General features: G+C 40.4%; 1 protein-coding gene across 4 annotated transcripts; it reads right to left on the reverse strand.

Moving 5' to 3' along the window:
- Window positions 1-1920: 1920 nt before the first annotated feature.
- LOC142107658 (phospholipase A2 inhibitor NAI-like) lies at window positions 1921-50417 on the reverse strand. 4 transcript variants are annotated; one of them, XR_012679993.1, is made up of 6 exons: window positions 50358-50417; window positions 10598-10714; window positions 7713-7862; window positions 6771-6908; window positions 3472-4628; window positions 1921-3183 (listed from the first exon to the last, which is right to left on the reverse strand). XR_012679993.1 is itself a non-coding variant. In XM_075191222.1 (5 exons), the coding sequence occupies exons 1-5, from the start codon at window positions 50407-50409 to the stop codon at window positions 4474-4476; spliced, it is 612 nt and encodes a 203-aa protein (XP_075047323.1). In that variant the 5' UTR covers window positions 50410-50417; the 3' UTR covers window positions 1921-4473. The 4 variants fall into 4 exon arrangements, 2 of the variants coding, with proteins under 2 accessions (XP_075047323.1, XP_075047324.1); XR_012679992.1 differs by having other exon boundaries at window positions 1921-3326; XM_075191222.1 differs by having other exon boundaries at window positions 1921-4628.
- Between the last annotated feature and the right edge of the window lie 9080 nt (window positions 50418-59497).

Genomic DNA, 59497 nt, shown 5'->3' on the forward strand with positions numbered 1-59497 from the left:
CAGCTAGAATCTAATTGGTTGCTATAGGCAACATCTCCACTTTTTCAAACCTGCAGCTTGATGCATTTACCTCCTAGACTCTTAGAGGTGTATAAAAACCAAAAACTCCTGGTTGGGGAGCTTGGATAGTGGACAAGGTCAGGAATTCTGCTGAGTCTGTGAATGTCAACCAGGGGCCCCAAATGGCATAGTCATTTTCAAACGAGTCTTCTGCTGATAGAAGCATTTCATCCATAGACCTATAAAGCTTCAAACTCTTAAGCTAATCTAGAATGGTGGGCGCGGAAATGGATCTCCAGTTAACATTTTTAAAAACCACCATTTTACAAATCACAATCCCGATTTTAACAATGATGAAGATACAAACAGAAGGATTTACTAAGCTGGGGTTTGCAAAACCGCCGCAAAACCGCCATCCAAACGGCCAAAGCGGTGATTGCTTGAACTACGTGATGTTTGAGCTATTTTGCCATTTAGAAGATAAGAGGAAGCACCATTCACATATACATTTTGGGGGCAATCAATATTTATTGATTAAGGGTCAAAATTAATTTAGAATTACCTTATGGGGGCAATTTTTTTTTTTATTATATTATGGTGATGATATTATATTTGTGTATATTCTTGGGGCAAATAGGATTATATAATTATATTAACTGGGCAATACTATTTGATTGTCAATGGTTGATTTAATTATTTATGATGCATAATGTGGCATTACATAGTGCACCCATAATATAATAATACAATAAGTTTGTCCACATAATATAATGAAAATACATTTTTTTAAGACGTTTCCTGTTGTTACAGTGGTTTAGAAGACATACGTACATTTCCTTCTCAGTGCATCTATAGTATCCTTAGCAGTACAATAGTCTGAACTAACAGTTAAGCAGAAGCCACAGACTTGTTCTGACATTTTACAACAGTAGAAAAATAGTTTATACCCAAACACAATACAGCCACATCTACTGTAACTTTCAGCACCAAAGACTATAATACCGGACCGTTACCCATCTCTTTTCATCCACTTACTCTGGGAGCCCCATCCTCTGTGTTTTAGGGGTTTCTGATGGGATTTGCTCACATAAAACAGGACCTAATTGTTAATAGGCTGTAACCAGAGCCCTAGGTCAGGCACAACTTCCGTTTCTGTCATCGCACGACCAACAAGATGACACAGTGACTGACACTAGGACCGTTGGGTTGGTAGTTTGATGCACAAGCTGGAACTAAGATAAACCTCTGCTTACACCCTTCTCCAAAGTACGTTCTCCTTTGTGCTGATGGCCTGATTCACAATATATATTAAATTGAATACATGTGCCAAAAATGTACCTGCGTCATGGAGTAATATGAAACTACACACCCGTCTGTGAATACCTGTCTCTGCAGTATTTAAACTATTGATATAGTGAAGATTTTGAAGATATTAATAGCGTTGTGACTGTTACCGGCAATGATGTGCGTTTGCTGTGTATGTAAAACTCTTCACGATATTATGGGGGGAATTCAATTGGCCACGTTACTGCCGAAAGTAACGCGGCTGACGCTCCACTACCATTAATACAGTAATTTTAAACTAGATTTCTGCTTGCGGCTCCCTGAGCAAAAACTCAGAGTTAAAAATGACCGTACTAATGGTAATAGAGGGCACTAGTACAGTATTAACGGAAATAGTGCGCATCCCACGTTACTTTCGTCAGTGACGCGGCCAATTTAAGTCCCCCCTATATGGTTTTAGACTTAAAGCTGTAATCTGTTTCATACACTTATATATAAAATTACTTCCAATAGGAATGGAAGAGAATCTTATATCCTGCAGGGTTGTCGTACCGATACATCATATATGTTTATATACACATGCTGGACAACACATTATACACTGTGAAAAATTTCACAATAATTGTAGAGCACGTCTGAAACATAATAATCATTTTATTAAGATTTGGATTCAATAGCAAAGTGTTACAATAGAAACATACAATACACATGATCATAGATACATAAAATATCTCCATCTGCCAGGTTCAATTGTTCACTCTTAGAAATAGATCACAATGACAATCTGCATATTAGTATATATACCAGTTTATTATTCGAGATCTCCCATAATCTCCACCTGTGTCCATCGCATCCAGTCAGACATTTTGGCCCTGATTCATATCCGAACGCAACTTGCACGTAAGCAGGGCCGAATTAACCCAAGGTCTAACTGGGCTAAAGCCCTCTGCATTTACACCAGACCGTAGGGGGTGGAAAATATATGGCTGAAATCAGAGTTACGATAAAGACAAGACTTGAATCAGTGCATCTGTGTCAAAATGCCCTCGGCACGCACATGGCCCGCGTTATTGAATGTTTCCAAATTGTGTTTTCCTTTATATATATATATCTTTGTATTTTGAGTTATATTATTTCACATTCATGCATTGCATGTTAAAGCAAACATGTTCTGCTGTTCTGCATTGTATACCTCTTTTATAGAACTGTAAACAACCAATGAACATGATATGTCAATCATCTCAAAGACACAAACAATTACAAAGTACCACGATATGAATAAAGTATTAAATTGGTTACTGTGACATTGTTGTATCTTAATATATAATATTAATAAATATCATATTATTTTAACATGGTAACAGTATCTATCTGTGGGAGATCATTACAATTTACTTTACTCTATCTGAAAATACGGCTTTAATAAAAATAAATAAAAGGTTTAAAAGCAGCGCCACCTTGTGGTCAAATGTGTTCTTAGTTGTATAAAATTCAAGCACAGTATATAAGATACCAATATGGAAGTAACATTCAAAAATCCATCAGCAGAGAGCAATGCAACTATATAAATTCAAATGATAAATTATTGAAGCTAAAAAATATTTCCTATTGAATGAGTAAAGATTCAGGCGGCAATAGTCTAAAAATGTAAGAAAATAAGATGAATATAGAATGCATCTGAATGTATAACATGGCACTGAAGTGAGTATTATATATATATATATATATATATATATATATATATATATATATATATATATATATAATGTTGTAGATGAATGTATGTACCAAGCTCATCTAACACTGTCTGGGGATGTTATATTAACACTGCCAGGGGATGTTATATTAACACTGCCTGGGGATGTTATAATAACACTGCCTGGGGATGTTATATTAACACTGCCGGGGGATGTTAAATTAACACTGTCGGGGGTTGTTATATTAACACGGCCTGAGGATGTTATATTAACACTGCCTGGGGATGTTATATTAACACGGCCTGGGGATGTTATAATAACACTGCTGGGGATGTTATATTAACACTGCCGGGGGATGTTATAATAACACTGCCTGGAGATGTTATATTAACACTGCCTGGGGATGTTATATTAACACGGCCTGGGAATGTTATAATAACACTGCCGGGGGATGTTATATTAACACTGCATGGGGATGTTATATTAACACTGCCAGTTTGATACAACGCAATTGAAAACATTTCAGGCAGTTAACATAATTTCTTTAGGGTAAATAAAATATGTATTTTGATTAGTAAGGCTTATAGCACTTGCTAGACAACACACACACATATATTTTATTTTATTTTCACAAATGATCAAAATTAATCCAGTTACATTTTGATCAATGATTATTCATTGATACAGTGAAGGAAATAATTCTTAGATTATTCAAACTCAGTCTCTCTCTCTTTCTCTCTCTCCCTCTACTATTAAATATATAGTGTAAACACTTACGCATTTCACTGAAACCCCCTGCTTATCAGGAAAGTGGGCAGATGGATTTTGAGAAGTAGGTAAGAGGTATTATCTCTGTTGATTTAGCCGAAGGACATTTTCAAAGGCACTGGCTGATTTATTTCCACTTGTTTGAAGCCTTAAGTGATGTGAACTGATCACAACACTTTGGTACTGGTCATTTGGACACTTGGCACTGGTATAAGTCTAGGAAGACCTAACCAATCATTTTGCCCCAAGGAAGAAGATATGTATTTCCTTAATGTGTTAGGATTTTAATTATATTTTACCAACACCATTGGAAAAAATCCCGTGATCCAGAATGTCTCCCATATCGGAGCCAATCTCCTGGATAATATTAATTTTGCAGATGCTGTTCAGAAAAAGTATTCATCACTATTGAGCTATGGCCTGTCTAAGGCAGGATTAAATATTTATTTCCGATTATTTATATGGAATGTGGAATTTTGACATTTATTTTTTTTACTTATTATGACTGGATCATTTTAGTGCTGTGTGAGGTTTTATTATATTGGGGGTTTTTTTGGTTGTTGGTAGTGACAACTATCATTCCCAATAGCGTGCTAATGCAAATTTACTTTAATTCAAGTGCATATATGTTATGTTTTGTAATATATTTTTAAAGGTAGCTCTACATTAGCTTCAGTTCAAAGCTTAACAGTCATTTCTGGGTAGCTAGAATATAACTCTAAATCTATAACTCTGTTTTATAACTGTAAGTTGGAATGGTACATGAAATTGAAATATCAGTGTCCACTCTACCCATTGTCCTCATTGTCCCTTGGGTTTTAAGGGAACAGATGCTTTCAGAGGCGCAACCCCGAAAAGCGGAAGATATTCTCTCAGGCTCTGTGAAGAACAAACATTCAAATTGTTAGTGAAGAATTGTTGTCATTGTAACTCATTCAAGTAGATAAAAGAAAAAAGACTGCAGACTAAATGACTTATTAAACTGAGATTTTCTAAAGTGTAACATTTGCTTTTCAGATCAAAGGTACAATATAGAAGTAAGCAAATTAATGGTTTCAGTTGACCTAGGACCCCATGGGAAATTCCTCCAAGATGCACATTTTAGACAGCTCATGATTATGGGAGAATCTAAACTGTTATGTACTTACATGAACAGTGCAGTATGTGCATTATAACTATCTGACTGCAGGTTGATTACTATTACTACAATTATGTCTTCGGAGCTTATCAGGAATGGTGGGTCCACAAAATGCCCTACAGGGGCAGTTGCTCTGCACAGTAACAAAACTCACAATGTCGTTGCTGTGAAGGGGAGAGGCTGAGATGTCACAGAGGGTGAAGCTATGAAGTCCGGTGATTGAATTACCTCCATGAATTCCAGGGACACAAAGGCTCAGAGAATAAGTAAGTAAAGTAGATAGGGAGCGACAGGTACGGCTGCTTTAAAATTTCACTGGCCCTTGGCAAAATGCAACTTATTGTGCTTCTGAACTATTTCCAACACGTTAGTTACTTGTAACAGTAAAACTAAAGTTACGGGGCAGAGAGTTTTCATTGGATGATGAATCCAACGCAACACAAAGAAACATATTTTCTTATTACTTCTACAAATAAAAATTATAAAGCGTTAAGGATTTCTTGCAACTTTAGATCTGTCTTTGGTCTCGGATCTGCTATAGTATTCAAAGTTTTATTACGTTAAGGTTAGCGAGATGTTAGGATCGCCTGGAGCAATTCATATGATCATATTTCCAAAGAGTAATCTCAACAAGGATCTCTTTCTTTATGCAACATCTATAAGACCAGTTGCCCCCCACTGATGTCTGAATTAGTTTGGCACATGCCTCTTGATTAAAATGGACCTATGAAATAGTACAGTATATTAAATGAGTGAATGTAAGTAACAGAAGGGGTGAAGAGCTAGAGGAGGTTTGAGTTTGGAGGCAAAAGTGACATTTACAAGAGACAACAGAAGTGACCATACAAACATTTGTATGAATAACTGAGAGTAGAGTTTGGGATTTCATAGTGGTAAAGAGGCTGTTTTTCAAAGCTCCACTTTTCTTATCTTTGGTAACTGACCACGTAATAATTATTGTATTCCATTCTTCCTAATCATCTTACAGTGACTGTATTTGTCTCGCTGTTTGCATGTTATCACAGTATGGGACGGAATATCGGATATAAAGAGATAATACTGATCTCATGGGATAAAGACGTGAATAATTATCTTGGGTGTGTCACACTTCTGGTATCACAAACGGAACCTAACAGCCAGGTATTTCTGAATTCAAAAGGATTTATTTTGGTATACAAATAAATCTCTAGTGTCCAACAAATAAAGTCCAAAGTCACAAGAGTATAAAGATCTGGTGGAAGTATCAAGTACTTGTAGTCCAAATCACATGGAGGCAAGGTTCTGTGGAAGCATCTGGTTCAGATACAAACACAATACTCGTGCAAAGGCTTCATAACAGGAAGTGCCTTTTCTAGGCCCAAACAGGAAATGGGATCCAAGATGGAATCTTCATGAGACAGTCCCGGCCATCTTGGATAAGGGCTATTGTAAGGGCAAGTTCATAACAGAGATCCAAGATGGAAACTTCATGAGGCAATCACGGCCATCTTGAATGAGGGCAAAACTAAGGGCAAGTACACAACAGGGTGACAAGTACATGCCTGATGACTAATCTGTATTATAAGTAACCTAGATGTATTTCTACAGAATCTACAATAGGTGTTTTGTCTAACTTATATAGCACATTGGAAAAGGGTTAAGCATTGATGTCTCACAGGGCTGGGGGTCACGACATTTATTCCGACCAGACCTCTATCTGTATGGAGTTTGTATGGTCTCCCAACATTGGGAATGGCTTTTCTCTGGGTGCTCTCGTTTTCCTCCTCCTAAAACATGCTAATGGTGGTGCTATATGAATATAAATAAAACTGTTATAATAATAATCATTTGTGCGACACTGTAGATGGTGCAGAATAAATTAACAACAATGTTATTACAGTTACCATAAAGTTCGGTAGTTTGAAAATAGCACATATTTTCATCTCCAGTACATAGCATGGTTTCCGCAGTGTAACACCAGATGGAGTCAGATTGGCACGTTGGACAGATCAGTCCATTTGGCTGAAGGTTATCAGCAGGCACTGTAAAATATCAACATAAAAACATGCAATAATACAACGAAGTGTATTTCATTTAAATTGCAAGATATAATCAAGACATCATACCACCCAACAGTCCCGATTTTGGGTGATTTGTCCCACTGTCCCACACAGGGACATGTTTTTCCTACGGGTGGAAATGTTGGGGGCAAGGGAGACATCCAATGAGCAGCCTAGCATTTTACAGCAACCCTCCAGGGGGTGTGGCCCCGCATCCATCATGGCGAGGCCATACCTCCTGTGCCACTTCCAGGGACTTTCATGTTAGGAGGTATGAGTCATTTTTAACTTTTTAATGACATCTTAAATAGGCAATATTGGTAATATAGACCACATGCTTTATTGGGAATAATGTTCCTATTATTTAAAATATATAGATATTGGAAGTCACAGAGGAGACCGATGACCATATAAAAGATTGTGGAACCCATTGGTGAATTCCAGTAACCTTTTTAATGTTTTATTTTACAGTAGGGGCCATGTTTCATATAATATATAAGTTTCAATCTGAAACTATTTTTTTTTTATGAAGAGCTCCTCCAATCCAGGTTTTTTACTTTCACTAAGAGTTACACATTTCATCAATGAACATTTTCACATGATATGATATGTGACATCACTACTCTACACATGTAAGTGATGACATCACTAATCTCTAAATCTAGAGACATCATTTTTATGATAGTAGTTTGTTAACTTGTAAAACAAAACCTAAATCCATTCATTAAAAACGTCACATATTATAATTCTCAGGATAGAACAAAGGAATTACATTGAAACACTTACTTGTGGGCATTGGTGCAATGCAATTATCTGTATGACAACAGGAAGTGCTCCTCTTGATCTTGCCATAGTTAGTGGTGATACTTCCCTGAGTATTACATTGATTCTTATGTACACAGGATAAGTCAAGTGTTTCACTGTATATCATCCCATCTGTACAAAAAGCACATCATTACTAAAGAGGGGTTATTATGAATAAAGTTGATAAAATATATTTTAGTTAGTGATAAGCTGACTTACTTAGTGTTCAGTGAAAGTTATTCTATCTACCTTCAATCTACAAATCACCAGCCCACCTCCCATCCCAGTAATAACACTTTGGTGAGATTTTCACCCTAGGCTCCCTAACAAAAATGCTTTTTAGCAGGATCCCGGTGCTCACATAACTGGAGCATCTGTCACCAACTTTCACTGCTGTTCTGTTTCTCTGTAACTGTAAAAATTTCACTTCATCATCACCATTTATTTTTATAGCGCCACTGATTCCGCAGAGATGTACAGAGAACTCATTCACATCAGTCCCTGCCCCATTGAAACTTACAGTCTATATTCCCTAACATACACACACACACACACACACACAGAGTCTAGGGTCAATTTTTGATAGCAGCCAATTTACAGTATGTTTTTGGAGTGTGGGAGGAAACCGGAGCACCCAGGGGGAAACACATGCAAACACGGGGAGAACATACAAACTCCACACAGATATGGCCATGGTCGGGAATTGAACTCATGACCCCAGCGCTGTGAGGCACTTACAATGCAACTTACTACTTCTATTTACCTGTTTACTAATTTGTATGATTGGTTACTCTACAAAGTACCAATATAACGATACACTCACATAATAAACAATTCCCCCATAAGGAAGCTTCACATACTTCCACTTTCCATGCTGTGGAAACGTTTTTCCTTATTACACTATGTGCTCTCCATCTTTTCAATCATTGTCCCAGAAGGAGGGACCACTAAAGGACTTGGTCCTTCAGATGTCTCCTCACACTGGGTTTTCTTCCTTTCCTGTGTGGTAAAGGCTATCTAGTTGAAAAAGAGGGATAGACTGCACTTCCTCCAAATATATGAAGCAGCCAAATGCGAACCTGAGAGTGTATGGGGGACCCCTAAACTCCCAACAATGTTAGATACGTATAAAAATAGTCAGGTTCTGGGCGCTTGTAAAGGAAAGATATATCAATTTAATATGGATAGGTCCACAATACGCTCCGGCCGGAACGAGACATCTTAGATGTGTTAAACAATAAACATGCATCAATTGACACTGCCGAAAACAATGATAATTATAAAAAACACTACAAACTCAGTGTGATTGCAAATATGGTTAGAGTGCACTTGCAAGCTACTAAAATATGAAATGACAATTGATATGAACCGCAAAAAGAAAATGTAAGGAAATATAATGTCCAGAGTTGTAAAATAAAATTGTTGGTGATGATGAAAAATGCAAGCAAAAATTAAATTGGTAGCCGTTACTCACATGAAGCAGGGATGTCTGGCTGTCTATAATGCAGACAGGCACTTAGTAGCGGTCCCAGAGTCTGTGCTGATGAGGTTAGATATAACGTTGATTTCAAAAAAGCACCCAGCAGAATGCTAATTATTAAACAAGAACGAAGAAGAAAGTTCTTCTAGTTCCTAAAAGGAAATCCTCTCCTTCTTGTTGAAAGAAAAAATGATCCCGCTCAAATAGCGTGTGCACGCTGCGGGATATCTCCGTGTTGAGATTAAATGTATAGATATCAAAATGCCTCCAATAATGGACAGGTACCCAGCAGAATATAGGTGGTGATGATCCAAATGTAGTCCTCCTAATCCCCAACGTAGTCTCTCTCTTTCTCATAAAGTTGAGGCTAAGCAGGGGAAGCGGTAGTGCCGCTGCGGATGAGCGCATACACGCTACAGGCTGGTCTCCGATGTGGATGTAGTCCTCCTAATCCCCAAACGTAGTCTCTCTCTTTCTCATAAAGTTGAGGCTAAACAGGGGAAGCGGTAGTGCCGCTACGGATGAGCGCATACACGCTACAGGCTGGTCTCCGATGTGGATGTCTGTATATGGTAATGTAAGATGCTAGCATGCTAGTAAGTTGAATAAAACTGAGTTGAGGGACAGTCCCCAACGCGTTTCGCCCGGTGGCAATGGCCAGTGGGCTTCCTCAGGGATAGTAATGTCCAACTGGTCTTCCTAGCCAGTTTTTAAAGAGATCCGGATTTGCCAATCAGCCAAGAGGCAATAGACTAATTAAGTAATTAGCGAATACATATGAGTACTGGTGATTGCACAACAATCCAACAGGCATGATGGAAAAAAACAAAAGAAAACAATAGTGCACTAGTTGCAAAACAAAAAAGAGCTTGTTTGAACATATATAGAAAAATATATATAAATAGATCTGGTTGCATCCTAAAACTCATCTGTTTGGCCTTCAGTTCAGTCTGTTTAAATCTGAGTAAATTGAGTTTCTCTGCCCCTTGTCTTCTTATCTTCTATTATAAATGCTGCTCCCAGATGATGCAACTATTTCTCAGTAAAATACCTTCTATGAATTGCAAATTGCATGTAAGATCTGTGAGTCAATGTTTACCCTCTGGATGTACTGAGTATGACAGTGTCCAATGCTTAGACAGAACCCTACCTACAGCCAGTGTTTCTCCAAGACCTGTATCCTGCTCCCAATACACCAAGTGGATAAAGCATTGACTTGAACTTGTACTGTGCTAAGAGTAGTTCCCAGTAAGTTTTATTAAAAGGAACCATTGGTTCACAGCTTAAAATAACAAAGCACATGTCACATTTAGCAATTTCACTTCTTTAAAAGTAAACAATGTTTGGAAATTGCAAAATATGTCTATATTATTTTTTTTTTACATACGTGTTTCAGTCGTTGTATGGCTAACACCACAAGCAGTATCGGGGAGGCACTCCATGATTTTTTCAGGACAGGAGGTATATTTAGAAATCAGACACAGGTTGCACGTGAGAGAAAAACCTGCAATTAGGAAGTACAAACAGAACATGGAAGAAGAGTGGAATAAAGTAGGAAACATATACATCAATGTTCACTCCTCTCTGTGGCATGATATCTATACGCATGGCTGGTGCTAGGGTACTAGGTGAAGTTTCAGACCATTGTCCCCTCATCCCTAGGGCATGCATGATACCCCTATATACGTAATTAAATTGTTTAGGATTAACATGTCTATCAGGCACTATGCATCTTTGAACATTGACAGGCTCCAATAAAGAGACTAGCCAATCAGAGTAAGGTAAGGGAACTTTAAGTTGGAGTCAGAGGGAATGCTGGGAGAGTTAGTCCCTGAGGTAAATGTAAAAGGGAGTGGATGTATAAGAGTTATCAGCCTGATAGAAAATAAATAAAGAGATAAAACAGAGTAGCATCAGAGATAAAGCAAGAGGAAGAGGATACTGGGGAAGTGTTTATTTTAAATTATTTATTTTTTACAAGTGTAGCATCTACCATTTATTTCAATGGTCCATTCTTTTCCATGGGGTTTGACATGCTGGGAATTCCATTGAAATGAATGGGCTACTGATATGAGTAAAGCTCTATGCCGCTAGCTTTCTGGATGCATTACCACACACAGGAGAACACGCCAGCGCATATCAAAGGCGTATACCGCTGTTGAGCCACACATCAAGTAAATGTACAAATGCATGGCAGTTATAAAAGGCAACACCATAGGGTAACCACCTTAAGTAGGTGGTCATACATTTAAATGTTGTCTTTCAGTCACACAGCGGTGTATCTAATATGAGTAAATGATTTTATTATCAGTTTGGGGATAAACGTTTAGGAAAAGAATCTGAATGGAAACTTTTTTTAGTTTAAAACTTTTTTTCAGTATAATTTCATGATAGTTGTTTCTCAGCAAAGTTTCACCTTTTGTTTTCTGTAGGAAAACACTGGGGCAATTCAATTCAACCTGATGTACCATCAGACATCATCGCCATATCTGTCTGCGCACATTACTGTGTTCTACGGTCACAACAACATCGCAAATTCTCCTGCGCTGTGTGGTTGGAGGAAAAATCTGCGATTTTGTATAGTCTTGGATTACATCGTATTTATTTGAAGCGGCCCCACTGACTGAGTTTGTCACACACATATGCAATGAGTTTAGAGCATACAATCAGTATAGCTGGAGGGATACAGATAGGAACTGTATAAAGTTCTGCGCAGTACATAATGGAAAGGATTCATTACACTCAACAGAACATCACTAACAGTCTCTCACATAACACTATTTCAGGAGGTTTGACAAATACAGATTAAATATCTACAGGAAACCAGGTGACAGAAGAGGTGATTGTAAGTCAGATTATGTATTGTAAAACAGACTTACCAGTTGCTGTGAGAGCTGAGAGGACACACAGAAATCCAATCAGTGATCCCATGATGAATAGAAGGTGCTGAAAACTAGAAGTGTTATCAGTCTACTGCAGGGTAATCAGCCGCATGTTGCTGGGAATCATAAAGAGGTAATCAGTGTTGAACTAACTGGCCAACAGAGTTAGAATCACTTGTTTCCAGTAGATTTTGTTTCACTCGACACATTCTTCCTGCAATGACTCTGTAAAAGTGAAACAGAAACAGAAACATCAGAGTAGATTCAACGTCATTCACATGCTCTGACTCACTGTCAGAGTGTAGTCACTGTCATTCGTATTGTGGATCCCTGCGCTGCAAGTCATCATTCAGAACGAGGCTGAAGTCAGCTTCTTATTTGTTTGTAATTCATGCTCCAGCTTCTTATTCAGAAAAGCTTATTTTTAAAGGATTAAATCAATTTGGATCACTGATTTCACATCAAAATAACACTACAGGGGGTCCCTTATACAAAAAGCATTAGTATTTCGCCTGACCCAACAAGGCTATGGGCATGAAATCAGGGGGCAAAGTGGGCAAAGTTACCGTATTTTATCATTTTGAACAAGTAGCTGCAGATTTGCAAGGGTTAAATGCCGTTGGGCCAGCAATTTGACAGTGGGAATCAACACAGGGTGGTCAGTTACATATAAAACATCTGTCTTTTGCCTGGCCCAACACTGTTTTGGGCATGCAATCAGGTGGCAAAGTGGGCACAGATAGCATTTTGAGCATTTTGAATAAGTAGCTGCAGATTTGCAAGGGTTAAATGCCATTGGGCCAGTAATTTGACAGTGGTAATCAACACAGGGTGGTCAGTTACATATAAAACATCTGTCTTTTGCCTGGCCCAACGCTGTTTTGGGCATGCAATCAGGTGGCAAAGTGGGCACAGATAGCATTTTGAGCATTTTGAATAAGTAGCTGCAGATTTTCAAAGGTTAAATGCCGTTGGGCCAGCAATTTGACAGTGGGAATCAACACAGGGTGGTCAGTTACATATAAAACATCTGTCTTTTGCCTGGCCCAACGCTGTTTTGGGCATGCAATCAGGTGGCAAAGTGGGCACAGATAGCATTTTGAGCATTTTGAATAAGTAGCTGCCTTTTTGCAAGGTTTAAATGGCGTTGGGAAATTGTGTGTACTGCTGTTGCAGAGATGGTCCTGAGGCCCAAAGTGCAGGTAGATGTGCATATTCGTCACTCTCCAGACCTCACGGGGTTAACCTTTTTTAGAGGTAGAAGTAGGTCAAGAATAGATAGGTTTTTGTTAAAGGGAGCTCTGTCACATCAACTCCAAAGTTGATGGCGGTAGAGTTCTCGGATCACGTTCTCACCTCTCAGAAAGGCAGAGGCCTGTGGCGTCTGAACTCCAGCTTTCTGGATGATGAGGAGGTCAGACAATCCTTTAGGGACTTCCTTGAAACCCAAGAAACACTTTAGGACACAGGTTGGGGTAGGCCAGAATGGTGGGAGGAATTCAAAGGAAGAACTCGGAGGTTCTTTAGGGAACTGGTAGTTCAGAGGAATTGGATAAAAAAAGAACGTCTGCCATGCCTTGAGACGGAAGCTCAATTTCCTAATTTCTGTGGGTGGAGATAGTGAGGAAATCTCCCGGGTAAAATCCCAGATAAAAGAGTGTTAGTATGACCGTTATGCCTCTTTGGTTTTGGAAAGGGACTACGGTAAGTACCACTCTCCGGATCCCTACCTTAACTGTAAGAGTTCGGTTGATGCGAAGGAGGTGAGGGAACTGCGCGATGACAGAGGGGTCCTCCGGAAAGACCAAGGAGGTAACTTGGCAGTCATGCACTCCTTCTACTCTGGCTTTTTGTCTGGGAAGGTAATTATCAGAGAGAACATGGAACGGTTTCTAAGGGGGGGTGTCTGGGCTTGGTGGCCATCAGGCTTCTCTTTATCCCTTGGATTCTGAGATAACGGTGGACGAGGTCCGGAGGGCAATTGATAGTTTATCAAATAAGAAATCCCAGGGCCGGATGGTTTATCTTCCGAGTTTTATAAAGCCTTTGTGGACCTCCTGGCCCCACACCTAGTGGCGTTTTTTAAAGAGAGCTTGGGTAGAGAGTTACTCCCTCTCTCCATGAGGCAGTCCGCCCTTATTTTGCTATCCACGGGGAAAGACCCATCCAGGATTGAGAATTGGCGCCCCATTGCTCTTGTCAATTCTGATAGAAAGATTCTGGCAACAGTCATTTTTAACAGGATTATGGAAGTATCAGGCCTGTTGCTTTCCACTTCTCAGCACTGTACGGTGAAGGCTCGAAGCATCTTTAATGCTGCCCTTGGCGTTCGGGAGGCCGTGGAGCGGTGCAGGGCTGAGAAGTGGGGTAAGTACCTTCTGCCGCTGGATCAATCTAGGGCGCTTGATTGTGTCAATCATGAATATCTGTGGGCACTTCTTGAGAGGTATGGTCTGCCAGTGAGGTTGGTTGATTGGCTACGTACCATTTATAGGCAGGCCGAGAGCTTCCCTCTTGTAAATGGTTGGGTGGGTCCTACTTTTGCGGTGTCATCTGGAGTCAGACAAGGTTGTCCCTTGAACCCTCTCCTCTATGTATTTGCGATTGATCCTTTTATCAGGAGGATTTAGAACGGTGCTGTGAAAGGAGTGCAGCTGGCTATGGATGTTCCCTTGAAGGTAGCGGCCTAAGCTGATGATGTCACAGTCGTCTTGTCAGACATTGCAGAGGTGCGTGGCATTGAAAATCTAATCTGTGAATATTCTGAGGCTTCGGGCTCAGAGATAAGCCAAGAAAAGAGTCAAGTTCTCTGGTTAGGGGAGGAAGGACAGCAGTTTGTCCTTCCGGATGCGCTCCCTCAGGCCAGTCAAGAGGTTAAAATCTTAGGCATTCTATTTGGTTCAGGTGATTATGCCCAGCGAAATTGGGAATTGAAACTGGCAGATGCCGCCTCTAAGGTGAATAACTGGAAGAAGTGGAAGCTGCCCTACAGAGAACGGATTGATTTGATCAAGACTTACTTGATCCCAATTTTTTTGTACGTCAGTTACATATGTCTGTTGTCAGAATCATTAAGGGTCAAGGTCAGTTCCTTGTTCTTTCAGTTGTTATGGGGGAACAAGTTGTACTTCGTCAAGAGGAATGTGACCTACAAACCGAAGGATCAAGGTGGCCTGGGAATGGTAAACCCAGTGCTGTTCTTTAGTACTTCTTGAAGCTTAATCTCGGGAGTCTCTTTTTGGAGTCTCCCCCTCGGTGGGTAGCTGGCTTTCGTGTGTGGGTGCACCCCTTTCTCAATGCATGGTTGGATGGGGGTCCCGATTTTTTTTTCGAGTTAAGCATGGATACCTCCCGGCCTATGTGGTTCAGGGTTTAAAGGTGACAAGGAAATGGCAGATTGAGGTGGGTGAGGCAAAATGCTCCTCTAGAAGGGTGTTGGAGAGGAGGATTTTGCATACTCACTTTGATGTGCCCCTGTTACTAAAGGATTGCCCAGGTGATATGAGCTCGAAGGGTCTGTCTTTAGTGAATTCCAAGCGGATTCCTCCGAAGTTTAATGATCTCACTTGGCTTGCATTTCACGGGAGGCTCTTTGTTAAGGGGAACCTGAAGCATAGGGGTGTCGATGATCGTGGTTGTCCACAGGAGGAATGTTATGGGGAGGTGGAGACAATTGACTACTTCTTGCTTCAGTGTCCTTTTAATATAGAGGTTTACAAGGGAGTGTCCCACGCCTTAGGCCTTGCGTGTCTTTCGGGGCTTAGTTACCCTGAGTGGGTGTATGGAGTGCTCAAAAGGTGTGGGGATTTTGATTTAAGCACTCGTTTTTTAGTTAGCGTAGTTGTTAGGTTTTACACATGGAGCGTACGGTGTTTAGTGTCCATTAGGGGCAAAATCCTTCCCTGTAGTGAGGTGGTGGATAGTATTCTGCATGAGGTTTGGAAAATAAGGGAAATGGAGAGGGGCCAGATGGATGCTGCGAGCTGGGGTAGACTTTGGTGGGGGCTGAGACCTCCCTAAGCGGTAGCTAACACCTGGCAGTCTCTCCATTCTTGGCTATCTATCCTGTTTTATCACTATTAGATTTTGTGGAAACCCTTTTTTTTTGTAGTAAGGTTTACATACATTTAAAGTTTGCTTTCATTATCTGACAGTAAAGGATGTGTGGGTGGTATTATAGATTGGTAGCGGGGTTGTGGTAATGAAAAGTATTGTGCTAAGGGTTGGCATGTTTTCTCTCGTGGAAAGTTTTTGATTTGTTTTGTGGTTTTTTGTCTTTTTTTTTTTTTTATATTTGTGAAGTGGTGTATTAGTTGTTTTGTGATGGGATTGTAGTAGAATTGGGTGTGTTTTTGTTCATATTGGTCCTTTTTACCCTTTGGATAATGTATTTAGTCTATTTTATCTTGGACAAAGTGATACTGGATTTATTTTTGTTGCAATTTTAATAAAAACATCAACCCTTGCAAATCTGCAGCTACTTATTCAAAATGCTCAAAATGCTATCTGTGTCCACTTTGCCACCTGATTGCATGCCCAAAACAGCGTTGGGCCAGGCAAAAGACAGATGTTTTATTTGTAACAGACCACCCTGTGTTGATTCCCACTGTCAAATTGCTGGCCCAACTGCATTTAACCATTGAAAACTGCAGCTACTTATTCAAAATGATAAAATACGGTGACTTTGACCACTTTGCGCCCTGATTTCATGCCCATAACCTTGGTGGGTGAGGCAAAATACTAATGCATTTTGTATAAGGGACCCACTGTAGTGTTAATTTGATGTGAAATCAGTGATCCAAACTGATTTAATGCTTTAAAAATAAGCTTTTCTGAGCAAGAAGCTGGAGCATGAATTAGAAACTAATAAGAAGCTGGCCGAATAGCATTTTTTGGGGTGGAACACATGCTGTTTGCCCCCACAATCGCCACTACCAACCCAGGCTAGGAAAGCTGGTGCTTACATCACTTGGAGTGGGACTGTGATGAAACAAGATTGATATCACCTTAATCGGCCTGCCCCTCATTTCTCTCAAAAAGAGGAGTATAACAACATGTACTTCTATAGCCCAGTTAGTGTTCCCCAGATCCCAAGAGTGCAAGTGCAGTGTCACATTATATGGGGATAATGGTACATTGTAGCCATGCCTATACAGGAGACTTTTTCACTATGGGTAACGATTAGGTGGGGTCCAGTTTCAGAATACAGGTGAGGGGGCTGTAGCTGTATTCATCACCTCTCCTTGGTTTACAGGAAGTTCTGATCAGATGTGTGCTAGTACTGGCTGAAAATGCTTGTAAGGGGTTTTAACCCCTTACAAGCATTTTCAGCCAGTACTAGCACACATCTGATCAGGAGTGTCACTTAATTATCTTGGCCTTGCCCCTTAATTAATCAGAGTGTGTCCACATGATCTCTATCTAGACACCTTGGAGTCAAATCCAGTAGGGGATCAAGGACTGTACTGGGATGAGAAGGTACAGCCCTCTAACAGCCCCTGTTGACAGACAGTCATTCTCAGAGGATCCCATTATGTAAGGCCACCCCCGACTTAGCCCTGAGCATGGAAAACTTACAGGGTATAGAGGAAAGAGTGAAACCCAAGGCAGGTTGTTCCTGTTTTTGCTTTAATCCTGGGAAGAACTCCAACATTGAAGTCTAGGCTTCTGCTGGACTGGTACATCTGCAGCTCAGAAGAACTCTGTGGGACTTGTTACTTGGTGGGCCTGCTGTAACAGGGAGACCAAGTGCTTGACTCCTACCACAATGGTAGAGGAGAGATTGATAGGCCGAGTGGCCGGAATTCTGCAAGTCAGGACATCTAGGTGACTGTAACTCTTTAAGCTAATGGGGTAAGGAACAGATAATGTGGTAAGCCATTAAGATGCATTTAACATACTGTTGCACATATCTTAAGATATGTGCTACTCAGAATATATATGTAATTGCATTGAAACCCAGTATCAACCACTGTAACTCTAATGGTAGACGAGCCATCTCTTGGTGGTCCCATTTGTTTCCCCGGCCACCAACACAACAGGGTAGATAGTAGGATCTCTCGTGGATTTCTGTGATGGGGCTAGTTGTAAACAAGATGGCAGCCTATTTTTGTTCTAATAAAGCAATTTTCCAGCACTGAATACCCCACACGATAGCAGTTGTGATATTGGGGGATTTGTGGGCCAAAAATCATATTATGTTCAGACTCTACTTGTATATGTTTATTACCACATATGGATTTGTAATTTCTACAATCATGACTTATACAAGATTGATTATATATACAAAAGGAAAAGAGCACTTCCCTTACTTCATGGTTCCGGTTAGTATTCATCGCTCTTAATGGATACATTTTTATAAAGAAAATAAAAGTTTGATCAATCAGTAGCTAAATTATCTTCTATGTCATATTTCTACAGTTCTTTGCTACTAGATGTTGAATGCATAGTTGCTGAAACACAGGGAACTGATACAGTTGAACCATTTTTAGCCAACCCAATGAGCAAGATAAGAGAAAATTGTATGCGTAGTTTTTGATCAAGACAGCCCTCTTGTCCCCCTTACATGCTTCAATTCTTCACAAGAGGTAGTTCTGCATTTTAAGGAATCAAACCTGTCCCTGCAATTTGACAAGTGGCAGCAGAAACACACTGGAAACATAAGTGTCTTCATCTGCTGGCCACAGCAATCAGCCCATATTTTTCATATCAAAACCTAGATTTGCCTGAGCAAAGCTTGGAGAATGGTGTGGCCTTATTTAGAAACTAGTATGCCACTGACTTGTTTTTGACCTTTGTTTTCCTCCTACTATTCTGCAATTTTCATTTCTACCACCATGTCTTAGATCTTCCAACTAATCTTCAGTCTCCATTCCTACAAATACAGTTTTTGTCGCCCACTATCATATTATCTCTATAGCCATGGAATTGTCCAATCGCCATTTGACCTCGATGGCCAATCTCCTTGGCCAAGTGAAGTGTGTTTCTGCGTGGTACCCCCATTAGTGACTTCCACCTGGGAGTGGCAAATATGTAATTTATGAGTCTCCAGCCAGACAGGTTTATGACAATAATTAAGTTCAGTTTGATTAAACAGTTTCTGGGTATGCAATCTGATTATTTTATTTTGATATTATTTATTATAAATAAAATTGCAGTTGTCAAGAAGGAATGATTGCACTTGGTTATTTTTCTATGCAGGAAAATAGGTAACATTACAGGTTATGCTGATTAGAGATGCTTGAATAATTCAAACAGGGTCAAAATTCATTCATACATGTGTGGGTTGGGGGCTTCAAACTTTGTTGCAGTACAAAAAAAATGAAGACATTAAGCAGTTCAGCACTGAGAATGACCCCCACCACTTATATTTTCAATAAACATAGCTAGAAAAAGATGTTTCAAAATGTATTAAAATGTATTGGTATTTAAATAAAGCAGATTATATATAAAAGCTAAGTACAACATTAATTGCTATTAGGATCTATGAATAATTGGCAGCTACCCACTGAAATATCGCAAATGCAGGAAATCTACAACATGCCGGCATATGACTATTGTGTGAGACAGTGGCAGATCCGGGGGGGGGGGGGGGGGGCGATCGGGGCGATCGCCTCCCCCTAGAAGGGGCTTGCTGCCGGCGGCTGCACACTGTGCAGGTCCGTTCGGCAGTGATAATGTGCTGCCCGGCTGCTCTGATTGTGTTTTAAACACAATCAGAGCAGCGGGACAGCACATTATCACTGCCGAACAGACCTGCACATACTGTGCAGCCGCCGGCAGTCTTAGAAGTTAGAAAGGGGGCGGGGCTTAAATCACCCCCCTACTTCCCCCGGGGTAGAAAAAAATTCTAGATCCGTCCCTGGTGTGAGATAGGATACACAAACAATGCTGAACATAATTGCCAACAGACTGCTAGGTCGAGAATGAAATGTTGATGAAAAAGGGATCCACAATCGGACTCCACTGACAGATGATGAGTGAAGATAAATTATCACATAACTGAAATAGACACCGATTAGCAGATGGTAGTCATGGATTTAAAGGGGTCCAATCATGGGCTAAATGAATCACAGAGTATATCTCTCTGATGGAGGGTATCAGACATACACATACATTGAGATGAGTAGATAGTGTTGACCAGTCTAGAAAGTGACTGTGTGCCACAATACAATATTTGCAATACATGTAGATCACCTTCCAAGTAGCGACTGGTTAAAATGGATTGTTCACGCTGTTAGCCCCGGATATTCCAAATCAGATAACAAAGACTGTAAACAGTTCTGTGGAGTAGCTAATCACCCTGATGCAATCACTGTGGCAGTGTTCAAATGGCAACAGCTTTTGCCCATCTTGTTCAGTGAGCTTGTGTGGCCTACCGCTTCAAGGGCTGAGGTGTTCTTGCTCCTAGATGATTCCACTTCACAATAACAGCCCTTACAGTTGATCAGGGAAGCTCTAGCAGTGTAGAAATTTGAAAAACTGACGTTTTTGAAGGAGGCATCCTATAATGCCATGTTGAAAGTCACTGAGTGCTTCACTATGACCTATTCTACTACTAATGTCTGTCTATGGAGATTGCATGGCTGTATGTTTCATTTTACGCACCTGTTAGTAATGGGTGTGGCTGAAATGGCCAAATAACCTAAGTAGAAGGGGTTTCCACCTACTTTTGGCCATGTAGTGTATTAACAAGGATGGGGTGCTCATTGCGGACATAGGACAGCTCAAGGATTGTGACTAGAACACAAACCTAGACTGCCATCAAATATCTAAGAAATGTTGGAGGTATTCAAAGTAGGGATGAGCGCACTCGGATTTATGAAATCCGAGCCCACCCGAACGTTGCGGATCCGAGTCGGATCCGAGACAGATCCGGGTATTGGCGCCAAATTCAAATGTGAAACTGAGGCTCTGACTCATAATCCCGTTGTCGGATCTCGCGATACTCGGATCCTATAAATTCCCCGCTAGTCGCCGCCATCTTCACTCGGGCATTGATCAGGGTAGAGGGAGGGTGTGTTAGGTGGTCCTCTGTCCTGGTAGATCTCGTGCTGTGCTGTTTAGTTCTGTGCTGTGCTGTGCTGTGTTCTGCAGTATCAGTCCAGTGGTGCTGTGTGCTGTGCTCTGTCCTTCTGAGGTCAGTGGTGCTGCTGGGTCCTGTGCTGTGTCCTGTTCAGTCCAGTGGTGCTGTGTCCTGTGCTCTGTGCTTCTAAGGGCATAGTTATTTCCCCAATATTCCCCTGTGTTTAAAAAAATAAAAAAAAGTTTTTTTAAAAAAATACCAAAAACTACTTTAATTTTTTTTAATTACCACAAAATTTGCACAACCAATCCTGCAGTATAAGCCCATTGGTACTGCAATATTACCAAGTTCACACATTCAGCAGTAAAAGTCCAGTGGTACTGCAATATTACAAAGTTTACACATTCTGCAGTATCAGTCCAGTGGTGCTGTGTCCTGTGCTCTGTCCTGCTGAGTTCCGTAGTGCTGCTGGGTCCTGTGCCGTGTCCTGTTCAGTCCAGTGGTGCTGTGTCCTGTGCTCTGTGCTTCTAAGGGCATAGTTATTTCCCCATTATTCACAAGTTTTTAAAAAATAAAAAAAAAGTAAAAAAAAATAAAAAATTTAAAAAATAAAAAAAATATATAATAATTATAACCAAATTTGCAAAACCAATCCAGCAGTATAAGTCCAGTGGTACTGCAATATTACAAAGTTCACACATTCTGCAGTATCAGTCCAGTGGTGCTGTGTCCTGTGCTCTGTCCTGCTGAGTTCCGAAGTGCTGCTGGGTCCTGTGCCGTGTCCTGTTCAGTCCAGTGGTGCTGTGTCCTGTGCTTTGTGCTTCTAAGGGCATAGTTATTTCCCCATTATTCCCAAGTTTTTAAAAAATAAAAAAAAAGTAAAAAAAAATAAAATTTTTTTAAAAAAAATAAATATAATAATTATAACCAAATTTGCAAAACCAATCCAGCAGTATAAGTCCATTGGTACTGCAATATTACCAAGTTCACACATTCTGAAGTATCTTGTGCTACATATAATGGAGACCAAAAATTTGGAGGATAAAGTAGGGAAAGATCAAGACCCACTTCCTCCTAATGCTGAAGCTGCTGCCACTAGTCATGACATAGACGATGAAATGCCATCAACGTCGTCTTCCAAGCCCGATGCCCAATCTCGTAGTACCGGGCATGTAAAATCCAAAAAGCCCAAGTTAAGAAAAAGTAGCAAAAAGAGAAACTTAAAATCATCTGAGGAGAAACGTAAAGTTGCCAATATGCCATTTACGACACGGAGTGGCAAGGAACGGCTTAGGCCCTGGCCCGTGTTCATGACTAGTGGTTCAGCTTCACCCACGGATCTTAGCCCTCCTCCTCCTCCCCCCCCCTACAAAAAATTGAAGAGAGTTATGCTGTCAGCAACAAAACAGCAAACAACTCTGCCTTCTAAAGAGAAATTATCACAAATCCACAAGGCGAGTCCAAGGATGTTGGTGGTTGTCAAGCCTGACCTTCCCATCACTGTACGGGAAGAGGTGGCTCGGGAGGAGGCTATTGATGATGTAGCTGGCGCTGTGGAGGAACTTGATGATGAGGATGGTGATGTGGTTATTGTAAATGAGGCACCAGGGGGGGAAACAGCTGATGTCCATGGGATGAAAAAGCCCATCGTCATGCCTGGTCAGAAGACCAAAAAATGCACCTCTTCGGTCTGGAGTTATTTTTATCCAAATCCAGACAACCAATGTATGGCCATATGTAGCTTATGTAAAGCTCAAATAAGCAGGGGTAAGGATCTTGCCCACCTAGGAACATCCTCCCTTATACGTCACCTGAATAACCTTCATAGTTCAGTGGTTAGTTCAGGAACTGGGGCTAGGACCCTCATCGGTACAGGGACACCTATATCCCGTGGTCCAGTTGGATACACACCAGCAACACCCTCCTCGTCAACTTCCTCCACAATCTCCATCAGATTCAGTCCTGCAGCCCAAGTCAGCAGCCAGACTGAGTCCTCCTCAATACGGGATTCATCCGAGGAATCCTGCAGCGGTACGCCTACTACTGCCACTGCTGCTGTTGCTGCTGTTAGTCGGTCATCTTCCCAGAGGGGAAGTCGTAAGACCGCTAAGTCTTTCACAAAACAATTGACCGTCCAACAGTCGTTTGCCATGACCACAAAATACGATAGTAGTCACCCTATTGCAAAGCGTATAACTGCGGCTGTAACTGCAATGTTGGTGTTAGACGTGCGCCCGGTGTCCGCCATCAGTGGAGTGGGATTTAGAGGGTTGATGGAGGTATTGTGTCCCCGGTACCAAATCCCCTCGAGATTCCACTTCACTAGGCAGACGATACCAAAAATGTACAGAGAAGTACGATCAAGTGTCCTCAGTGCTCTTAAAAATGCGGTTGTACCCACTGTCCACTTAACCACGGACATGTGGACAAGTGGTTCTGGGCAAACGAAGGACTATATGACTGTGACAGCCCACTGGGTAGATGCATCCCCTTCCGCAGCAACAGCAACAGCTGCATCAGTAGCAGCATCTACAAAATGGCTGCTCATGCAAAGGCAGGCAACATTGTGTATTACAGGCTTTAATAAGAGGCACAACGCTGACAACATATTAGAGAAAATGAGGGAAATTATCTCCCAGTGGCTTACCCCACTTAGACTCTCATGGGGATTTGTGGTGTCAGACAATGCCAGTAACATTGTGCGGGCATTAAATATGGGCAATTTCCAGCACGTCCCATGTTTTGCCCACACCATTAATTTGGTGGTGCAGCATTACCTCAAGAGTGACAGGGGTGTGCAGGAGATGCTTGCGGTGGCGCGCAAAATTGCTGGACACTTTCGGCATTCAGCCAGTGCCTACCGCAGACTAGAGGCACATCAAAAAAGCATGAACCTGCCCTGCCATCACCTCAAACAAGAGGTTGTGACGCGCTGGAACTCCACCCTCTATATGCTGCAGAGGATGGAGGAGCAGCAAAAGGCCATTCAGGCCTACACAGCCACCTACGACATAGGCAAAGGAGTGGGGATGCGCCTCAGTCAAGCGCAGTGGAGACTGATTTCCGTGTTGTGCAAGGTTCTGCAGCCATTTGAACTTGCCACACGAGAAGTCAGTTCCGACACTGCCAGCTTGAGTCAGGTCATTCCCCTGATCAGGCTGTTGCAGAAGCAGCTGGAGAAAGTGAGGGAGGAGCTGGTAAGCCATTGCGATTACACCAAGCATGTAGCTCTTGTGGATGTAGCCCTTCGTACGCTTTGCCAGGATCCGAGGGTGGTCACTCTTTTAAAGTCAGAGGAATACATTCTGGCCACCGTGCTCGATCCTCGGTTTAAAGCGTATGTTGTGTCTCTGTTTCCGGCGGACACAAGTCTACAGCGGTGCAAAGACCTGCTGGTCAGGAGATTGTCCTCTGAAGAGGACCGTGACATGCCAACAGCTCCACCCTCATTTTCTTCCACATCTATGGCTGCGAGGAAAAAGCTCAGTTTTCCCAAAAGAGGCACTGGCGGGGATGCTGATAACATCTGGTCCGGACTGAAGGACCTGCCAACCATTGCAGACATGTCTACTCTCGCTGCATTGGATGCTGTCACAATAGAAAAAATTGTGGATGATTACTTTGCTGACACCATCCAAGTAGACATGTCAGACAGTCCATATTGTTACTGGCAGGAAAAAAAGGCAGTTTGGAAGCCCCTGTACAAACTGGCTCTATTTTACCTGAGTTGTCCCCCCTCCAGTGTGTACTCGGAAAGAGTTTTTAGTGCAGCGGGGAACCTGGTCAGTGAGCGGCGAAGGAGGTTGCTTCCTCACAACGTTGAAAAAATGATGTTTATAAAAATGAATAATCAATTCCTCAATGAAGTACAGCACTGCCCTCCAGATACTACAGAGGGACCTGTGGTTGTGGAGTCCAGCGGGGACGAATTGATAATGTGTGATGAGGAGGAAGTACACACTGTAGGGGGAGAGGAATCAGAGGTTGAGGATGAGGATGACATCTTGCCTCAGTAGAGCCTGTTTAGTCTGTACAGGGAGAGATGAATAGCTTTTTTGGTGTGGGGGCCCAAACAAACCAATCATTTCAGCCAAAGTTGTTTGGTAGGCCCTGTCGCTGAAATGATTGGTTTGTTAAAGTGTGCATGTCCTATTTCAACAACATAAGGGTGGGTGTGAGGGCCCAAGGACAATTCCATCTTAGAATTTTTTTTTTGGCATTATATGACCAATCAACAGTCGTTTGCCATGTTCAAAAAGTAAAACCAAATTTTAAAAAATTCAAGAAATTAAACCAAAAGTAAAATGCCGTGTCATAATTTAAAACAAGAGGTATTGACGTGCTCTAAAACTACTGTATTGTTGTTTATATTTAATAAACACTACACTTGAAAGCTTGAGTCTTTCAATAAAAAAGTAACTGTCCATTGCACGAATATTTGCAACAGGGACAATTTTAGGGTTAAGAAAGCCAACTAATAACACTTCGACGCTGTCTGTCTTTATAAACACTACACTTGGAAGTTGGAGGAGGTATTGTGGCCCCGGCACCAAATTTACTACCGGGGCCACTCCACTGTGCAGTCCATATTTAGGTGTATCAGATATTAAACAACGGTGACAGTTGATGCCCAATTTTTTAATTATATTGTGGCCTCGGTACCAAATTGTGTACCGGGGCCACCACACTACGCAGTCCAGATACTTGTTTGGTGGAATTCAGACCAGTTGAGGGTTTTATTATTATATTGTGGGGACCACTCTATCTATACCACACTACAACTCTATACCACTCTATTTAATACTTTAATTCTATTTAATACTTTAATTCTATTACTAATTCCCATAAAGAGGAACTGCCGCTTCTATTTAATACTTTAATTCTATTAGTAGTTACCATAAAGAGGAACAAAATAAACCAATTTTACCAAAAGTATAATATGACTTAGACTTACAAACACTACACTGATGGTGCCTTTAAATGAAAAAGTCAGTCTTCATTGCACGACTATGTGCAACAGGGACAGTTTTTTGGTTTACAAAGTCAACCAATAACACTTGGACCCTGTCTGTCTTTAACATACTTGATGGGATCTCAATGACAAATTGTCTGTACCATGTTTGGAGGAGGTATTGTGGCCCCGGTATCAAATTGGGTACCGGGGCCACCCCACTACGCAGTCCAGATACTTGTTTGGTGGAATTCTGACACGTGGAGGGTGTATTTATTTTATTGTGGCCCCGGTATCAAATTGGGTACCGGGGCCACCCCACTACGCAGTCCAGATACTTGTTTGGTGGAATTCTGACACGTGGAGGGTTTTTTAATTATATTGTGGCCTCGGTACCAAATTGTGTACCGGGGCCACCACACTACGCAGTCAAGATAGATAGATGCGTATCATAGATAAAGTACATTCAGTGGTGTGGGGCAAATTGAAAAATATTCAAAATGCACTGACATTATCAAAAACAAGAGGTTGTCACACGCTAAAACTCCAACATGTATATGATGGAGAGGATGGAGGAGCAGCCGTATGTGTAGTGTAATGCAGACCTGTTGAAGGTTTTTTATATATTTTATTGTGGTGCCCAGTGCCCACTCCTCTAGGCAGTCCAGGTACATTTATTGGTGCGATTCATAAAAGTTCAGGGTTTTTAATATATTGTGGTGACCCACTCCTCTACGCAGTCCAGGTACATTTATTGGTGCGAATCAAACAAGTTGATGGTTTTCTTATTATATATATTGTGGTGACCCACTCCTCTACGCAGTCCAGGTACATTTATTGGTGCGATTCATAAAAGTTCAGGGTTTTTAATATATTGTGGTGACCCACTCCTCTACGCAGTCCAGGTACATTTATTGGTGCGATTCATAAAAGTTCAGGGTTTTTAATATATATTGTGGTGACCCACTCCTCTAGGCAGTCCAGGTACATTTATTGGTGCGAATCATAAAAGTTCAGGGTTTTTAATATATATTGTGGTGACCACTCCTCTACGCAGTCCAGGTACATTTATTGGTGCGATTCATAAAAGTTCAGGGTTTTTAATATATATTGTGGTGACCCACTCCTCTACGCAGTCCAGGTACATTTATTGGTGCGAATCAAACAAGTTGATGGTTTTCTTATTATATATATTGTGGTGACCCACTCCTCTACGCAGTCCAGGTACATTTATTGGTGCGATTCATAAAAGTTCAGGGTTTTTAATATATTGTGGTGACCCACTCCTCTACGCAGTCCAGGTACATTTATTGGTGCGAATCAAACAAGTTGATGGTTTTCTTATTATATATATTGTGGTGACCCACTCCTCTACGCAGTCCAGCTACATTTATTGGTGCGATTCATAAAAGTTCAGGGTTTTTAATATATATTGTGGTGACCCACTCCTCTACGCAGTCCAGGTACATTTATTGGTGCGAATCAAACAAGTTGATGGTTTTCTTATTATATATATTGTGGTGACCCACTCCTCTACGCAGTCCAGGTACATTTATTGGTGCGATTCATAAAAGTTCAGGGTTTTTAATATATATTGTGGTGACCCACTCCTCTAGGCAGTCCAGGTACATTTATTGGTGCGAATCATAAAAGTTCAGGGTTTTTAATATATATTGTGGTGACCCACTCCTCTACGCAGTCCAGGTACATTTATTGGTGCGATTCATAAAAGTTCAGGGTTTTTAATATATTGTGGTGACCCACTCCTCTACGCAGTCCAGGTACATTTATTGGTGCGATTCATAAAAGTTCAGGGTTTTTAATATATATTGTGGTGACCCACTCCTCTACGCAGTCCAGGTACATTTATTGGTGCGATTCATAAAAGTTCAGGGTTTTTAATATATATTGTGGTGACCCACTCCTCTACGCAGTCCAGGTACATTTATTGGTGCGATTCATAAAAGTTCAGGGTTTTTAATATATATTGTGGTGACCCACTCCTCTACGCAGTCCAGAAAGATACCTTGTTGCAACGTTTTGGACTAATAACTATATTGTGAGGTGTTCAGAATACACTGTAAATTAGTGGAAATGCTTGTTATTGAATGTTATTGAGGTTAATAATAGCCTAGGAGTGAAAATAAGCCCAAAAACTTGATTTTTAAACTTTTTATGTTTTTTTCAAAAAAAATCCGAATCCAAAACCTTAAATCCGAACCGAGACCTTTCGTCAAGTGTTTTGCGAGACAAATCCGAACCCCAAAAATAACGAAAATCCGGATCCAAAACACAAAACACAAAACACGAGACCTCAAAAGTCGCCGGTGCACATCCCTAATTCAAAGCATGTCTCCAATTCCTAAAATCCATAGCTGTATGTCATGTACAAACTATTCAGACAACCAGATACTAGTGGACCAGTAATACATCAATCAAATAAGATGGTGCAAGGCAGTCCAACCGTTATTGCGATGGGCAGAAACCCTATAGGATCTATCATATAGCCAGCTTGGCTCAATCATCACAAACTATACCCTAGAGAGTTGTCTCTCAACTAAATAATTTTGGGGAAAATTGTGGTCAAATAATAGCATCCACAAATAGACCTCATGGCAAAAGCAGAGAAATCTAAAGTATAAAGGTTTTATTCATGGTAGATGGAAACAAGCCAGAAGCAGTAGATGCTCTATTAATGAGATGGCAGTTTAATTTACGGTTTATATTTCTTCCAAATCCCATGATTTCCAGAGTGTTAACAAATATAAGAAAGGGCAGAGTAAAGGTAATTGCCGTAATGCTTTTTTTGCCCACAGATGTCACAACTGGTAGGGACGGAGGAGTGCCCGTATGGACTTCTCACGTTGGTACTACCTCTTAGAAGGTGCAAAGTCTAACGGAGAGGGAGGTTTTCACCAGAGGCTTCCGCAAGGGAGTTTGGACTTTGCTGATCCCAGACCTGCAGGTCGCGGTTCTCCTCGGAGGTGATGAGCAACCTGTAGTTAGAACCAAGACTATAACTGAGGATACCACGGATGAGAAGAATCAGGATAAATGAGGGCCTAGGAGACAGTTTACTTGGGAAACAACGGAGCCAATATACTGGGAGCACGAGTCAGTAGAACGGTATGCTGGCTACACAGGAAACTGGTAGCGATGGTCTGCAGAGCAATCACCACAAGGGTAGTGGAGTTGACACAGAGGCTGTGATGATCTGCAGATCAATGTGCTGGAGACTCAGAGAACAGGTAGCAATAATCAGCAGAGCGTTTACCACTAGGATAGTGGAGTTGACACAGAGGCTGTGATGATCTGCGAATCAGTGTGCTGGAAACTCAGAGAACAGGTAGCAATAATCAGGAGCCAGGGTACAGGACGTCTGACCAGGAGGAGAGACCTGAAGATCTGGCAACAAACACATCTAAGAGGTGTGTTTAAATAGTGAAGCCTTGCGTCCGATTGGCTGGAAGGAATGAATGGGAATACTGCCAGTTTTCCGCATGCACATAACATCTGAGAAGATGGTGCCCCGCCAGGAGAGCCTCCGGGGCATCCGTCCCTTAGAAGTACAACTGCCAGAAATAAAATGAGTAATAGTGGGGAGTCCATCGATCAGCGGGTCTGATGTGTGACAACAGAAGTCTTAGCTAACAGAGGCGACTGACTCAGTTGACAGTAACATATGCGGAATTTACTAGTACCAGGGCTGGTGGCAATATAGCAGGAAAACTCACAGTGTGAGGTTCCCCTACCATAATGCCAAACCAGCCCTAGGCTGATCAGCATGGGGTTGGATCTTCTAGGGAGATTGAGCCCAAAGAAAAATGCACTCCTCCCTTAGGTTTAACGAGCCCCATGCTGAAAAGGACTAGGGCCCTTCCCACACACCTAATTAAATGTAAAAAAACATTATTTATTTATCTGCCTTACCGGTCACTGAGACTGATACACTTAAAGTGTACCGGGCGCAGTAGGCCGTAAGGAAGATAAAGAAGTGCCTTGAGAAAGACCCCAGAAAGCGGGTTGAAACGCGTTGGCTGTAAGCAACATTACAACAGAATCACGCCTCTGTATAAACGATCCATAACAGCTGTTCAAACACGGGGCTTAACACCAAACACTGAAACCATCAGAAGGCTCTGATAGGAGGGGACTTGCCTTTATCCAATAATATATGGGTTTTTTTCATTCTACTGTATAGCATTGTAAGTGCAGTTCTATGATTGTCTTATTAAATGTATGTTTTTTTAAGGGTATTATGACTGTCGAAGTCAGCAAATTGGATAAGTCATTTCAATTAATATCTAGCCAACATGGTTGTCTTTGTCTGAAATTATGCATAGAGCACGCTACGGCATGGAGAAGCGTATCCAGCCGCAACACATGGCAATAACAGGTTTTACACTTTTACACACATTCACATGAACATACACATTTGTAATTAGTACACATTAATTGTAGTTGCAACACATAGTTATTTATGTTGAAATGTAGTAGTATTTATGTTTAATATTATAAGTTATATACATGTTAGTGAAATCAAGGGTCTAGGTAGCAGAAAATATGTCGTGTTTAGTATCATTTTAATCCCCTATTCATCCGCAGTTGTCTGGTTCATTCGCCGAAAGGATCGCACATTGCATACTCTAGTTAGCAATGTTAGGGAATAAATGTTTAAAATGATGCTGACTGTATAATGTAAATAGACTAGTTTAAACCGCATTCTTGGCAGGAAAATCGGAGTGCATCCCCTGGAGAGCTGACCCCCACCTTTGGATATTTTGGTTTGAACTGGCCTATGACCTGCAGTACACTGGACCTTCCTGAAGCCTGGACCAATAGAAGCAAGCCACATCATCTGCATTATTTTACTGTATTCACTGACTGTATACAAGCAGGGGCTCTGGACCAAGTAGCCAGTCTTCTTGACCACAGCCTTCAGACCTGAATGACTGTACACTGGATCCAGGGCACCTGCGATAAGTAACGGCTGTACTTGTTTTATTCGGATTGTTATTCTGTTACTTTTGGCTATTAAATTACTTTGTGCTTTGGAACCACACATCGTCAATCGATAATCGTTATTGGATAGCAATCAAATGTGCATAACATGCCAGATACTGTTTTTTTTTGTTTTGCATGCCTATCTATCTAACAAAGTTTAGGATCAGAAAAAGAAAGCCATTTAAAGGAGAAAAACATTCACAGCTGCGTGATTTGTTTCATATTGAAGTGTATATACCTGTCTGTACAAAGTAATCACAAGGGGGGCTGGTGATGCACAAAAAAGACAGCAAAAAAAGCACAGCACATGGTGGTAATAGAATATTGAGAATTCACACTGACAATTTCATTTTATCAGAGGACTAGCAGAAGTACCCGGCATTGCCCGGGTTTAAATCATCAAGTTATTAAGTTATCAGTGAGTTGGATGTAACTGTCAACATTTTAAAAATAATTAGCAGACTAGCAGCTCTTCCAACACACCCATTAGGTGGCTGCCCAGTGTGGTTTATGTTTTTATATTAAATGTCATCCAAATCCATCCTGTGGAAGACCCAAAACAAGCTCCCTGAAACAAAGTTCTGGCCAAAGTACAACAACGGGAGAACCGACCAGGATCTCAACCACCTAATATGTCTTCTGGAGTCTAATATTACCAGTCTGTGAAGTTTTCATCCTAATCCATCCAGTGGAAGGCCCAGAACAGGCTCCCCAGGTTAAAGTACTGACCAGCATACACCAATAGGATGTCCAACCGGGACCCTAACACCCCATAAAACTGGCCAGGATCCAACTGGACCACCTCACATTGGTTTGATACTAATTGATGCAGGGTTGTCTGAATGCATAACCAGAGAGACATACAAATCAAATCCATCCAGTGGAAGGCCCAGAACAAGCTTCCCAGGTCAAAATTCTGGCCAGCGTACACCAACGGAAGGTCCGACCGGGACTTCAACCCCTAGTATCTCTATTGGGATCCAATGTTACCAATCTGTGTAGTTTTTGTTCCTGTGGAAGGCTCAGAAAAGGATCCCCGGGTCAAAGTTCTGCCCAGCATACACCAAAGGGCGGTCCGACTGGGACCCTAACCCCCCTAGAACCTGGCCTAGATTCAACTGGACAACTTTGCGTTGGTTTTGTTGCATTTTCATTATGTAGTGGTGTCGCGAGGTTTCCTTCCAGCAGTCAAACAATTGTTTACAACCAAAAATTATGTTTTTAATATTTGTCGCTCTGTCGCATTGTCGAGTTGTCGCTATGTGGTCTAATAGCTTCTTTTTCGATACTAAATAACTATATAATATTTGTCAGTTTTACCTTCAGAGCTGTGGATGATTTTCACCAACAAACAAACAAACTTCTTCTTTTAGATCTATAGATTTTTGGGATTTACAATTTCATAATCAATTTAAAATACTACACTATATTGTCAGTATCTCTCTTTTCTTCTATGTATCATTCTCGGGAGTCTACCTGATGGACCATTTTGAAAACTGGTCATATGAAAAAGAATATTGATCAAATTGACTGAAATAAGTGTTTACAGAAGGACACAATTTATTACAAGTTGAACTTAGGGTTTTTTACACATGATCTATCTGTTCTCTATGTTTTATATTGCTTCCTACTGTTTGCGCATGAATTTTGCACTTATAATGTCATTTATTAATGGAAGTAGAGTGTAGTGGTACTCATTAGTGTAATTCGGCACCATACTATAGGAAACGCTTGTAAGGAATAACATTTTTCAATTATCATACTGTTAGGCTGCCGGTCTGATGATGAACTTGCAGAACAGGTGACAGAGGTCTTCACCTATAACAGCCTACTTTCCTGTAGAGCTTACAAGTACCTGGATGCCCGCAGGACTTAACTCCTGGCGTAGTGCAAGTTCGTTAGCAACACCGCAGCGGCAGGCCAGAGTAGACTGAGTAGATAGTAGCGGGTGGTCAGACTTAAGCCGAGGTCAGGGGTCACAAGCAAACAGGCAAGGTCCAAGGTACAAGCAGAGGGTATCAACAGTAGATCAGGAATACAGGAATCAAAAGTAGGTCAGCAACAGTGCAGGACTGGAACGCTATAACCGTCAGGGAAGCTAAGCCCTCCCTGCCTTAAATACTAATGGTAGTCAATCAGGGCTTTGCCCTGAGTCATCCCCAGACACCAGTTAATTAATTTGATTAGCTACTTAATTAGCCCACAGACTTAAACGCGGCTGCACAGTATTTTCAGGGTGCGATAACTATTAATTTCGGCGTCCGGCCGTTGCCCAGGCAATGGTCGGGCAGAGAAGCCGGAAGTGACATCCCGGTCGTCATGGAGACGGCTGGGACGCCACTGAGATGGGCACATACTAAGTGTATGCAATTTGGGTACCATTCCAAGTCGCCCACAGAACCGCCGCTAACTGGATGTTTTTTGTTTTGCACACCATTCTCTGTAAACTCTAGAGACTGTTGTGCATGAAAACCCCAGGAGGTCCGCAGTTTCTTAGACACTCAAACCACCTATCTGACACAAACAATTATTCCACAGTTAAAGTCACTTAGATCCCATTTCTTCCCTATTGTGGTGTTTGATCTGAACAACAACGGAACTTCTTGACCATATTTTTATGATTTTAATAATGAGCAGGAGTAACTAATAAAGTGGCTACTGAGTATATAGCTATAGAAGACTACACTTCTTTCAGATCAAAATTTCAAAATGCAAAGACATTCCATTGATGAGTTTCTGTACTTGGATTTGCTAGAGCTGATTGAATTCTAATTTTACTTAGGTCAGGCACATCTCCATGTTATAAAACATATTTATAGTCAGTCCTACATTCTTAAGAGTGATATCTCTTTAGAACGTTCTCATTCATAATCATCAATCTCTTTAACCTTAAATAGTGCTAAATACATTTTTTTTTTTAAAACAGAACAAAAAACAGCAAAATTTTTTTGGAAAATGTTTAACAGTTTTAAACATTTTAGAGAATTTGAAGATGTGTGTTCAATGATTGCACATCTCTGTTTTAAAAATATACAATTATAACAGGTGCAAGAGCAACAATAGAAGAAAAGAACAGACTAATGTGAAGATCAAAACTTCTGCGGATTGTTGCGCTAAAATCTCCACTTGCACTGGTACAAAAATATTTCGTTGTTGATCCGTCTGACATCAACTCTGTGCCAAAAGAACAGATACTCTCAGTGGCACATCCTCGCTCAGCTGTTAAGAATAAACATAATTAGAAACAGTGAAGAATAATTGCAAATTATTTAAAATAGATAAATAAAAAAAAGTGCGCTAAGTAATTGCTTATCACAAATTAGATTTATTAAACAATAATATTTGCTTAGGACGAAAAAACTACGACAATAGATGTAAGCAGTGTAAGGGGTTCAGTAAGCTTGGTCCCCAGAATACATTTCTCTCTGATATACATTTTCTATACGCTCATCAATAATCTATATTTGTATGTATTTTCAGTAGGAGACCCATATACATATACTATAACTATGTACCTGCAGACTGACTACTATTATTAATATTAATATTGAATATTTATTAATAATGATCCAGGCATGTATAGTAATGAGCGCAATTCTTTTTTAATATAAATTTGACTAATAATAAAAATAATATGTCATACAGCCTATGGATCTTTCCCTAGAAGGTGGGCCAACAAAAACTCTTTGAAGGTCCCTCAGTTGGACGGCCTTGTTCTACACAGTAGCAGAACAGAACAAAAAGGACTTTGTCATTGCTGTGCAGGGGCGAGACAGCGAAATTATAAAGGGTGTAAGTGATCGGAGGCAAGGGAAGTAAAAGCTGGGAGATTAGGGTGAAAAGATGGTGTGGGGGTGACAGGAAGGGTTGCTTTATGACACCAATAGGTCCTTGGCAAAAATCAACTTATTGGGTCTGATTCATTAAGGATCTTAAGTTAAGAAACTTCTTAAGTCTCCTGGACAAAACCATGTTACAATGCAAGGGGTGCAAATTAGTATTCTGTTTTGCACATAAGTTAAATACTGACTGTTTTTTCATGTAGAACACAAATACTTGATAGCTTATTTGTACACTGAAATTTAAAGTTGATATTTGTGTGCTACATGAAAAAACAGTCAGTATTTAACTTATGTGCAAAACAGAATACTAATTTGCACCCCTTGCATTGTAACATGGTTTTGTCCAGGAGACTGAAATAAGAAGTTTCTTAAGTTAAGATCCTTAATGAAACAGGCCCTAGGTTTGGAAGACAGTGGGTAGACATTGACGAATAAAAGAGACAACAGGAGAGGCCATAAAAAAAATGTGGAACTGAGAATCTAATATTTCTGGGGCTTCTGTGATCTGGGTGGATGATCTTGGTGGATGATCTTGGTGGATGTGGTAATTGACCACATGATGAACCCATTATTCCATCCTTCCTAATCTCCTTACATTAGCTGTATCTATCCTGTTGTTATATGTCCTCGCAGCATAGATGAGAATATTCTACCTTCACACTACCGCGCCTGTACAGGAAGATGATCTATCCTGCTGTTCTCATGGAAGAAAACTGTGAATAATAACACTCCTGATGACAAAGCTGGGTTATAAGTGACCACAGTGTATGTTACTGAATACTATAGATAGTGCTGTTTTGTTTCATTTATGTGACACTGTGGATGGTACACAAGTCACAAAAATTGCAATTACCAAAAAAGCGAATCATGAGAAGGCAACGAGTTTCATTTCCATTACATTGCATGGTGTCCTCACTGTTACACCAGGTAGAAGAAGCACCTCCATTGCACGCTGTGCAGTTCACTCCATTTGTCTGATTGTTGTTACCAAATACTGCAAAAGATAAAAATAGGAACATGCAATATGTATGTCTCACTGTAATACATCTATATATATTTAATTTCATGTGGTGAACATGTAGTTTACAATAAGTATGTTAGGTAATTCAAGGCAGGATAGAGGTATAAGAGAAGTTCAAACAACTATGAATTTATTTTGAATATGGACAAAACATACCAGAGTAACCAATGATCAGATTCAGAGGAAACACAGCTTGCAACTGATTAATGAGCACAGAAAAACTTTCTAATAATAGTAGTCTCAAAAAGTTGCAGTAGTTAAAGATCTTCAGAGACACTAGTATTCTGTAGTACTTCAAAGTGTATAATAACAGTTGTGATAGTAGACAATAGTACTCACAGATGCAATCTTGGTAATGGAGGATATCCATATATTCCTGATCACATGAAGGCAACAAAAGTCCAAGCACAACTGAGAGGAGCCCATGGCCCCTCATTGCAGCATCAGCAGGCAGCGATGTAGAAAGATATCTTTTCCAGCCAGCAGACAATTGTTTCATATAAGCAGTTCTATGATCAAGCTGCAGTACTCACAGATGAATTCAAAGTAAGCTGAGTTGAAGTACTAGTGCTGTTTGCCAATTTATAGAGTCAGAGTTGAAGCAGAAACTGGTAACTGAAGAATCTCAGAGAGCAAGTTGTTCAGGAATCCAGAGGAACTGACAAAGATTGCATAGCACAGGAGGGGGTTTAAAACGCCAGGGGGTATATTTACTGAGCTGCAGGTTTGAAAAAGTGGAGATGTTGCCTATAGCAATCAATCAGATTCTAGTAATCATTTATTTAGTACATTCTACAAAATAACATCTAGAATCTGATTGGTTACTATAGGCAACATCTCCACTTTTTCAAACCTGCAGCTTAGTAAATATACCCCCAAGGATCCAATCATGTCAGGAGAGAAGCACACCTTAAATTAACGAGACAGGAGTGCAATGACATGCTCACCACAGCTGAAGAGATAATGAGAACATACACAGTCAGTGACACATGCTCACCAGAGTTAAAGAGGCAGTATCAATATCCTAACAAGGTAAACAAGTCATCTCAATGGCTGAAAGCTAGGTGCCTCGAGTTTGCAATCCTTTCATGCCATGTAAATTAAGATCTGCCTCAACAGGTTTGAAAACAGGTGTGACCACACATATCTGCAACCCAGCAGAAAACTCAGAAGGCTCGACTAGGAGCTAAGGAGAACGCTCAGTAAGGAGCTTAGTGATGAGCTGTGGTGTTCTGCAAGAGGCAGGAAAGCTTGAGCAGGACCAGTTAGAGATGGCCAAGAGTTATGAACCAAGAGAAGCGTATTTAAACTGCCAGAGAATAATCTCAGATACCTGAACTTTATATATATGGAGAAATGCAAGCTGTAAGTCCATATAGAGGATCAGTTGGACACAACAACGTGTCTGTTGAGTTGGATTCCACCAGACACCAGATTCTTTTGCTACAAAAAGACAGAGAGAGAAATCGCAAGCCCAGACAAAGGACCACTTGGGGATGGACGAGGGGTCTGTCCCAGTAGAGTCCTATGTTTCTTAAAGAAAGAGAAAAGAGATAGCGACCACAATGATTGACTGAGGAGGGAGCCTCAGCTACTGTTTGATTCTGTTGAGGATAGTTGTGTGTTTAGCTACTGTTTAGAGAGGGGCCAAGAAGTGAGATAGTGCGCTAAATGGGGGTTAGGTGTTTGTGGCTTTCTTTGATTGTTGTTTTCTTTGTACCTACTAAAGTACAGCCATTAAACAAAAGGTTGTTACCTCTAAATCTATTCCTGTCACTATATATATATATTTCCATGTTACCCTCCATGGCAGCGGATACCAAGGGGCTAATCTTCCTTTCAACTTAAGTAAGTACAGGGAAAGAGAACACCTCCAGAAGAAACATAAGGCCACTTCTCCTGCCTTCAGATATTTTATTTCCTATCTTTTTGGACAGTCAGAGTCAAGTAGCAGTTGTTTTTCTTATTGATAGGGGCTGACCTGCAGAAAAGGCACCCACTTGCCAAGTAGAGGAAGGCACCTCAAGCACCAAGTGTTGTATAAGCAGTGCTAGACAGAAGGGTAGATGGCACACAGGTCTCCTGGGCAGATTGGCTTCCCCATGGAGAAGTAATGTTGGAGTGTCCAAATGCTGTAAGTGATAAAAAAATGATTTATGCACCTATCACCAGGGAGATCTCCACTCATGCGGAGGCCAGAAAACTGTCTACCTCTAAGTTGTACTATGCAGCTTGGAACATTTTCAGAATCTGATGTACTTTGGATGAACATAACATCAAGTAGTTCCCCTATCAATTATGTTCTGGGGGAGATGGATTGCATAATGGTTTAGCAGTGAACACACTTAAAGTACAGATCTCTGCCTTAAGGTTTTACTAAATAGGAAATTTGCTGCAGAAAAGTTTGTCAAAAGATTCATACAGGTAGCAAAAAATTAGGACCAGTATTTCACCATCCTCTGCCACCAAGGGATTTGAAGGTGGTCTTTTTAGCAGCAATTCTGTCAGCAAATTCAAAGCTGCAAGCACATTGCGCAGAAGAACCTTTTTTTTTTTGCAAAACGCGTTCTATATATATAGTCCTCCCTTGTTTTGTGTGTAAAGAGGAGGTTAGCTGTGGTGCTCTGCTCATAAAATAGCATCAAGGGTAAACCAGAAACATAGGAAAGCAGTAGAATTATGTCATTATTGTAAAGCGGTCCTGTAGAGAATAGTCAGCTACAACAGTTTGCCGATCAATTGCTTTTAATTTCAATCTTAAATACACTTTACACAGATTAAACCAAAACATTTTGCGTTTGTTCGACAAAAGCTGTAGCAGAGCCGAATTACGAAGTTGGGTTAGAACTGACACCGGTTTCGAAACCGAAACACGAGGGACAGCGCACATCTCTATTCAATATTGTAACCAGGAGGCTTACAAGGTCAAGAAAGAAGACGTTCCAGATTCTTTTAAGGCCCATTCAACTAGAACTGTGACAACATTTTAGTAGTGGTAAAACAATTCGTCACTACTAAAGAATTTTTCAGCAGGATGGTCCTCTGTGCATACATTCTCCAAATTTTAACGTATTGATAGTCAACATCAGCAGATGCAAGCTGAGGTAGAAGAAAGCTTAGTGCTGCAGTGTACAAAATAAATTATTTGGGGGGTTATTTTGTGTAAGGAAACCTCCTGTTAAGTAACCGGTAATCGTCTTAACGGTGATGAGAACCACGACACACTTGACACCTACAAAATTAATTCCGAGTTGACAAAAATTTTTTGGTAGGTGTCAAGCCTGTCGGGGTTCTCGTCACCGTTAAGACGTACCCAACCCGTAGTAACTGCTTGTGTATTACCAATTGGTATCCGATGTCAAGAAAAAGAAAATAAAGTATTGATATTACTTGTGTGTCCTTAATCAGCTTCAAGGCAATCAAGCCCCCCCCCCCACTCCCCACTATATTGTTCTATTATATTTGTTTTGTGATATGTTAATTTTCACACCTTACGGGAAGCCAGAAGACACCTGGGGGAAGAAAGGTTGGCCCTCTGTACTTTCCAGAGGATTGAATCCTTGGTATCTGCTTCCATGGAGAATAACAAGGACACACAATTAATGGTACTAATTGTATATTTTAATTTTCAGCATATAATAATCTCATTGATATAATGTACCCCTGCTGTAGAATAAATGGATATTAGAAGCCACAGAGGAGTTCCGTGACCAGTGGTCACAGTACTTTATTTCCTGTGGAGTGAAATGACTCATCTTGACATTTGGTAAGGGGTATTTCTCTATAGCATTATATCGGTAATTCAACATAATATTAAATTGGCTTATGGTGATGAAAACTTGACCTTTTTTTCCTTGTTTTATTTTAAAGCGTTTGTTTTGCAAATTTAATCCTTTTCCTAGACCATTATATTCACTTTCTTGTAGCCTGTATATTACCTGTGCTAATGCTCCTGCCATCTTTGGTCCCTTCTGCCCCATCACAAACTTGACTATCTAAACCAGACGTTGTCAAGATGGGCCGGCCGTCAATAGAGACAGATGAAGTCTATGTTCTATGTTCACTCTATGTACTAGCCAGTGGATATGGCAAGTGGTTTACCAGAGCTCCGGAGTACAATCAGCATGTATTTTATCCACGGGCATATCTCCTCTCCGCGAGATGAAAATATCGCGTTTCGACCTCACCCGAATGGTCTTTATCAAGAAGCCTTGATAAAGACGGTTCGGGTGAGGTCGAAAGGCGTTGGATACACGGGGACAAGTGCCACCTTTACAGAGCTGATATTTTCATCTCGCGGAGAGGAGATATGCCCGTGGATAAAACACATGCTGATTGTACTCCGGAGCTCTGGGAGGCGGACTTGCATCTATCTATATACGCTGTTTGTGGATTGGACTCTGTCCTTTTTAATTATTTGTACTTTGCATTGCAATATTGGTAGCTGTTTGTATTAAAGGATAAAACACTATATATCCTTTTTATCTTCCCTGTTTTGTTGAAATCTCTCCATCTTGAGAATTATATGAGAGAAAATCCACAGAAGAAGTATCTATGTGATACAAACAGACCAGTTACGATGATATGTGGCGAATTACACCATTAATCGTGTAAATTAAAATTACGGTGTGAATACATGCTTTTAGTCACATTTTCCTGCATGACCCACTATAAAACCACGTGGAGGGGTCTTTCTGACTTCACTAAAAACCTTTTAAGTTAGAATTAAACACATGAGGTGTGCCTGAATAAGGGGAATACCACTTGATTCATTCTGATACATGTTATTTCTTTGTTTTGAGGATAATAATACCAACAGGACTTTATCCCTACAAGTTCTGGTAGTTATTTTCAGTATATGGGAGAAGAACTTGAGAATTCAGTGAACATATATCTAGGTGGATTATTTGATCAATTCCTGGATTAATTTATGGTATGGACTCTGGATAACTCTGGACTCTATTACATTGTATATATTTTTATGAGCAAAAGTTTAGCGCCGTATGTTATACTTTACTTTGCTATATGTTATATTATAGAAATTAGGTGGATTCTATCTTTAGTATAATTAGCGGCAGCTATCCTATTTAGCGCTGATGTTTTTTTTCATCTCTATACATTATCGGTACACACGCGAGTAGTCAGACTTGCCAGGTCGGTACACAAGACGTTAGTCAGACATTTGCCGGGTCGGTACACAAGCAGGTAGTTACAGATGCAAGGTAGAGTAGCAAGTAGCAGGAGCTGAGCAAGCAGAATACTCAAGCACATGTCTGAACCAGGAAGTGCCATTTATAGGCCAAGACAGGAAACAGGATCCAAGATGGTTTCTCTTTGATGCCAAACTGGCCATCTTGGATACGGGCAAATCTAAGGGCAAGTTTACAAATACAGAGACCTCTAGTGGTCGGAGGTGCAAATGTCAAAGTAGTTCCTTACAATCTTCTTCACTAATACAGGAGGATACATAGTATCTCTACTATACACCCAGTATTACAGCCCCCAGTCAGGGACAAGCTGGGCCAGGGACAGAGGGGAATGTGGCCCCAGAGTCATACTCCTATTGACTGCCTTGGGTCCACATCCCGTAGAATCAGTGCTGTAATTGTGGATGATGCCGCTGCGTAGGTCATGATAAATACTACTATAGTACTTGGTTTGCCTGATGCTGGCTCAGGGCATTCAATGGAAGCCTTTGTGATCACTAGCCGATTCTCATTGGTAAGAGGAAGAGAATTAAAAATACCAGGAATTTTAAAATAAAGTTTTGTTTTTCTTTTGACACTTGTTAATTATACGGACTCCACTGTAGCTCATCGCAACTTCCACTTGAACTGTTGTTTGCAAATCTTCCACTGTCTGGCTGATATGATGAGTTACTCATTGAGTTAAGGTCGGGGACTTGAAAACAGTGCTTCAAGGGAAAGAAGCGGAGCAGCAATTCCCATCAGGGGCAAACGCAGGGTTTTTAAGGGGGGTTTCCCCCCCAAAAAAAAAAAATATAGAGAGAGAGCGAGAAAGAGAGCAGCTCCATTTCGGCGATTCTGAATTGGACATCAGCTGCGGTGCTGTCAAAGAAGCGTCCGCCGCAGTGTTCTACAATACAGCACTGCCGCGGACGCTTCTTTGACAGCGCCGCGGCTGCTGTACATGGCCGTTCATTGGCAGAGGGGAGGGGTTTCTGGAGAACCAGAAACCCCCCCTTCGTGCGCCCCTGCTCATATAATTAACAAGTAGCCAATGTCACATGGGTGAAATCGGCAAGATGACACACAAGGATGTGGCTCCAATAGCAACAAGCTCTTGAACATGTTACTATTATTTCTTTTGTTTTGTTTTTTTCTGCCAGATAATCAGTCTCAGACCTGTTGGGTTAGTGCCAGGATTTTGGAAGACATCTGGGGCACTTTGGTGAAATGCAAGACCTATGAGTAAGTGATAGAGGCAAGTCATAGACAGAACGCTACCTACAGAAAATATTTTGCACCTGCCTGCATCCTGCTCTGAATACAACAAATAGGCATTAAGGGCTACGGAATATGTTGGCGCTATATAAATAAATGATGATGAGGAGGATGATAGGCATTAATGTGATATCTGTTCATGACCCTATAAAAGCTCCAGACAACAGGTCACAGAACTCAGTTGGGGGGGGCATTGTTTGAACAGAGCTTGAATGAGGTGACCGGGTGTTTGACCTTCACTTACAGTTATACATTTCATCACTGAACACTTTCATAATGAGACATGTGACACAAATGACCTCACTACTCCGCAAACACAGCTGACCAAATATACGGGTATTATTTATATAGTAGTATTTTGTTAAAAAAAAAAAAATGAAAATCTATAAAAACGTGCATTAAAAAAAATAAATCTATAATTCTAGGTTAGAACAAGGGAGTAAAATTGAAACACTTACTTGTAGGATTAGGTGGATCACAGTTATTCCTATAACAGCAGGAAACGCTCTTCTTCCCCTTTTTATTTATAGTGCTAAGGCTCCCCATCATATTGCAGTGATTTACAGGTACACATGTCGTGAAAAGGGATTGAAAGTCATCACCTGTTTGAAAAGTATATTATTAGTAAAGTTAGGCTATTGTAAATCAATTTGATCGCAGTCAATTAACATATATATATATATATATATATATATATATATATATATATATATATATATATATAATATCTAGTAGGGATTTATTACATATAATGCTAGAAATGTTAAATTTGTTGTTACTTTTATCATTTTTGCTAGTGATAAGAAAGAGATGTAAATATTGGTATATTTAGGGGAACACTGGATTTCTAATGAACCTTTTGATAAAATGCAAGGTTCTTTTTTTTAATCTTTAATTTATTTATAACAGTAGCACATTCAAAAAAACACAGTTAACTAGGAACATCAATGATAAAAGATATAACTTCCGATAGGCCAGCCAAAAGGGACAGTGGTTAATCATAGAAAACTTCATCATCATTATTATTTATTTATATAGCCCCACTGATTCCACAGCGCTGCACAGAGAACTCACTCACATCAGTCCCTGCCCCTTTGGAGCTTACAGTCTAAATTCCCAAACATACACACACACACACGCACACACACACACACACAGACGGACAGACAGAGACTAGGGTCAATATGATAGCAGCCAATTAACCTACTAGTATGTTTTTGGAGTGTGGGAGGAAACCGGAGCAAACCCATGCAAACACGGGGAGAACATACAATCTCCACACAGATAAGGAGAGGGTCGGGAATCAAACTCATGACCCCAGTGCTGTGAGGCAGAAGTGCTAACCACTGAGCTACAATCAAACCTATTACTTCTATTTACCGATTTACCATTTACATGCACTTTTCACATTCCGTTTAGACTTGGCCTGGCCTATTCTATGTGCTCTCCATACTTTCCCTTCACTACGTCCCAGAAATAGGAATCACACAATGTCATTCAGAGGTTTCTTTCTACTGGGTCTTCCTTTTCCTCTCCTGTGTGGCAGAGGATATCTACCCTTACAATACTATCTTTTAAATTTTTAGCCATCATTTCAGGCTGCCTGATTCAATCTGTGTGAATTTAATTTTCAGTGCCCTCTATCTTCTCAACTACTATTATTAAGACTCCCGCCCTCTACAACCACACACACACATACACACACACACACACACACACACACACACACACACACACACACACACACACACACACACAATGTACAATGCTTTAACTTTGGTGAAATGCCAGACCTATGAGTGAGTGACGGGGGGCAAGTCATAGACAGAACGCTATGACTATATGACTATAGATATATTGCACCTCTTTGCATCTTGCACTGAATACAACAAATGAATAAAGCATATAAATCATTGTCTGTAATGTGTACCACAATAAGCCTAGTTCCCAATAACTATTACTAAAAGGTGCTTTATAGTAGTAAGCATTGAATTGAATCTCCTTGTCTTTTATGTAAGACACTGTGGTGCTTTCAAAATGGCAATGCACTGCAGAGGTTTCCCACAGTGTTAAGCCCCAGGTAATTTTTTTTGCATGCAGTACTTACACCCCCCCCCCACCCCCCGCCCCTCCAAAAAAACAGCATTACGTTTTCCTGGTGCTGCTTTGTGCTTTTGTAGGCGTTCACCCATGCTGTTTGTCCCTCTCCGGGGTTATATATGGGCAGCATGGTGTCTTAGTGGATAGCGCTTCTGCTTCACAGCACTGGGGTCATGAGTTTGATTCCCGACCATGGCCTTATCTGTGTGGAGCTTGCATGGGTTTCCTCCCATACTCAGAAAACATACTGGTTGGCTGCTATTAAATTTCCCTTAGTCTCTCTCGGTCTGTGTGTGTGTGTATGTTAGGGGATTTAGATTGTAAGCTCCAATCAGGCAGAGACTGATGTGAATGAGTTCTCTGTACAGCGCTGTGGAATTAGTGACGCTATATAAATAAATTGATGATGATTTATGTAGTGTGGTGGGAGAGATGGACACGCTAGCCATTTTTTTTTAACATTTTTTTGTTAAATGGGATTGGATTTATAAATGAATGACTTTGTGGTAAGAGGAATGACAAGTGGCTACTACAGGTACTAAATGAAATAAAATAGGGTTGACTTAGACAGTTATGTTAATGTATCATAATGTGAACTTGCAATGCATTAACATTGTGATGTACTGACGTCAAGGTACCGCCTTCTTCATCCGTATTTGCACCTTAAATTTCAAATCAGCAGATTCACTTAATTAAATAAAATGATATTTCGCAGTTTCCAGAGAAAATTTAAGTCACAGACTTTGCATTACATACCGTCATCTGTATAGGTCGTACCGCAGGCATGATTTGGGGGGCACTTTACGATTTCTCTGAAAGGTTGGGCATTAATCACTACAAAGTCATCGGTGGTGTGGTGAGTATATCTCTCTCTGCATGTGAGTGAAAAACCTGCAATTGGAAAGTAACACAACATGGAAAAAGAGGGGAATGAGTACACGTGGTATCAAAAATTTACTAATCAGCCATTTTTCTTTGCAGTTGTCAAACTACCACCCTTTGCCACGCACCGTTGTCAGTATTCACCTCCAAACCTGGATAGTAAATCCTACAGTATAGAGGTGAAACCCACTGATGGTGTGTGGTGATTAGCCTCCTCTTATGTTCTGAGAAACTACTTGGGGTCTTATTTCTCTCTGAAGTGAGATCCCGTACAAGAAAAATGCTGTTTAAATTATGTTACGTCTGTGTATAGTTTGCGTCTCCACCCTTTGTTGGTAGATTGAAATCTGCAGGTTTTGCAAATCTTTGAGTAATATGGCGTCACTCCACGATCCCGCAAATTGTAATGTTCGTATTGTCGCTATCGATAATGATTCTCCGATGTGATCGCTGTGGTTCCAAAGCACAAAGATACACAAAGAAAGGTGGAGATTCTGTGCTTCCCAAAAAGAATGTATTTGCAGCCAGGGGGAATAGTGTGTAGGGGAATGGTCCCAAACCCCTTAGAGGTAATAGTAATCGGATTCCCTGGCGCGGGAAGGGAAAAAGGGATTGAAAGGGAAAATAATTTCAAAATGGTGTGCGTAGAGGAACCATATACATAAGTAATGAGATACTAAAAGCAATCAATATATTGTAACAAATAGGCCAGCCGACATATTTGTTTTTATTAAATCTTGAAATAAAAGGTAAACAGGAATTATAAGTTCAATAGGTAAGTGGACAATATATCAGACAGATATACAGATTTATCATGCAGATTCTAATCAATATGATAAAAGTCCATAAGTAAAGTCTTGAAAACTGCTAAATAACGGAATTGTAAATGCCTTATATCAATAGAGCCAGCCGGCTTTCTGTATATGATTAGTTCAATCAGAACATGAAGCATGAATATCAGCAACGATATAATAATCAGACAATAAGCAGACAATTTCTCAAACTGGAATAGAGAGGATTCATAAAAATAATTAGTCAGTGCGATATAGGTCCTTTGAACACGGTATAGTGTATCTGCTATAGTCCAGTAGTTAAAGAGCAGATGGCTTGATAGGTAATACACCGGCAGACGGTATAGGCTAGTTGGATATAAATCCTATAAACCCAGTGTAATGTATCCGCTATAGTTCAGTAGATGTAGAGCAGATGACTTGATAAGTAATACACGGGTGAGTAGTAGAGGCTGGTTGGCGGGCGGTCCTTAAAAAGTTTGCCATGTAGTGGAGATGCGTATAAATGGACTAAAGTCCCATGTATCAAAAACTGATAGCAAAATTCCAAAGAATGTAAACCGTGTTGTGGCAATAGGAGGATAGAGAAGTGCACTTACCCTTCTCTCAGGTATATTCTCCGGGTGTTCCGGTCCTTTGATATTCCTCCTGGTCTTTGCTGCACGTTGTTTGAGTTCTCCAGATGTGGTATGGATAATCCGGCAAGTATTGAAAGTCCTAGAGCGCATGCAGGGCCATCTTAACAACATTATGGACCCCCGGGCAAAGCAGTGCACCGGGGCCCCTAGATATAGATATAGATATAGATATAGACATATAGAGATAGAGATAGATAGATGTACTTGCTCAGTGACCCTTGAATGGTTTTTTTGCAGGTTTTTTGCAGTTGTACTGACACTAGGGGGAAATAGGTTCAGAGACAGAGAGGGTAGTGGATAAGTGGAATAGCCTCCCATGAGAGGTGGTAGGGGCTAATACAGTACAGCAATTTAAACATGCTTGTGATAGACATAAGGATATCCTTACAAAGAAATGATGATCAAACAGGGTTTGCGGTTGCCATAGGTCAAGAAATGGGCGTCTAGACTAGACGGGCCAAGTAGTTCTTATCTGTCATCAAATTCTATGTTTCTATGGAGAGATGCTAGCAAGGTATAGAATATTAAATGGTTTGGTTTGCCAGTAATATTTAAGAGTCATGTGGGGAAAAAGCACATACTGTATTATTAAAGTGACTTTTATTTGTCTTCAACATTTTGCATATGTGACTGTGGACAATTTAGGTAGATTTGCACAAGATATACAAACTTAGTCTCTGGCGCTAAATGTAGATACTACATATAGAAATACAGATATCATAGAAGGTACCAAATGCAGCTTGTTCGTAGGAGAAGTGTCAATCCTCCATTAATACCATATCGGAGAAACAGAAAAAAGAGGAACTGCGCAGAAGGTACCTAAATACGGGCATGTAACTTAGAAAATGCAAACCACCTCTAATAAATAATTAATATTAGCACGTAACTTAGAAAATGCAAAACACCACTAATAAATAGTATGCTATAGCATACAGAAGCAGATGATTCAATAAAATATATATCATTTAATCTAAATATACTTATACAAAAACACACACATATAGATGTATAGATTAAATTTTGAGACCTTGAAGTATGATTATAATAGTGGTTTAATCGCTATCATTGTTTTATATTATTTTTTATTCATATTTTTCTATATTTATTTTTTAAATTTATGTTTTCATTTAGATGTATGTTTTGATCATTGAATAAACTTCTTTTTTAGATTTATAATTGTGACCAGTTTACTTTAACAGTGAAACTCAGTCTAGATGGTGTTTGATATTTATTTTTTTTGTATTTGATTTAAAATTTGTATTATTTTTTCCTATAAGTGCTCCACAGCGCTGTTTTCTATGTATGACTATACTAAGTTAAATAGTTAAATAGTATTTTTTTTTGCACGGGACTCTCACTTCATGCATTACTGCTAGGTCTCAATTTTCTATTCACGATATATCTTTAACACTTCTTCTTTGTGTATTATTGAACGGCTCCAGGGGCAGGCTGGGCTGGGGGGCAAGGGGGCAACTGCCCCCTGGGCCAGTCCCATAGTGGGCTAACTTGGGCTGGGTCACTGGGCCACCTGATTTTTTTTTCATTGAAAATAGGCTGCTGAGTCCAGACTTGCCCCACGGGCTAAAATTTGCCAGCCCTCCCCTGAACGGCCCACACATAACTCTGGGGCGGATCTCTCACAGCTAATTAAGTCACCTGGGTGAACGAGCAATAGGTCTTTATATAGCGCTCACTTCAGTTCTTTTGTTATGCTGTTCCTGAAGAAAGTTAACCCTTAACTGAAACCAAAAATCTCATAACACCAAACTCAAAGCTGATATCAGCGGGCACTGACCTCTAATATATTAGGGGGTATATTTACTAAACTGCGGGTTTGAAAAAGTGGAGATGTTGCCTATAGCAACCAATCAGATTCTAGTTGTCATTTTGTAGAATGTACTAAATAAATGATAACTGGAATCTGATTGGTTACTATAGGCAACATCTCCACTTTTTCAAACCCGCAGTTTAGTAAATCTAGCCCCATTTCTCAAACTCAAAATAGAGAAAGGTGTATATCTATATATAAACTAAAATCTTCACAAATACATATAAATATATTATAGCCACCACTTATGGACTTGGGAGAGGGTCAACGCTGCTCATTATGAGAAGTTGCTATGTGTCAACTTTTAAAAGATTACGTTAAACAAGTAAATAAAAGAGAAAAAAAGACCTTCACTAAAGTAAATATACCACCATAAAAATCTATATAACACAGTTTATTTAAAACACAGTTTCAGAGGAAATATATAAAAAAAAACACAGTACACCAAAGTCATACAATATAAAAATAAAAAATTGTTTTCTGACTTCTTAAATTAGTAATCAGACCCAATTCCATTTAGTTGTTATAATCTCAGTTCACCTACAGAGCACATATAGGGAAAGTCTTCCAATAATTAATGTCTCGTATGTTTATTGTGGATTTTTAAGATGGTAACATATATAATATAGTCCAAAGACCTTTCAAAGCACCTTTTTAAGGATCATCACAATTTGAACAGCATTTAGATATATAGATCGTTTGAGAGATATACAATCAAAATCAGAAGCCTGACTCTTGAAGTCCGTGCCGGAGACTTCTGACATCTGCTTGGGTCTTATATAAGATCAAAAACTCTTGTTAAGTCAATCCGGTGAGACAGAACACTCATGGGTTTTTATTAGTAATTTGTAGGAGCCAGACTGACCGTTTCTCCAAAGCCGTTTTGTGGTTTCCTGAGAGATTGAAACTGAAACGGTGGAAGAATTTGTGGGAATGAAATAGACTTTTGCAACTACAATCGTGTACCAAATCCTTGAGTACCACCTGCCTTGGATATATAATGTGTTTTTCACCACGACAAATGTCCCCTAGCTGACGGGGTTTGTTTGACTACATTAAATTGAGTGACAAGCATTTCAGCATGGAATATATATATATATATATATATATATATATATATATATATATATATATATATATATATATATATATAAATAGAGGGGGCACTCACCATTTAAAACAGATAGATTATCCTTTATTTTCAATCCAGTTCCTTTATATTATAGTCAACGTTTCGGTCTTACATCCAGACCTTTTGCAAGATAGATTTTGATTGAACAGCAGACAAAGCCAGCATGGACAAGGATTTACTTGAAGATGTCAGTGTAGTCTTTTCCAATAATGATATATATATATATATATATATATATATATATATATATATATATATATATATATAATTTATATATCATTTAGTTCTGCAGATGGAGCACTGTATATATATATAAAAGGCTTTCCAGCGATTTGTCAAACCGCACGTTAATGAGTCTGCCGCAATTTCATTTTTTATCATGCTAACAATTGCAGTGTCTAATAAGCTAGTTTTAGGTTGGTTTCGAATAAGTGTGGGAGAACACATCATGAAGAGGGTTTATCACACTCCCCAGAACAGCACTAACAATCTCTCACTTCGAAACAATTTCAGAACATTTGCTAACTACAAACCCAACAGCTACATGAATTCAGCTTATAAAACAAATAATTGCAACACAGACTTACCAGTCGCTGTGAGAGCAGAGAGGACGCACAGAAATACGATGAGTGATTCCATGATTATTTGAAAGTCAGGCACTCTAGAAATGTTACAGTCTACTGCGGTGTAATCAGGGATACCTTTAAATAAATAGACCTGAGGGAAGGTGGGACCGTAGTAAGTGCCAAGTTCTGGGCACTAGATGCAGTTGTTGTTGTTGTTGTGAACTAAAGAATCTATTCCTGGAATCCCTTAGCAGGTCTGCACACCCGTCATTTGCAAGTTTAAAATGCAGCATCGGTCCAAGGTAGAAATAAACTCTATAATGTTACATACAACCACAAAGTGTCTGCATAATCAGTTTTATACACTATGCTATATAAAATGACTGAACATACATTCAATGGAAGAGGAGCATCCCTGAAATAATCAATATACACATATAAGCGAAATCAAACAAATACTACTACATTGCTAAAGGATCTAGTTGTAAGCAGGGCCGGATTAAGGGAATGGAGGCCCCTGGGCTAAGGGGGCCTCCATTCCCCCGTGAGGCCCCCCCCGGCACTTACCTCCTTCTCCAGTGAGTTGTACACTCTTTACTGAGGAGATCTCATGAGAGCGAGACTCACGAGATCTCCTCAGTAAGGAGACTACAGCGCACCGGAGAAGGACCGCAGTGAACACTTTCAAGGGCCCTCTGGATGCCATAGGCCCCTGGGCTGTAGCCTCGTTAGCCCTATGGTTAATCCGGCCCTGGTTGTAAGCGTTATAATTTTGAGGTTTTTTACTGACTCACTGTGATCCAGCATCTACCCCATTTATTTCTCCCCTTGTAATCATACAAACATAACTAGGGGTGTGCACCGGCCACTTTTAGGGTTTTGGGTTTTGGGTTCTGATTAGCTTGAGGTTTTGGGTTCTGATTTGTTTTGCCAAAACACCCCACTCAAGGTTTTGGTTCTGATTTAGGGTTTTTGGTTCTGATTTTTTTTTTTTTAAAAAAGCATAAAAAGTGCTAAAATCCAGATTTTTTTTTTTTTTCACTCCTACGCTATTATTAACCTCAATAACATTCATTTCCACTAATTTCCAGTCTATTCTGAACACCTCACACCTCACAATATTGTTTTTAGGCCAAAAGGTTGCACCGAGGTAGCTGGATGACTAAGCTAAGCGACACAAGTGGGCGGCACAAACACGTGGCCCATCTACTTATACTGCAGGATCAGTGAACTTTGTTATATAGCAGTACCAATGGACTTATTTTCTTTTTGGTTAAATGGATGGAGGGCAGGGCATTGAGAAGAGGAGTGTGAGCATATCAAAGTGTAATCACTTAGTTTAAGCATTTACCCCTTCCAGTCTAACTCAACTTTACGTCACAGCGGCAGCAGCAAACATAAGAATTAGTTTTCTGAGGTTAGGTTAAATTGTTATGTGGTTTTAACTCTACTGTTTAATGCAAATACATACTCTTAAATGATATACAATACATACATATTTCTAGACTCACCTGCACAATCCCACTTGTGAATGACAGTACACCATTACCCATCCACACCTCTAAACATTCCTGATTGAAAAGTCAGGACTAAGCACACCCAGGGGTAAATGTATCAAGCTGAGAGTTTTCCGGCGGGTTTGAAAAGTGGAGATGTTGCCTATAGCAACCAATCAGATTCTAGCTATCATTTTGTAGAATGTGCTGAATAAATGATAGCTATAATCTGATTGGTCTTTCAAACCCGCCGGAAAACTCTCAGCTTGATACATTTACCCCCCAGTCTTCTCACATCACCCACATTCCCTGTGCCAACATGCCCCTTTTCTAGCAGGTTATTACCCTTTTTACTTCCACAAACTGGGACTGCCTCATGAAAATTGGGACTGTTGGCAGATATGCCCATTAGCTGGAACTTATATAGTTCTGCCCTTAATTCTATGTCTTCCTAAAGGGTAAAATTGTAGTTGTCAAGGATTTAGGAGACCCTCATGCTAACAAACTGACTACTTCCAAATAATCCAAAACAAGTACTTCTCTCTTATAATTTTTACCTTTATATATTTGATATCTTAAATTATGTAACTGTGTGATATCCAGCAAAATTGCACAATGTATATTGTAGGTTTTACTTGGCCTGTATCCCTTTATATTACTACATGATGCTATATATAAATCTTTAGGTGGGACCCAAAAGCAAATTTGCTAATTGGCTCTTAAAAACTGTATATATACTAGAGATGGGCGGGTCCGGTTCTCCGAGAACCGAACCCACCCGAACTTTGGGTATCCGAGTACCGAGCTGAGCAGCTCGGTACTCTCCCGCCCGTTCCGAATCCAAATCGAGGCCGAACGTCATTGTGACGTCGTCGGATCTCGGGGCTCGGTTCTCGCGATACTTCAACTTTATAAATACACGCCTCCACAGCAATCCATCGCCATTTGACAGAGGGAGAGAGCAGGGTGTAGTCATAGGCTAATTAGAGCAGGGACAGAGAATACAATATTGTTCTTGCAATTGCTCTAACCAAAATCGCTAGTGCAGAGAGGAGGATAGAGGTTTATTATTTTTTCTTCATATTTGGCACTCCCCAGCGCTTTTGGGGTGTCCCCCATAATTGTGCATAAATATTTCTGGCTGTCAAAAGTCATAACTGTCAGCAGTATCTACTAAATAATTTTTAGCACTCCTCAGTGCTTTTGGGGTGTCCTCCCTAATTGTGCATTAATATTTCTGGCTGTCAAAACTAAAAGTCATATCTGTCAGCAGTATCTACTAAATAATTTTTAGCACTCCTCAGTGCTTTTGGGGTGTCCTCCCTAATTGTGCATTAATATTTCTGGCTGTCAAAAGTCATATCTGTCAGCAGTATCTACTAAATAATTTTTAGCACTCCTCAGTGGTTTGCGCTCAGAATGGATTCAAAGCAGTCCACATATGATCTGAATGAGCAACCAGGTTCTGTCACCAGTCCTGATGTTAGTGTTCCCAGTACGTCATCTGGCCAAGGCGATGTCAAACAACAGAGTGTTTCCAAATTAGTACAAAAAACAAAAACCAAAAAAAAATTTACTATATTGAAGCGAAAAAGAAGTGTAACTGAGCAAAAGTTAAGTGACGATAGAAAAAAAATTGCAAGCATGCCATTCTACACACGCAGTGGCAAAGAGAGAATGAGGCCTTCACCTTTGGCTATTAGTGGCAGATCCCAAAAAGTTACCCAGCCTACAATTGGTGCACAACTACTGTTACGCGTCAAAGCCGAGCTGCAAGATAACAGTGAGGCATTACAGGAGAATATTTGCTCTGATTCACAAATGACAACAATCCCTGTGGAGAGTCCATCCAACAGTGGGATGTCTAATCGTGAGCATTCTGCTGATGTGTGCCTTAATAGCCCGAGTGTAGCCGGTGATACCCAAATTGAGGATGCCACTTTGGAATTAGAAGAGGATGAGGGGGAGATTTGTGTAGGCGACGAGGGCGCTAATGATGATGTTGATGATTATGATGCAGACAGATACCAAATTGCCTTTCTCAATTTCTATTTATATTCTAGATTATATAACGGCTGAATAGTTTTCTATTTTACTCCTAGTGGAGAGAGGATCTGATGCAGACAGATACCAAACTGCCTTTGTCCATTTCAATTTATATTGTACAGTATAAAACGGCTGAATTTATTAGTATTTTATACAAGTGGAGGGGGGCCTAGAGAGACAGAAACCAAACTGGCTTTTTCCATGTCAATTAATATTGTACAGTCTATAATGGCTGAATTTTTAGTTTTTTTAAAAAAGTGGAGGGGGGCCTATAGAGACAGAAAGCAAACTGTCTTTTTCCATTTCTTTACATATTTAACTATAAGTGTAGGGTGTAATATACATCCAAAGACGATGGCTGCATTGCCAATATGCATAGATGGAGAGGAAGGCAATCTGTTTTGTGTGTAGAATAAATGAAGGCCTACCAACGAAGAATTAAACTGTTTTTTTGGATGATTTATTACCTCAACAATTAGATTACTTGTCTCTAAAACAGTTGGAGCACTAAATTGGGTTAATTTAGGCCCAAAAACATGGATTTTCCAAAAAAATAGCAAAACAAAACCAAACAAAACCAAAACCAAAACCAAAACACGCAATGGCGGTTTTGCAAAACCAAAACCAAAACCAAAACACGACGGTAATCCAGATCCAAAACCGAATCCAAAACCAAATCACGGGGGTCAGTGACCATCTCTAATATATACAGATATAAACCAATACCCTTACAAGGACCACTATAATTTTATATGCTCTTTATATGTAAAAAAGTGTATGTGGCGTGTGTACCTATGATATCCTTTATTCTGTATTTATTTCGATCCTTGATTCTCTGGATAAATGCAACTGTTTATAAAAATTGTAATATATTTCATATAAAAAAAAGTATCAAAAATACTGTTCTTACTTTCTGAATCCTTCTGTTGCTATGAAACTGATACACTACTTCTTTCTTCTTTCTTATGTCGTTTAATGCAAACTTCATGTGTCTCACATTTCTCCATTACAGTCTATCCCAAACAAAAGGTAAGTCACTTAGCTTTGTTCTGTACACCTGCTCCGTGAAATGATTGTATGAATTTTGAAAGTCTTCACCTTCTTGGAAAGAATAAAATTATAGTTAAGCTACAGTAGTGGTTCACAGGGAATGTTTTCCTATGGTCACTAATCCCATGGCCGCACTGAAAGTTTAAAGGCACAGTGCATAATCGAAAAATAACGTAATGATTTCGGTCATAGTGTAGTATACAGCCTCAGGCCTCTCTGTTACACTGGACACAGTGACCACACATATAGACCCATATGAGCCAGTGGCGCACACAGGGGGGGTTTCTGAGTCTCTAGAAACCCCCCTGCACTAACTAAGTGGCCACTATCCTATACAGCAGCCGCGGCGCTGTCAAAGAAGCGGCAGTGCTGTATTGTATACAGCACCACCGCAGACGCTTCTTAGACAGCGCCGCGGCTGCTGTATAGGACAGCGCTTTCGGTCGGCGGGGAGAACCCCCCCCCCCGACAATCCTCCGTGTGCCCCTGTGAGCAGTGTACAATGCAGCACACACTGACCGATAAATATACCCAATGCAGCACCCAAGTGATGGGGTCTCCAGCTTATGTTCCTACTGCCGCAACCATGAATAGGAACTTGCATAAGTCTAGTCCTTGTAAACAACCACTGATGTCATTGCTGGTGAGGCTGGCAGTATCCTCCAACAAGCAATCAGGACAGTGGCTGTTGAGGCTCCGTAGAGGAAATACAGATAGCGTTGCTATAAATTACAGCATTGGTCCCTGCAACAGTTCCCAAATGCAGCCACAAGGTTTGTCTCTGGCTGCAAGTAAAACGTTAAATGATGGCGGCGGCAAGCGGGGACTAATATGAATGAATCCGGATCTCGCGAGATCCGACGGCGGGATAATGACGCTTTGCCTCGTTTTGAAGTTTTGCGATCGGCGGGAATACCCGAACAGTGCTCGGATTAGGCTCGGATCGGCACTGTTCGGGGGTGTTCTGATTACTGAAAACCGAGCCCGCTCATCCCTAAACATAACGCTACCCAGTGGCAGAACTACCATTGGTGCAGCAGGGGCCCATGGAGCTAATGGGGCCCGCTACACTGAGAACTGCACTTCCCTGCACCGGGGCCCACAGCTCGCTAGTACCGCCTCTGCCGTTGCCCATTTGCCCCTCCCCATTTATCCACCACCCATTTATCCCATCACATTTTAATAGCATAGCATTTAGTCAGGTGTCGAGCTGCTTGGTTCTCAGTCAGAGAGAGTATGGTAAAGCTATGAGCCATTGTTTAGAATGTTAATGGTAGTTTACGAAGCCATATGAAGAGGTCACACTGAAGTGGTATCTGGCTTCTACACTTCGAGTCTGAGTCATCAAGAAATGCATTCTGAGCGCAACATGCGTTTGTTTAAAGACGCACGTAAATCGGCTCTGCCTACTCCCGAATTCAACATGGAGCGGATCTGAAGATGGCTGCTTAGCAACAGCCGGGACAAAGAATCGGTTTGAGCCAGCAGCGTACAACATTAACAACTTAAACTGCACCGTACCAACTCAATTTGACACATGTCACTGCTGATTACAGATGCTCACTGACCCCCGTGAAGTGGTTTTGGTTTTGGATCTGGATTAGCTTTGTATTTTGGTTTTGGTTTTGGCAAAACAACCCTCGTGTGTTTTGGTTTTGGTTTTGTATTTTTTAAAGAAAAATTGCTAAAATATGCTAAAATCACATGATTTTGCTCTTTTTTTGATCCTACATTATTATTAACCTCATTAACACTAATTTCAAGCCATCTGCAGTCAATTTTGACCACCTCACAGGTCACAATATTATTTTCATACACTTTGGGACAAATACTGCAGCGACCTGGCTGGATGGTAAGCGACAGAGCAATGACTCGAACACACGGCAGTTCCTAGCACATCTAGGAAACAGTGGCACACAGCAGTGGCAGAAAAGAAAAGTCAGAAGAAAAGCCTGCAAGGCCTAGTATTTGTATTTCAGCAATGACAATTACCTATGGAGCTCTCCTTTCTGTGTGTTACCTATATAAAACTGTAGAATTGGACAGCAGAATTACATCAACCGTGTAAGCACTATTTCTTGTATTTTTCTGCAATGAGATTTAACACTATGAAGCTCTCCTGAATGTCACTGTTTACTTTCTTTAACACTGCTACCCCCTCCTCTTTCAATTCTATTTGCCTGCCCAACTGTTCTACACTCTGTGCTACCCCTTCTGTGTCCCTCTCTCAAATGTCACTAGATCGCCATGGAGGGCAGTATTTATAGACTCCAAAACTCACGAGATCCAAGATCCGACGACGTCACAATGACGTTTTGCCTCGTTTTTCAATTCCAAAAAAGCGGGATCGCCTAAGTTCAGGAGTGTTTGGTTTTCAAGAAACGGAGCCCGCCCATCTCTACTACTGATCTTCACTTCACATACAAACCAAACAGAGCATATAATACATATATAATAAATTAAAATTCCATATGGATCTATAGTTTAATCCAGACCATCTGTGTACAGACATCCAATAGGCCTCTTGTTCACATAATCGCCTGTAGCGATACCCTCCTCTCACCATAGCTTGTATATGTTCAGTTCTGTATATATTTTTCAATTATGGAATAGTTCAAACACCAGTGAACACAATTGCATCCAATTCATGTCCAAACGCAAGTGATACCTCCGAATGCCTACGACTTAAATGGCGGAACTAAACATGTTATTGTTAATTTTAATGGACAAATTATTTTGATGAAATTTTTATGATTTATTAGATACCAATACTGTATCTGCCACACTGAGCATTTTATAAGATTATTTTATCAAGTATATATATTATTAGTTTTAATAAATAATTTTTTACTATATCAGCGCTCTCTATTTATGCATTTTCTTTTCTGTTTAAGTCAATAACACCTGTTAATTGTAGAGATGCAGATTTTAGAAGCACTAACTAATGGTGCACTAGCGCCTGATTATTGCTGTTGTTGTTTCTGTATTATAATACTACCTTGTATGTCCCTGTTTTATGTATGTCGTCTTTTCCCTACTGTATGGTGCTGCAGAGCTCTGTGGCGCCTTACAAATCTAGGCTAATAATAATAACTAATAATTGAGGTCTAATAGCGACTGTGTATTGCAAAAGCAAAAAAAAGGTTAAAAACATAAGCGAACGTGTATATGACGTATTCCCCGGTTTAGACCTTATGCATATACTGCTGGTGCGGACCTTGCCATAGCTGTAACTTTGCATACATACGCCATTGCAGATTTTTTTACTGAACGCATTTTGCGACTGCAATTTGAGGCGCAATCGCAGCCCACTCTGCATCATCCCCTAAATGTATACGTGCTCCAACTGTGTGGTCATAATGTGTCTTTTAATGAGCGCATTTCAAACACAAACGAAAACATGAAATTGTTAGAAATTAAGGTAAAAACAAAGTATTATTTTTGACTATTTAGCTTTTTATGTGATTACTCTTTCCATCCTCATTCATATAAGCCAACATGAGCGAAACTCATGTGATTTAGTTCTCCTAGAGGTTATTCGTCAATTAAAACTTGTGGCCGAAATTCCTATTGAACCACTAGATACATATTTTTGCAAAAGCGAGTATTAAGGGATCATGTGATACATGTTGTTGTACGTTGAACTGCACCAGGTCATTTTGTGAATGGTTCTGAACTGCCCAGGAGAAAATACTTTCTACTTTTACAGTTTTAGCAATTTCTGCAGTTTGAATTTCAGTCTGTGTTAAACATTGACAGAAGCCACCGAGCATTTTCTTTCCCTCTGCGCTAGTTTCATGTCTGAGGAAGGAAACAGTGACTCCTGCTGGCCAGGGACCCATTGTTTCTGAATTGTTAAATTCTTTTACCTTCACTTTCGATTCTCAGTTAGGATAGAAGCGTGGGAGTAAATGACTATTGTGTTCAATCGCTGGATGATATTTATCCTTTTCTGAGAACTGCTTTAAAGATTGAAGCTCGGGTTTCCTCTCACAATCCAAGAAAAATATATTAATCGGTTAATTGGCTGCTCTCAAATTCACCCTATTGTGTGTGTGTGTGTGTGTGTTAGAGAATTTAGACTGGAAGCTCCAACGGGGTGGGGACTGATGTGAGTGCGTTCTCTGTAAAGAAAATTAGTGGTGCTATGCAGTAGAGGATAATATATATATATTTATATATATATAGTGGCAATGGGAGTGGTTTGCCACAGGCCTCTAATAGTGGAATTAGCTATGGTGCTAACTGTCTGCAGGTAAAAGGCTGCAGACCAAGTTATATACAGGTGTAGCACTGTGCTTAGGATCCGTAATGTACAGGTCAGAGACATGTGGTAAAGTAAATGTAAAAAGTAATTTACTTGCATGCTTTAACGTGTTTGTATCCACAGAGCTGATAGGGGTGGCTGTGCTGATTAGGCGTCACAGAACACCTGAGGAGCCATCCTTTAAAGACAAGGTGGGAGTGTCACCTGTCAGTCATCCAAGCCTGTGGGAGGAGACATGTGTATTTAAACCTGGAGTTGTGCTCTTGTCAGGGGTGACTGACGCTGAACCAGTTGGCCAGTCA

Source organism: Mixophyes fleayi, chromosome 11 (assembly GCF_038048845.1).
Source record: "Mixophyes fleayi isolate aMixFle1 chromosome 11, aMixFle1.hap1, whole genome shotgun sequence".
In the NCBI taxonomy this organism is placed as follows: Eukaryota; Metazoa; Chordata; class Amphibia; order Anura; family Limnodynastidae; genus Mixophyes; species Mixophyes fleayi.

What these genes read in the sequence shown, in the direction of transcription:
- LOC142107658 (XM_075191222.1), bottom strand. Translation starts at nt 50,409, where the DNA reads ATGGAATCACTCATCGTATTTCTGTGCGTCCTCTCTGCTCTCACAGCG. An exon ending in CTCTGCTCTCACAGCGACTG is followed by an intron (nt 10,715 to 50,357) that starts GTAAGTCTGTGT and finishes TCCTAATTGCAG; the next exon opens with GTTTTTCTCTCACGTGCAAC. An exon ending in CATTGCACCAATGCCCACAA is followed by an intron (nt 6,909 to 7,712) that starts GTAAGTGTTTCA and finishes GATATTTTACAG; the next exon opens with TGCCTGCTGATAACCTTCAG.